Source organism: Chamaea fasciata, unplaced genomic scaffold (assembly GCF_029207755.1).
Source record: "Chamaea fasciata isolate MVZ Bird 193981 ecotype frontalis unplaced genomic scaffold, bChaFas1.0.hap1 SCAF_1, whole genome shotgun sequence".
Taxonomy (NCBI): Eukaryota; Metazoa; Chordata; class Aves; order Passeriformes; family Sylviidae; genus Chamaea; species Chamaea fasciata.
The window spans coordinates 10,138,675-10,210,763 of NW_027094086.1; the positions used below are offsets into that span (position 1 = coordinate 10,138,675).

At 41.2% G+C, this 72,089-nt stretch overlaps 2 long non-coding RNA genes across 2 annotated transcripts; both read right to left on the reverse strand.

The window, feature by feature from the left end:
- Nucleotides 1-22,198: 22,198 nt before the first annotated feature.
- LOC136301292 (uncharacterized) lies at nt 22,199-24,321 on the reverse strand. Its single transcript, XR_010723836.1, has 3 exons — nt 24,215-24,321; nt 23,501-23,543; nt 22,199-22,863 (listed from the first exon to the last, which is right to left on the reverse strand). It is a non-coding gene; the product is annotated as an uncharacterized lncRNA (long non-coding RNA).
- Nucleotides 24,322-24,445: 124 nt separating this feature from the next.
- Nucleotides 24,446-38,940, reverse strand: LOC136301285 (uncharacterized). The gene is made up of 5 exons (XR_010723832.1): nt 38,841-38,940; nt 29,594-29,643; nt 27,908-27,983; nt 25,926-26,072; nt 24,446-24,529 (listed from the first exon to the last, which is right to left on the reverse strand). It is a non-coding gene; the product is annotated as an uncharacterized lncRNA (long non-coding RNA).
- Between the last annotated feature and the right edge of the window lie 33,149 nt (nt 38,941-72,089).

Here is a 72,089-nt window from a genome sequence, read left to right on the forward strand (position 1 = left end):
GTGCCCAGCCTCCGTGTCTCCTCTCTCAGCCTTGTGACAGTCCTCTGCTGAGTCCAGAGAGAGATTATTTCATCAGATGAGTAGTAGAAATTATGCAAGCCTTTCCCAAACATGGCACAACATTCTGATAGTTTGGGACATATCAAGCAAAACAAGACAATATTCAAAGCATGAAATTTTGTCAGTTTTTGTTCAATGTCCTTTCTCAGAAGCTATGCATTCAGTAAGAGAATCTGGATTTGCCCAATGAACATATATAATTCTGGTAGAAGAAAAGCTTCAACACTAAAATTCAAGGATTTTTTAAATTGGAAGTTAAACAGAAAAATAATGCTCTCCATGGCCTTCAGATCGTGGTGAAGGAAGAATGGACATTACAGTCATGGTCAGTCACGAAGATGTGCATTTTTCATTTAAGGAGAGTCTCAGTTCTCTTTGGAAAAAAGGTGATGTTTTCATTCACTCCCCATTAGAACTGTTTGAACATTTAAGTTATTTGTAAGTCATTCTAGGCAAACATTTCCAAAATGTGTGTGCAGATGAGCCCTTGAGAAGTAACTTGATTCTTCTTAGTCACACCGTAATAATTGATATGACAAGCTCCAAATTTCTTCCTTTCCCTCTTCTTTTTTTCCCCCTTCATTTCTAACTGTAATTTCTATTCAAATGAAATCTTAAATATTCTGCCCTGACCTTTGCTGGAAGGAATTTAATTACCTATGGAGTTTACATAAATTATATGGCCTGTTTGTTTAAGATTAATATTACACAGAGATCAATAGAGCCATGGAACATCAGTATAAAATGACTTCTTGCAAATGCCACCAAAGGTTACAAAATTCTTTCTGGAAAAAGGGGACGAGAGACATGGTGTGGCACATTCCTGTCGTCAGTCCAGTGTATGTCACTGTTGCTGCCTCTGCAGGCACTCAGGGATGATTTATCAGCTGTTAGAGGACACTTAGTACAAACACACTATAAGAACCAGCTGAGGAAAAGTTAATTGAATGCAGTTATGACTACAATTCATCATTCTCAAAAAAAAATGGCTCAAAAAGTGAGAGAAGGATGATACATTGACCACAGCTCAGATAAACTGCTTTTCATAATACTGCTTGGAAAAAACCTCTTGCTCCCACAAATGCAATGCCAGTTTCCTTGTGGAAAAGGCAGCTCTTATTCTTGGTTTATGAGATGGAGAGGACACACACAGTATGTGTAGTCAAAAGACTCATTAGAAATTACATGTTGTAGCTTGGTAGAGCTGCTTTCTGTGTGCCCTAGGTGTGTTTACCAGCAAATTTGAGTTTATCCTCATATTATGTTGACAAATTTAATGCAGTGAAGGTGCAACATAGCACTTCCTGGCTGATCAAGACTAGATGGAGGGCCAAGAAAACATTTCCCCATGTTAAAAAGAAAATGGGTTGAGAGAGCAGAGAAGAAAGAAACAGACAGTATCCTGCTCTTAGAGTGGTGATGTGAAATGTGATATGGGGTTTGTGTGGCCAGGTTTTGGTAGTGGGGGGCTACAGGGGTGGCTTTTGTGAGAAGCTGCCAGAAGCTTCCCCCATGTCTGGCAGAGCCAATCCCTGGCAGCTCCAAGACAGACATGCCACTGGTCAAGGCTGGGCCAGTCAGAAATTATGAAAGCACCTTGGTCATAACACACATAAGAAGAAAAAGAAGGTATTGTGCAAATGTAATTGCAGCCAGAGAAGACTGGGGAGAGAATATATGAGAACAGGCCTGCAGACACCCAGGTCGGTGCAGAAGGAGGGGCAGGAGGTGCTTCAGGCACCAGAGCTGAGATTCTCCTGCAGCCCATGGTGAAGACCATGGTGAGGCAGCTGTGCTCCTGCAGCCCATGGAGATCCATGGGGATGCAGTGATCCACCTGCAGCCCATGGAGGAGACCCACACCAGAGCAGATGAATGCCTGAGAGGAGGCTGTGACTCCATGGGATGTCCATGCCAGGGACCTTCAGACAAATGGAGAGAGGAGTCCATGCTGGAGCAGGAATTGTGGCCTTGTGGGGGCCCACAGTGGAGCAGCCTCTTCCTGCAGGACTGCACCCCATGGAAGAGTAACCCACATTGCAGAAGTTTGTGGAGAACTGTCTCACATGGGAGGAACCCCATGCTGGAGCAGGGGAAGGACTCTTCTCTCTAAGCACCAGCAGGAGAGACCTGTGATGAAACGACTGTAAACCCCATTCCCATCTCCCTGTGCTGCTGGGGCAGGAGGTCGGGGTGGGGAGGAGGGAGGGATGGGAGAAAGTGGTTTTAGGGCGTTACTTTACTTCTCATTATCCTGCTTTGATTTTGTTAGTAAAAAATTCAATATCTCCAATTCGAGTCTGGTTTGCTTGTGATGGTATTTAGTGATCTCTCATGGTCCTTATCTTAGCCCCTGAATCCTTTGTTATATTTTCTCTCCCCTGTCCAGTTGCAGAGGGGAGTGATAGAGAGGCTTTGGTGGGTGCCTGGCATCTAGACAGGGTCAACCCACTACAACCTCCAAAGACTGTACTACACAAGACTCAAACCATAGAGTCCAACCACAGTTTTCCACTGAGAAACCTCTGTTTTTAACAATAAATGGCCATATGCAGACCCTCACCAGAGTTAAGCATCAGATGCAAAACTTTTCACTAATATTGCTAATGTGAGGGGAGATTTTTACAAGTGTTCACAAACTAGCAGCTCCCACTGTGACATATTTTGAAAGGGACCATTAATCAGTGCACACAGTTCTTAGGACTTCTAACCAATTAGCTCTGTGCCAAAATAGGAACTAACCTTTTATGAAGATCAGCTCACTGTGGGAATTATCAGGGTTATTTTCTTTTTTAACTTCAAGAGGTGGGCAGAATTACTTTAACTTGACTTTGAGACCTACGGGCTGTATTTCCTGTCTCTGGAAGAAGGAAAAAGCAAAGTCATACCCTCATTTGTAGACTGTGATGGAGTTCCCTGGTGACAACCATATTTTGGGTCATGGTGTGAAAGTCCTTCTCAGCTCTAGTTGGGATAAACTTCTATTGGGAAGTGAGACTTACCAGCTTTATCTGCAGGGTATGAATTTTTGGGGCTATAATAAACATAGATTATAAACCAACTGGAAAAGATGGTTTTATTGCATTTCCACATAATAGAGCACAAAAGCACTTGACCAAGGACTTCTGTTCTACAAAGCAGTACAGCATGCAATTTTGTACATAGGAAGATCACTTGAAGCTATACAATCTGGAGCTTTATTCTGAGTATGGCTGGATTCAGGCCCTTGGTATGATCCACTGTGGAGAGGAGTCCCAGAAGCTGAATTGAAGTGGGATAAAACTTGGATGTTTAAAAGGCCCCAAAATCCAAGCAGAGTTTTGATGTGGAATTCTGCTCTGAACAGCATTAGCAATATTAGCAATCTTTTAATTACTGTGTGAGCCTCTTTGGGCAAGCCTGGAGTCAGGACACCATGCTGAGGGAGTATTCAAACAGAAATGATACATTCAGGGTAATAAAACTCCCATTGTTTCTATGTCCTATAATAAAGCCTGTAAACCACAGATGCGATCAAGACCATATTTTGCAGCGCACTGCACAGACAAGCAGGATGAGACAGGCTTTCCTCTGCTCACAGACCATGAGAGAGGGAGGGAAAAGGGTGAGGACAAGGGAAAGGGACTTGTCTCCATGCCCAGCTTGGCAGGAGCAGAGCCCAGCTCTGCCTTCTCACTCACAGCCCTGCAGAGTGGGAAATGCTTCCAACAAGTACCAACTGCAGCTCAGATGGAGGTTTTAGGTTCCAGTTACAAAAGGAGGCCTTAAAGGGCAGCCTTCTTTGCTGGGTTGGAGCCTAGTGGTCAGAAGAGATCTGTCCACTCACATGAGCAGATGTGCACACTTAGAGTGCGTCTGGGATTTTACCAACCAGGACAGGCTACGCCCGGCCCCTTGTACAGGGACAACAGGAAATTATCTACCAAGTGTCTATCATGCAACAAGGGGCACTGATTTCTGGTGTAAAACCACAGATCATACAATTAACTAATGAGAACATCTTTGAGTTTTTCACCTATGTCCCATTTGGCACTGTTGATGAACTAGGTTATGTGGAACATAAAAACCTCCATGTACATTTTGTGCCACTGGCAAACTTCTAGTGGCATCACCAGCCCTGAGGCAGGCTGCTAATACTCAGGTTTCACAGCAGATCTCTGTGGATTTTTACCTTTTTTGACAAGTGACAATTGTACCAATACCAGCCCATTTGGACACAGGCAGAGGAGAAATCTCCCAGAAGCCTGGAGTTAAGTGCCATTTGGTGAGTGGACTTGTGTTAGAGCATCCCACTCACTGGCCAGGAGGCATGTTCATACCTTCCGTATCATCTCTGAAGACCTCATGGCCACCACTGAACTGAATGAGTCTTTGGCTAATTTTTTGCTTTAAGGGAGGGGATGGGGACATAGGATAAAAATCTACATCTTCGCTGCAACAGCAGAGCATTGTAGCTCAGCCCTGAGATTCTGCATTCTGTTTGGTTGGTGGTTTTGTTTGTTGTTGTTTTGTTGGGGTTTTTTTTTAGTTGGTTTTGTTTTGTTTGGTTTGGGGTTTTGTTTTGTTGGTTGGGGGTTTTTTGTTTGTTTTTTGTTTTTTTTTTTCTACTTCATAAGACAAAACCATGATGGGGAGCAAAACGTCTTATCAATAGATCGCAGCGGTAATGACACAGGACTTTAACTCAGGAGGGTGTATCTGTATCCCTTTTATTTCCTTAAGGACTATACTGTGTTCTAATGTGAAAGGTCCAGAAAAGGTCCACAAAATTATATTAAACACTGCTTCCAGTTCAACTTTAAATTAAAAGTATGATTCTGCAATTACATGATAACCTATAAGAGATGGGTAAGAGGGGGTTACAGGTTCATTTCTCTTGTGGGTCAGGATACGACCACCAGAGATATTAAAGCAGTTTATAGGCTGTATGATTCATTCTACAGAGGAAGGAGCACACTTGAAAATAAAATTAAAATTATGTAAACTGAGTTACAGCAGGTTTTTATCTGTGCATGTTACATCAGTGCAAATCTATACAAAAAAACCAAAACAAAACAAAACAAAACACCCTGCAACTCAGTTTGGCCCCTTTAGGCATTTCTAAATAGTCTCAATTAATACATAAAAATTGAAAATCTTAAATACTGGAAAATATATTACAGACATTATCATTCTTGGCATAATAAAAATTAAAACCAGGATTGAACATAAAGCATATTTTACCACATCTAACTTTAGCTATGATTATGAATTTGCATCATTCCTTCACCAATAATTTCAAGTATTAGCCCAAGGCAAAACCTTTTTGGCATTCTCCTTATATTACCCATCACAGAATATGTCAATTTTAGCACCTAGGTTCTTTCATGTGCCTTTCCTTGACGTGAAATCCTTAGCTATAAAGTGTCAGTGGTACTTCACCCAGTTTTCCAATGATCTTCTTGCAATTCCAGTCTGTAACCAAGCAGAGCAAATGTTTATGCACAGAGCTGAAACAAATCAGCACTGATGCCACCACTGAGAACTGACTGACCTTTGGCAGAGGAACCCGGCTTCCAAGGTTCAGCAGGCAATGAGGATTAATTTTATGGTCTGGACAGAGTCCTGAATTCCAAGCATAGAAATTGGATGTTTGTAATAAGCTATTTACAGTTGCAGTTCTATTATTTTTATTGGTCCTCAAGGACCCACAAACAATGCTGCACATTTTGGTCACCGTCTCCTAACTCATTGTGTATTCACTGTCTCCATAAATAGATATTGCTTGTTGGACAGCATCCTCCATATCGCTCCCTCAAAGCAAGGAGCCATTGGGGTAAGAATTGCAGAGGCTGAGAGTGAAAGAAGAGACACAGTTTTCTCAGCTCCCATATGGAGTGGCTATAGCTCTTTCACCAGGGGAAAAGTTGGGAACTATAGGAACAACCCCAGCATTTTTAGTAACACATACTTGCAGAATGTCCAAAAGAGGAAAATTCTGTCAGAATTTAGAGGATAAAACACTCTGATGAAATCTTTTCACAGTGTTGCTATCAAAGCCCTTCCTTACTTCTCTATGGTACCTGAATACCACAGACAGGATATTCAACCCATTTTATCTTTGCTTGCAGTTTTCATCTAATGTATGAAACCCAGGCAAAGCTCTATGGAAAACTCATTCTGGGTAGATGCATAAATTGTGCTGGTGTATGAGGTAAGAGTTATTTTTCCTGCATGCCCACCCTAAAAGCTGCAGAGTGAGGGCCTGCAGATGCACAGTTCTGCAGTCTTGGTTGGAACTAACATTATAAACCTGAACTCTGACAGGCAACATTTTACAATCACTCAGCTTTTCTTCCTCCATGAATCTGTAGAATCTTCCAAATGCTAAGTACAGGCAGTACAGATTGATCAAGCATCAGGCTGGGAAGCTTCAAATACAAGGAATACCTTGGATCCTCTGCAGGTTGAGCAGCAAATTTGGTCCATATACTGCTCTTTAAAACTCTTTTCATGAACCAGTCTCACAAAGTGACTGACAGACGTTTTATAATATAATAATGTTAACTGCGTGTTAAAGCAAAAATGGACAAGGATTGCAGCAAACACCAACAGAGAAATCACAGATTAAATTAGAAAGGGAATAATTTTTTTCCCACACTTTCCAATTAAATCACAGGGGACACTAAGCAAGAACTGGGATGGGCATAGAGGAGTTGCTGTATGCTCCAGTCCAAACTTGTGTCATCATTATATTGATATTATCAGTACGATATCTTCTTGGAAAATAACAGGAGTGAAAGGAAAGAAACAGCATGGGAAGAGTCCAGACTGTCAGTCCGTAGTGTTCAGAGGACCAGAGAGAGAAACCCACAGTCAATTATTAACCAAGGTCAATATTTATGGCACAGGGAATCATTTTAAGTGTACATTATTCATGTAGAGACATGTAATGAGCACTTCATGCTTGAATAGAGAATGTATATACTGAGATAATTCTAATAAGAAAGCTCATAGGAAACAGGATATATCTCCTCGGAAATGGTCTGTCTGTCTGTCTCCCACTCTTGTTCCCATTGAATCAGTCAATATTTTCCACCATTACAATTCATGATCAGAAATATTCTTCAGCTGGAAGTTGGTAAGAATGGAATGAGATGTTTTAGACTTTGGTTTTGAAGCTCCTATTTATGCAAACTGAATCCAGACTGTGGATTTTTCTTGAAAAATGGTAATGTAACCTAAATTATGTGAGGAACTCCAGATATCCATTCCACATACCCAAACAGACAGAGGCCACTGCTGGGAGCATTTTCATTGCTCAGTTTGATGAAGTTTATGAATCACACTTCCACTTGCTCTGTGAATCCTTCCTCCTCCCAGAGCGTGTATCAAGGATAAGGATGTGATAAACACTCTTGAACTAGGAAATGACAGCTTTGCTGTGACAACTGCTGAAGAAACAAGTGGCTGGGTTATATGACTGTAACATATGAGCCCTTGCATTTGGGATTTGGCTTGTATTCCACACATTCATACTGCATCAGTCATGCACTGAGAGTTTGCTCTTTATGCTATTGCTCTCACAGACACAGAAGAGTATCACAGTATGCTGAGTCAGGCTTTAAAGGAATTTAGGCATATAAAGATGCTGAATGACTTCTAATAGGATTTCCAAATATGCCTAAGCACACAACCTCTGAAAGGCACCTCTAAAAACCGCATAAAGCAGCTATGTGCACCTTAAAGTGCTTGAAAATCTTTTAATTTAAAGCAAGTAAGTTTCTTGCACTCTTTGCCTGTGATTTTCAACAGAGGCTGGAGAGCTTTAAGAGTTCTGGACTCTTTAGTTGTTGTGTCCTTTGAAAATCCCAGCCTAAGACCTTATCCATTGCCAACAACATCAAAGAGAGGAAGCTCAGCAAAGTGATTTAGAAGTTGGTACTAACAAGCACTCTAAATCAATCCAAAACATGTCTCATGCTGGGTGACGTCTGCTATTGATCAAAGGGACAGGACAAGTCAAGTCAAGGAAACATGATTGGGAAAATAATAAAACAGCCCCAATGAATGTTTCAAGGTTTTTCTTAGCTTGAAGGATGGCACTAAAGTGCACCGCTGGCTGAGGGGTGATCATCTGTGGGATACTCCCTAGACAAAGAGGAGACATGGTACATTAGAGGGACAGTAAAACTGAATTTCCCTCCTCACTACCCTTTTTTTCAATCTGAAGTTTATTTATGTTCTTAGCATTAAGACTATATACGACTAATTCCTTTCTGACAGATGATGCATTGCTTACATAGCACAGTAGATTGGTACTTTGTAAGGACCTGGCAAAGCAGTTGGTGTGCCTGTGAAAAAACTGTGGGAGATACTGCCAGCTCACAGACCTGCTGATGGAATCAAATAGCCTGGAAAGGGCAGAGAAGTTGGGAGATCTGATTCCAGGACAGGACTCTTCTCAAAAAACAATCATCTATAGGGGTCCATCTTACCTAGAGGCAGTTCTTTTCCCTGAGGTCACTGAAGACACCTTCTGTCTCAAAGGAAGGTCAACTATTGTTTTATGCATGCTGGGTAGAGCTGTGTAGCTTCTTCTTTTTCTATAAGAACAGAAAATCTGGTTGAGAAACATCCTACTGGCATGATTTCTGAAGGCCACCCACACATCCCTGTAACTTAAACCTCTGTACTTAACATAAGGGTAACATGTCTCCCCAGGGAAGAGGGGGGAAGGATTAGGTTGCAGAGTTACAAACATCTGCAGAGAAGGAAGCACATAAAGCATGTATGTTTTACAGAAGGAGCTCAGGAGAGAGGGAGAGAAAAGCTCTTTGTTTCCTGGAAGGACAGATCTTCATGCTCCACGTGCAGATGAGGAAGGGGATGCAAGGTTGTGACTGAGAAAGGTGAGATGAATAAGGGCTCAAAGTCTCCTGATATGATGTGACTGCAGGCTGTCCTGGAGATTCCACCCCTCCAAAAGGGCTGTGGGCTGTACAACATTATCCTGCACTGGGAGACACTGTGAGCAAGGCCAAACCAGCAGACCCCCTGCCTCAAGTCAGTGTCTTCTCCTGGGATGCAGACTATAGCCAAACTAATCAGTTTGCACAATTGCTGCCTTTTTTTTTTTTTTTTTAATAACATAAAGTAGTTAATGAATTTTAAAATAACAACCTTAAAGCTGATCCAAGCTATTCCATTGCAGCTGTAAGAAAAACTACACTGGTCCAGCTGGCCTGCTGCAGAATAACTCAAGACAGCTGGAGACACGGTTAAAGGAACCTAGTCCTCCACAGCTGGGATGCCTAATGAAAAAGTATCGTGTGACGATCCCAGAGAATTACTACTACAGAGGAGAGAAACCCTGGAGACAAGGGAAAGATAGTCTTTGAGAGGTGTAAAATTCTCACAGTCAGCCAGAGAAAGTAGTTGTGTGTGCAGGAGAGCCAGCTCAGCCTGGCTTCCTATGGATTTGCCTGTGGTGGATTCGTGGCTGTCTGATCTGAAACAGATGCCAAGCGAAGCCTTTATCAAAGCCAGGGAATTAAAAATATCTCTCTCCCAGAAGGATTCTCTTCTGAGTCTTTTCCCCAGTGAATGGATTAATAGCCTCCATCTCTCTCCTACCTGCCTGCCTGAGACTTTGAGAAATTTGCTACTGCTTTGTGTGACTGAGATGAAAAGAATAAGTGGGTTAAAAATGCATCAGATTGAGAAAGAATACACGCAAAGACAGAATGTGACAGACTTGTTTAGGAAAACATGTTGAAAATATAGCTGATGTGGAACATGCCATCTCCACAACATATTACCTCTTTAGCCTCTGAATTTTCTTCCTGGTCTGGATGATGTTTTTGTTATATAAAAGTGGGAGAGGAAGGCCAGAGCTATGCATTAAGGGCACTGAGGGCTTACAGCTGGCAAAAACAAACCTTTTATTTTCAGTTACTCTAAAGAGCTCTGGATAAGTGCAATTCTGCAAGCTGCCTGCCTGCCCTAAGTAACGGGAGTTTCACTGGCTTGCATCAGCCAGCCTTTGGCTCTTCTTATGCTAACCAGGCCAGCATTATTATATTACATTTAATGGAGCTCCTTATGTCATTCCAGCCTTGCTTCCTTTTTCTGATCCATGTGCTCTCCCTCCCTCCCTCCCATCACCTCTCCCTCATCTCAGCTGGAGTATGCATACGTGTTCCTCTTCCCCTCTACCAGACACCACTGCAGTGCAGTGCTTATGATTACAAATCATCTCATTAAAGCCAGACAGCCACTCAGCTGGATGCAAATTACTGTCCTCCTCCATTTATGAATGTCAGATTTTTCAGGGTGGGAAGGGAGGGAGGAGCAGGGTGGAAAGCGTTCCATTAAATGGCATCCATCAACCCTATCACATTTATAAGCTAATAAAAAGGCTAAAATGAAGTTCATTGGGACTGGCTGGATCTAGTAGTACCAGATGGTTCTATGAAATATTAATAGAAACAAGACATGTCTCTGTGTTGGAGTCAGTTAGGTGAAAGGATGATACTCATTGATAAGTTACTGCCCTGTCCATTCTTCTGAGTGACATCCTCAATTTTCCTTCTGGTAGTGTTAATCCTCCTCTACATGTGACAAGACAAGGCTAAAACACAAGAGGTTCTACTACTGAAGAAAAAAGACACATATTTTATAGGGGATGAAAAAGATAGCCTCAACTTGCAGGTCACACCTAATATTTTGACCTTTCTCCATTATCTGTGAACTTTGTTGCCTTTGTGTAATTCAAAGGCAGAGCTTTGGCTTTAACTGGTAGAGGGAGACATGTCAGGGAAGGCGTTGAACATGAACCCTGAGGAAAAAAATGCAAGCTTTAATGAAGAATTCAGACAATGAAAATGCTGCTTAGCAGCATGATAGAAGAGCTTGATTCAGGCTTGATCAGGCTTGACAAAGGTTTTCCCATTTTGGTGACTTCTCAGTTCACCAGGTTCTTAGACTTACTTTGAGTTAGGAACAAATATGAGCTCAAACAATCTGATGTTTGCTGAGATACCTAGGCAACATGGACATTCATATATCAAGGCAATTAGCTCAACAGATCCAGACAGATAGGGCCAAATAGCTTGAACAGAAAAGCCAAATAATAAACAGGCCTGCACTAATCTCAAAGATCTACAGATGGTCCTTTCAGGTTGCATGAGCACTATAGCGTTAGAGGGAAGGAAAGTACCAAATGACGTCTGTCCTATGGCTGAGCAGATCATCTCCATCCATGTTAATATCAATTAAGCACTTCTCACCATCACTGAGAAACATTCTCATCTAGCCAGGGCCAACCACCAAGGCTGCTGGGGGTCTCTGCAATTACTGGGAAGGATCAACTGTAAAAGAGAATGAAAATAACTAAAGGAGGAGACCTCTTTGAGTCACTGCAAACAAGAGTTTCACAAAGACAGAAATATACACCACAAAATTTTTGCTCTACGAATGTCTCCTCCCAAGATAATGGCCAGTCACAAGCTTTTAGAGACAAGAATAAATGCACTAGAACATATCCCTTGGCTGAGCCAGGCAGATGCAATGATAAATTAGCTGGCGGGTGGAAGACTACCTACTGTGTAGAGAACAGGTTGTCAAACAGATTCATTTATGGCTGTGAGAGTGATCAGTTAGGTTCTGAACAGTTAGTGGAAATAATTATATCACATATAAACAGCATGTTTCTTACAAAGAACAGATATGCCATTGACTAGGTAGCAGAAGCACAACTTGTCACTGAGCAAACATACACACAATAAATTTGAAGCTTAAAATAAAATCCTTCAAGATTTTCTCAAAAGAGTTCAGTTCAGAGGAGAGCTCAAGCATAAGCAATGTCAGTCAGAAAGGTAGCAGTTGCAATGAAAGACTGGCAAGAGGTTTATAGCAATATATTTATATGTTTGTTTCACCCAGAGGGGACAAGAGCCAAATGAGTCTTCAAAAAACAGTAGCTATTGCACACAGAGACATCCATTCGCCAAGTGTCATGCTGCAGAACTGCTTACAGCCAAAAAATACCCATTACTACAGTGAACAGATGTGAGCAAGAATAACAGGAAAGGAGAGCTGCTAAGAGAAGTTCTGCAGTGATATTCAGAATAATTCAAAGTACAGTAATACAGGCAGGGAATCTCTCCAGGCAACAGTAAACCAGCCGTATCTTCACAAAGCATTTATATTATTCCCATGTTTTTTGCAAACTGCTGGCATTTTAAACCATCTTTCAGGAGTAGATTGATGGAGTTGGTACCCCTGCAAAGATGAACACTGGCAGAGGAAGGAGATAAACATCCCTTGAGCTGTATGAAGGGTAGACAGCACATAACATGGCAATCTGCACTGCCTTATGGTTCTGGCCTGACTAGGTGTGCTGGCCTTAAGGCAAACAGACAGTTTGAGAAGAAGCAAAAAATGGATAGGAAAGGATAGAACTGGTATATCATAAAAATTCTGGTGTTTGGCAGTGATGGAACACCTGATTTTCTGGAGAAGACAGAGGATCTATTTGTTTAGGTTAGGCAGAGGAATCCCACAACCCTTTTGGTCTTCAAAATCTCTTATCTAAGAAAAAAAAAGGGTTATGAAGTACTTTGAAAATTAGACATGAAAAAAAGATTTATGTGAAGAACTGCTGGTTTGGGACAGCCTGTAGAAGATGTTGAAGAGCTTTTTTCCTCTTCAGACTTAGCAAGCTAATTTTCACAACAGAAAATTAAGGTTAAAATGTAATGCATATAATCATATGAATAAGTGTGTAGTCCAGCAAGTGTTCACTATCTGCTTTGTGTTTTCTCCAAGGACAGCCAAAGAAGTCAGACTCTACCTAAGCTACTATCTGGCCCCATCAGCAGAGTATGTGTGCTATATCCAGTGCCTGTGTCAAGGAAAATCTATTAAACTGACAGTGACAAATAACCAACCGTCCCCCTTCCAAGGAGAGTATAGTCAGTCTTGCTGGTGTTCTCTTTTGTCCCAGAAATTCTTGAGTCCCATGTTACAGCTACACAGCTTCAGTAGGGGCCCTGGAGGATAGCCTAAATCCAGCTTGATAACTGGGGATAATTAGCAGCATTTCCCCAGTCAGAGGAGGGGCCTTTGAACCTGGACCATTGACATCCTGGATGAGTGTTTCAGCCACTGACTACTGTGCAAAGCATGGCTGAGGAAAGAAGGTTGTGGAGTGACAATAAGAAATTGATCACCATTTCAGAGGAAACACACAGGACTTGTCAGGGACTCAAAAAAATGGAATGCAAGCATTTACCTTTGGGGTAGTGCCTCAGCTCCAGTTTGGGAGTGAGGACCCGGGAAACATGCATCTTGCCCCTGCCCACCCAGGCCCTGTAGTTCTCTCTCTCCTGGCTCTCCCTCAGCTACACACTGTTTTCCTGCTTAGCCTACAACCTGCTTTAACCCCATTCTATGCACAAAACCTCCCTGTAAGCTGTGCCCTGAGCTATTTACTACACTGGGCAGACAAGGTGGTCACTGGACCTTACCAGGCTACTGAAACTGGTCCCTGATGACAAAGCAAATTGACCTATGTCCCACAGAGGTCCAGATCTTGAACCACTGGTCTCTGCACATGCACACACAGGCATCTTTTTATGAGACAAAACTGTTTTATTTTACCTCTTCTTCAGCAAATGCCTCTAGGTAAAAGGGAGCATTCCCACAAAATGCTGACCTAATAAAAGATGTGGTCCCTGATTGAATAACTTTGCAGAAAGAAGAAACTCATAAAATCACAGAGTGATCACTTTGGCCCAGTTTTTTTGGTGCTTTGTCAGTCATTTACTATTCATTACCAGGGCAATTCTCCCATTGAACAAGTGAACTAAAAAAGAACATGCTTTCCATGAGCATCTAGATTACATTTAACCAAGGACAGACAAAATAAAAGAGGGGGGGATTTTACATATTTTCCAAATTATTTGAATGAACATACACCTGAAAAGGCTGGGATAGATGCATTTATGTGGATACTGATCTACCAGACTTATCCAGACTGTATTGATTGCCAGAATTTTGAGCCAGCAGAGGGGAAATGCATTGATCTGCTGAAAAGTGGCTGGAACTTGTGTATCATGCTGAATATCTGCACATGGAATCATAGCCCAGTTTGGGTGTGATCCCAGCTCCAGAATGCTTTTCAGGTGCATTTCATCCAAGAAGGGCTTGTACAAATATACACCTGGTAGGGTACTCTATTTTTGTCTGTGCCTTTGCTTAGCTGTACAGAATGTGCTTGGCTGATGCAAAACCTGCTGTAAACTCTGCCCAGAGTAATGTTCCTGCAGCAGACATTTTCCTTTCTCCCTCTGTTTTCTGTATCCTCTCCCCTTTTTATTTGGGCTATGCCCATCCCCCCTCTTTCTCCTCAATGAGGTAATGTTTATCTGAATTTGTTTGCATTTTAGTATCAGATGATGACCCTCTCTCCTTCACATCATCAGCTGACTCTGCCCATGATGCCAAGTGACACAATTGGGTGACAGCAGAGCAGTTACCAGCAGTTGCATCAGAAAAGGCATGTGACACCTGCTCTCAGGAATGAAAAGAGTGAGCTCACACTGAAGGTGACTCAGCAACGCTTCTTTGCTGCTTGTTATAAAACAGACAGGCACATTTTTATCAGTCCTATAGACCTTTACTGTAAGAGGATTTGAAGAATCTTTACATGAGCCAAATGGCAGAAGCAACCTCAGCTTATACAGACTCAGAGTATTTCTGTCTGCACATTTTTATAACCCCATGCTTGATGAGACTTGCAGTTTCACTCCCTGATGAGTAAGAATCTCAAAGAGCATGAAACAGCTGAATCACTATTCATCTTCCCAGTTAAAGAATATACAGAATATACAGGTGGGAAGGAAGAGGCTACTGAAGGCCAGCTATAAATTTCTGTTCCAAACAGAACATTGTTATCCAGTTGCCCAAGATTTGAGAATTAAACATAGGCAGTGGATAACTTTTTTTACATTTTTCTTCTCTTGACACAACAAAATGAAGAAGTCATCTCAGTGATTACTTCATGTACAGCATATACCCTCCTGCACTTGACAAAGTTTGCATAAATGAAAATTATGTGAGCTGACAGTGTACTTTATCCTATCTACACCTATACATTACATAAATTTAGCCCTGAAGAGAAGAACTCAGGGCTACTGGTGGATGAAAAATTGGACATGAGCCAGCAATGTGCACCTGCAGCCCAGAAAGACAACTCTATCCCGGGCTGCTGCTTCAGCAGTGTGGGCAGCAGATCGAGGGAGATGATTCTGTCCCTCCGCTCTGCTGCAGTGAAACTCTACCTGCAGGGTCACATCCAGCTCTGGGGCCCCTGAGGAAGGAAGGACATGGACCTGCTGGAGAGAGTCCAGAGGAGGACCATGAAGGTGATCAAAGAGCTGGACACCTCTCCTATGAAGACAGGCTGAGAAGGTTGGGGTTCAGTCTGGAGAAGTGAAGGCTCTGGGGAGACCTCAGAGCACCTTCCAGTACCCAAAGGCAGCTTATAAGAAAGATGGGGGCAGACTTTTTAAAGGGGCCTGTAGTGATAAAACAAGGGGCAACAGTTTTAAACAGAGAGGGTAGATTTAGATTTTATATAAGGAAGAAATTTTTCACAATGAGGGTGGTCAGATGCTGGAAAAAGTTGCAAAAGGAGCAGTGGATGCCCTGTCCCAGGGAGGTTGGATGGGGCTTTGAGCAACCTAGTATAGCAGAAGGTGCCACTGTCCAGGGCAAGATAATAGACCCAAATGATCTTTCAATATCTCTTCCAACACAAACCTAATTTTTTTGATTCACAGTTTCTATGATTGTTATACTTTACATTAATCCTTTATCTGATCTCACTGGGGAACTGTTCTACCACTGGTGCAACAGAGTCCAGACTAAAGTGTCTCTTCTGATTACAGTGCTTGTCATGATCACTCCCACCTCACACAGAATGGGGAGGACATTGGCATGTGGGTTAATCATGATAGTTGAAGGTTATCTTAACTTGAAGATAGATGAAGGACATCTTAACTGGGTGAAAAGTGTGGGAAGTCTGCCTCGTACACTGTCTCCAAGTACTGTCTACCCTCATAGGGATGAGACAGCACTAATTTTGCCTCATTTTAGTCTTCATGCGAAAGAAATGGCTATTACCCTCCTACCTTTTCTTTACTATTACTTATACCTTTTTATGCTTCATTGTCCAAATTAGTAAAACAAGGATGAATTAGAACTAATTGAAGTCTCGACTTCTACAGCTGTAGCCTAGTTCTATAGGTTAATAACAACTGAGCTCTCAGAAAAGCCCTTAAAGCTTCTAAAATACCCCCACTCTTACACATTAACCAGGCAAAAGTGAAATGACAAGGCAAGACAAAAAATTTCCAAGCCTCCTCATATCTCCATGACTAATGTTGCTGCTGTTGTGGAAAGATCAGGGGGAAAGTGAATAAAAAATATAAATTATATTTATGCCTTTCATCCATGTCTTGTTTGTTTTCTCTTTATCGTGCATTGTTTTAATGAGGAGGATAATCGTTATTTAATATCCTCTTCCAAAAAAGGCACTCAACCAAGGCATATGAGGGCTTGAAATAATTAGGATGATATAATTGGGTACATTATAGAGGGCATGAAATTAACTGTAGTTAAATTAACTCTTCTTTCTCACATGAGCATAAAGGAGAAATTGCCGAGAACACATCTTTTTCATACTAATTGGAAGAAGAGTCATGTAGTATTTTATCTGCCTGAGTTTTAACTCTGAACCACAGTTGTGCTTGTACATTCTTCTGTTGAACAGTACCTCTAATTGTGGTCAGCCTTTGTTTAAATCTCTGGATTCTCTTCTGCCTATAGGCAATACTGAAATGAAAGCTAGCTGCATAGTGCTATAATCCCATTTAGGTCAACAACTGGATCAGAGTCTTCCAAGAACATTCAAATATGTCAATGATTCATTAAACCAGGACTAGAGCAACATCCCTGTTTCATGAGCGGGAGTATTAGTGACCTTTTTTCACAGTAGAAACATTGGCATTTGATCTCCTATTAATTCACTCCCCATGGATCTGCTCAGCCACCCTGGGGTGTGTCTGAGCCTGATTCCCCTCAATGTGCCGGATTCGGACCCCAGCACCAGGCTGATGCTCAGGTGTGGGCTCAGCCTGTCTCCAATCCCTTGGACATGCCCCATGCCTGGGGCTGCCCCCTTGCCTGCCCTGCTCCCTGGCCAGGGGCATTGGGGCGGGCCCTGGCTGTGGGACCCCTATGCTGCCAGTCCCCTGCAGGTACTACAGCCCCCAAGGAGTGCTCAGCCCCTACTGCACCTTGACAACTTCCATCTGCAAAAGCAGCAATCTTCTTTGAAAGCCAGATACAAACATGCTTAATACAGTTCTGTTCCTTCCAGAAGCCACATTTTAACATCTCGTTAAGAACTTCATTCCATCTAAAAAAATAGAGATGCAGCTGCTGCAAAAAAAAATTACAAATTTAGATTTATTTTAGGAATTATTTTCAGCCAAAAAAAGAAAATGAAAAACGGTTTAAATAGTTAAAGGCTTCTGACAAATTTTCAGAGTGAAATGATTTAATTTTTATTTCAAAGAGATATTTCTTACTAAAAAAAAATTCTTATTTTATCATTACTTTTTATTTTTAAAGCTTTTCCTTTTCAAAACTTGACTAATTGATGACTCTTCTCCCTAAAAGTAAAAGGTATGCTTCTCAGAGAAGCCTGTGCCTAGATGCATGTGTAGCTCTACAACTTTTTTTGGACAGGAAAGCAGAGATACACTGAGCTCATAACAGTCCCCCAGAGACCTGAAAGACCTCTAGGAGTCTGGGAAAGCCCGGCTTGCAGAACTAGTACTCAAAAAATGACATCTTCAACTGTTCTTTTGTACTTTTTTCACCCTGTGAAATTTCAAACCATTGAAACATTACTTTTATTAATGTAAAGGGATACAACTGGTGTAAACATAGGTTAACAGCAGAAGTGACAATTTAAAATTTAAAAGTGAAGGCTTATCTGCTGTTCAGATAGGGAGCTGGAAGCAGCTGTTTTGTATGAAAGCACTCATTACCTCATTTGTAATTAGTATCATTGAGAACAACATGCTGTGGTTGTCCAGGAAGGCTCAAAACATAAGCCAGAGCAAGTACTTGATATCCAGCCATCCTGGACCCATCCCTTTCCCAAGAGGAATTTCACACTAAGAGATAGAGTGGTGGTTTGTAAACAGGCAGAAATGCCTTCAGTGGGGAAACAGTCAACGTGGGGGAAGCCCAAACTCTTCCACCTTGATGGGATGCCAATTTTCGCCCTACTAAGTGAAACAGTGTTGTTGCTGGATATGAGGATGAGAACCAGGTAACCTAGTCTTGTACTCTTCACCAACCCAGATAATTGTTTCATTCATACACATAGTTCAGAAAAGAAGGGTAAAGGTGCCATTGACTCTCTCCATCCTCTACTACCCTCCTTCCTCCTGGCTCTCCAGCATCCTACAAGATACGGTAATGTGCAGGCTTTCTCCCTCTCTCGTTTAAAGTCAAATTGTTTTCTCAATCTCTGAAATTCTGTTCCTCCTTTTTCTTCTTACTGGAGGTATACCTTTCTGGAGATCTTAGCAAGCCATGGTACTGTAGAGGTGTCTGAAAACTCTATTCAAGGTCCTTCCTCCTTAGTGTCACTCCTAAAAATAGTCTAAAGCCAACCAACAGCAATAGTAGCCAAAATAACTCAGATGAGAAGAAAAAATTAAAGAAATCTGGACCAGATGTTTAAATGACATAAAGTCTAGATTACAAGAGAAGGGCACACACAGAAAGTAAAAGACAGCAGTAAATCACATGCATTTCCAAAAGTGAGACTTCAGTGAGTCAATCTGTATTCTAAGTAATCCAGATGTTGAGGGGTTAATGGTGATTTTTTCCAAAGAATAATGCAGGATGTAACAACAGGTCTTGAGATGGTGTAAATGGGTGTCAGTCTCCCCAAGACAATGAAGAACCAATGATTGTCATCAACTCAAAACCTCCTGCTCATTTTGAAAGGAGCTGCAACTGTGTGTCCTAGAGCTCACTGAGGGTTTCAGTCAGGCTGGCTGAAGTCAGTCTCCCATGCTCAGGCTTTGGGGTGAGGAAAAAGCAATTGACTTTTGAAAGTTCTTGGCCAAGTCAGAAAAGAGGCAAATGAGAAGTAGTATCAACAGGAAGCATTAGGAAAAGAGATCAGGGGCAGGAGTTAAAGGTGGACTGTGGCAATTGTTGGAGTTAACACAAGAACATGAAGAAACACAGAGGAAATCTTGTAAGGGGAAGAAATGAAAGGCCAAAATTAGAAACTTGGGCATCCATCAAAAGTAGCAGCACTGAATGCACGAGGAGAAAGGGGGGGAGGGAAACACAAGCAATTGGTCAGCTTCCATTTGCTTACAAAATAGTAATTTTGCAAACGTGTCTTAGTATCCAGTACTGCAAAGGGATGACAACAGGTTATGTTTGGCCCATCTACTACTTTTCCTCCCTGGATTTTAGGAAGATACACTGTACCTTACCTCACACAGACGACATGAAAAGTGTTTCCTTTATATGTTGGTGGTTTTTTTAAAGGGTAAATTGAGAGGAAAAGGTGGTCTATTATTATAACTCAGCCTCGGATGCCGAGGAAGATGATATCAAGCATCTCCCCCCAGCCCTTGTTAGCTAGCTTCAGTGTGAATGCTATAAACATTTCAGGTTTTCTCCCCTCTGGAATGAAGCTCCGGATCCTTTACATCTTGAAGGTACTCCCCATTTCCTTTTTCAATGCCAAAAACATCAACATGCATGGAACTGTCTGGCAGTGGTAGATCGGAGACATATATGGTGGCATTAGTTTGCAGTCAACTGGGGACACAGAAATCAAAATAAAATTTCAGTCCCTCCCAAGACATAAGATTTGGGTTATATTAGGCAGCTGAAAATAACCTACATCATCACAAATACACATGTACAAATCTATTTTACAATGTCTGAGCACAAAATCACTTGAAAGCTTTTAACCTCTCCCCCAAGACTACACAATGTTTGATTTGATGATACATAGGTTATCTAAATATAATCATCTCTTCTAAAAGTCAGAGATCTACAATATGCAAACAGAAAGCTGCAGAGTGTCTCCAACAATGAATTGATGCCATGCTGACTTTTGTTTTTGCAGAACCCTGGCCTGGCTATGAAAATCATCACTTCTCATGATTCTCTTTGCATTCAATAATTTCGGCAAGAACCCCTGAAAATCAAAAGTTATTTGTGTCTGGAGGTCAAAATGTTTTTTCTCTTTAATGTGCTTGAACATTTTCTTAGGATAATTTTTATCATGCTCACAGATGACAGAAAAGCTTTTTCTTTATCCTGCACTGTGGCAATTTAGAGTGAATCTGAATGGAAAGAAAAATGATGGATAGCAATGTGAAGAGGTAAGTAAATCCCAGTATACACTCCCCACTTCAACATGCTTTGTTTGCCTGTAGGAAAACTACCTGTCACTCCTAGTAGATCTAAATTCTTCAGCAGATGTCACTGCTAAACTGTCCTTCTTTTCATATTTAAATCTCAGAATGTGTTACAACCTTATAATCATCATTTTCCAGGAAGAGAACATACAGCACAGGACTATAAAAGGAAAAAAGTAAAGTTATCTGGAGAAGACAGAACCACTGAAAAAGAGGTATTTGAATCTTGGTTTAGCATCAGTACAGTAACATCTAGCCTTGTAGAAAGAGTCTACAGCCAGACAACGAGATACAACATGTTGATTACAATCACACATATTCCAACACCAAACCTGCAAATGAAATTATGCTTTCCTGGAAAGCTATCACAGTTGACAAACAAAACTATTATGTGTCACAAATAATTTGGTTGCTAGAAGATGAATGGACACCAGCTGTTCATGGGCTAGAGAAGCTCCATGACTTTGCAATGAAGTAGGGGGAAAAGAATGAGCAGATTGGAGTCGCCACCTCACCCATACTGAGCAGGTATGTTGATGTCTGATTGAAAGGCCAAACCCTTCTCTTTTCTCCCAAGGATGGTTGTTAAAATAATCAGTTACAAGTTGCAGTAATTTTTGCAATTGAAACAACACCACCAGTTTTCTGGTCTTGAAAGTTTATAGAGCTGATGTAGAGGCAGCAGTTACATCTTCACAGGCAGTTTCTTGCCTTTCAAACATGCACTAACACACCTTGTGTCTACATGCTATCCCGTTTCAGGAAAATGTTGTTTTTTACAGTAGCCAGGAAGTGCATGGCCAGGACCTGAAGGTTATTCTACACCACCTCACCTCATTGTCCAGGAGTGGGGGAAGAGGTCCCTTCCAGGTCAGTCCGGGATAGAGTGGTGGTGGTCAGATGGTATTTCGCTCCTTTTGGCAGAGTGATGAGCATATGAATCCCTTACCTCTCTTGCACAGATTTGTTATTAATGTTGTTGCTGTCAGATTAATATTGTTGCTAACAGAAAACTGTTTGCTTATCTCATTGCTGTTTCCAGTAAATTGTTCTTATCACAACCTTCAATCTTTAACTTTTATGTCACCAATTCTGTTCTCCATCCCACCATCCCACCAGTGAGCAAGCAGTGCATGGTTTGGAGTGGTTTCAGAGGTAACACTAAATTGGAGAACACTATTCCTAAACTACAGCACTTAAAAAGGTGTCTAAAAGTTTTTTGCTGAGTCCATGGGCTGAGCTCATCCACTCTGGAAAAACAAGGCCATTTCTAAAGATTAAAAACCACACAATGCACACAATCCAGTACACAGGCACTAAGTCACCAAGAACTACTAAAACACAAAGCAACACACAATAATTATAATATAATCCTGGGGAAAACCTCTGTTAATTTATACTAATCCTATTAAATTCACTATTAACTAACTGTATATGACTTTATGGGACGTACATATCTTAAGCACTGAAATGGGGTCAATTAATTTTTAGATCCCCACCACAGACATTAAGAGAAGACACCCGAATAAAAGATCCAAGAGAGAAAGAAAGAAACTTGAATATTTTGATTTATATTTTTATTTATATTTTGGAAATTGTTTGAGATTCCCAGGCTTCATTTTAATTTAAGAGGAAGTCACATTTCCATAGAACTAAAAGCATCCATGGACAGCTTTCCATAGATGGTGGAATGATGTGTTGCATATACATTTATTTTTCATGGAAGTTGAAAGCACATTCATCTAAGTCATATCTGTTATATTCTCTGACAGCTTTTGAAAATTGCCAGGCTAGTTTTTTGCATTTGATCTTTCAACATTATTGGAGGTTGTATAAACAGGAAGCAATGTATAGCTTCAGCATCAATTAAGATAATTCTAAACAAACACACTGTCACAGTGCTGTCAGTTCCCTGTGGTGGGCATGTTCATGGACTAAGATCACATTGCAAATCTACTTCTAGTGGAATTGGCAGTCTTGGTGTTCCTCCACTTATTTGCAGCTTGGCTACTTTAGTGACCCAAGCACATCCATACCATGGCCTTAAATACTGCACAGTGTGGTTCATACAGATTTATAGTTGTTACATTACCTGGGGATGGTGGGAAGAGGAGTTTAGCCATGTGGATGCTGTTCTGCTTGCCCTTAGGACCACAACCTGACCTGTTCCATTTAATAGTAGCCTGCAGTTCTTATTCTGCTACCAATCACCACAGGATGGACCACACAAAGCAGACGGGCAGAGGGCAAACCATGCCGAGCTTCAGGAGTTCTCTGGGTCTTCCTGAGTTTATCAGTGCATGTTCAAAAATAAACAGGAAAGGGAAATCAGGTAGGGATGGAAGTTGGTGGTCATTAGTCCAACTTGGTCATTAGTCATAAAGTGGCACATTTATTTTTAAAAAAAGTATTTTTTGAACTCTCTTGAAGAAGTAAGTTGCATAGAAAGTCTGAGGACTTACCTCCCAAATAAAAATGTATAAATTGAGTAACAAAAGACATGGGGAGGTGTTGGAACCCTGGAGGCTGAAAATTTCAGGCTTTCTGAGCTGAGGGGTGCTGACCATCAGGCAAGCACCACATTTGACTTGAGGCTTGGAACAGGCTTCAGAGACTGAGTGATGGCACAGGGGTTGTGGGTGTGGAATTTGAATAGCTTTGTGTGATCTCATAGGGTGAAAAACTTGGGTTTAAGTAATGTGTGTGAGTAAAGATGGAGGATTTAAGGTGTTGTCTAAGTCCTTTACCTTCTTATTCCTTCTTCATGGGTTTGGGTGGTTTTCTGTAAATGGGTGAAAAAGTCCTCATTGTGGACCTTGGATGGTCATTATTGGGTCAAAAACATAAAAAATATAGGTGTCACCTTGTTATTGGGGGATTATTGCTTAAATAACCTTGGAGTTAGAAGCATTCCATTTTACCTTGCTTCTCTAACTTGCTAGTTAGAGTTTATGCCTCATGAGTCTGTAAATAGATAAGAAACAATAAACATCCAAGTCCAAACACAAAATCTACATTTCCCGTGTATTATTCATCCTGACCTCACCAGAGAAAAAGAAACCAGAACCGTCACAGGGAGACAGACACCACTAAATTTCTGTACAGAGGCTACAAACCCTTCTCTAGTCATCAATTCCTTCCATTGTTTTAGATGAGAAATAAATTCAATATTTCGACTCTGAGACTGGTAGGAAGTTTCCCACAGCTTTTGATTCAATGAGCTTTTGATTAGACAATCCTTTTAGCTGTTCGGGTCCTGTACATTTACTATGACTGCAAGTGTGTAACATTGGCTTCTCATATATCTCTGGAGGAGAGATGTCTTTCCTGGCATTAATTCTAAATGTCAGACTAAGGCTTTTTATGCCTTCCCCCACTAGGCCTTTACAAATTGGTTGAATGTGATTATATCAATAATTTCCACAGCATAAGTCTCAACAACATTCTGCAGGGGGACCTCATAAGTGATTGCTTTCCAAGAAAACCATGAGGCCTTCCAATCTAAATAGATGACTGGAAAAGAGCTCTGCTTACTCTATGTGGGTGCTTCCCAAAAGACTTAGGTGGACAGGAAGAGACAGAGTGTGATTTCTCCCAGCCATAAATCTTGTGCAGACAGGATTCTTCTTTCATACCTCTTGCAATGGGCAGTCTGGAAAGACACAAAGGACTGTTTTGTAAGCAAGAGACTGCAGAGATGCTCAGACTGCCTGGATTTGCACTCATGTCTTCTGTGATCAGGGCCTGTTCACTAAGGGTACACGTGTCATATATGTGCATTGTACACAGGCACAGACGAGTAAGGACATTTCATGCAATGCTTTTATCCAGGGAGGCAAAGGTCATACCTCAGCTTACCGTAGAAGAGAAACTTGAAAGCAGGAAGTTTTTTCTAAGCAGTTTCTATTGCCTGTTTCCCCTTCTTCTCAACCTACTGAGTCAACCTCCAGCTACAAGAGAGGAACATAGTGTGCAACCAGGTCACAGTGAAATAGAGTTTGAAAATATTATCCAGAAGGAAATATTTGATATTCATTTCTTCCCTAGAAGTACTTTTACAGATTCATGGTACTTGATGATTAAAAATGATGCAACATGTCATATGTGGGTATGTCTGCATAACGTATTACTCAAGAGACACACAAAAGATGTGCCCACACTCTGAACCAACCAGAAGCCATTCAAACCTGGTCATCCCAGCTCTGGGCCTTACTTAATGGGCCTCCACTTTTCAGGAGAACAAATCAGCTCAGGTCCAGCACTGAGATAATTGTGTGTATCCACCTTTTGGTTGCTCTGCTTAGAGCGCAGGCAAAACTAGCTTAGCTCTGCTTACTGTGTACCATGTATCCCTGCCTACAACAAAGCCATTTGTTAAATATAGAAAACATTAGGACCAGGGTAAGAGATGTGTTTACTTATAGGGGATATGAAAAAGACTGTTTCATAGTTCAGCTGATCTTTTTCTAGTAGTAACACATTCTTCAGGAAAAACAATACAGTGAAAAAAGCCTCCTTTTTTTGTGTTCTGTGTTCCTTACACCATAAAGCGTGTCACTAATTGAAAATGGAAATTAAAAAAGGTGATTAAATTTCTAATGTCTTTAACCTAGCTTTGGGAACAGTCAGGATTTCAAGAGCAATTGCTTTGAAGATTTCCCTTAGAGTGAGGTTTAAGACTTCTCAAATAAGTGTGTGTGGGCATGCATGAGCAGCTTTCTGAGTAACTGTTTAGCAGGATGTAGAATACAGATATGTTGGGAGTTAATTTGGCAAGTAGAAACAGTGAACTAAGTGTCCCAATGGGTGAAGAGTGGAATAGAAAGTTAACACTCCATTGCAGCCTCGTATTTTCCTTCCAAAAGCCACATACATCATCCTGAAAGATCTGTATACACCTGTGGTCAAACATGAACTTGTTGCAGCTTGAAACTTACGTGGACTTCAGAGTTCATCTGCTCAGTCTAATATCTCATCGCTAGCCCTTTGTTAAGAGCTTCATGATAGTCTCATAGTACAAGTATATATTACTGGACTTGAAGCCATGTTTCAGTACAAATACAGCTTTCATTTAAATTTGATGCTTCTGTTTCTTTTTAAGCTGCTTGAAAACAACATCAAAATGTAGAACTGTTAGAAATTGAAGGAAAAAGGCTCCGGTATGAATGATCTAGATATAAAATGGGAGATTGACAAATCCAGCCTGGGATGAGAGAGTTCATCTCTAAAGCACTGCACTAAACACCAGGAAATCTGTTTGTTTTTCCTGGCTTCCAGTGAAAACTTAAGCAGCAGTCACTTGAACCAAGAACTTACCAACGCAAACATGTTTGCATGCCTACTTACATGATTACTATCTTTGAATTCAGTAGACAGCCAAGGGAATTAACTGTTTGCTGGATCAGCACCTTCACTGCTACGGTTTATACCTCACCCATGTTTCACTACTATGGTAGAAACAAAGGCAGCAGCCATCTGAGGTGTCATATTGCCCTGCAGACACAAAACAAAAATATGTCATCTGTGACAAAGACATTAAGCACAGACTGTAGTAAAATTGCTGATTTGCTAGTTTCTGTGATTTAAATTGACATGCAAAATTTTCCCAGCTTTTCTCCCTGATTATATGCTGTCTGTGTTTTGCTCTGTGTGAGGAAAAGAAACCCACACTGTTTACCTTGTGCAGCTTCTTCATGAACACATGATCTTGGTTTTGTAGGCAGTATCACAGCAGTTCCCAAGGGAATGTTTGTATGCATAACAGTATTTATCTATAATCCCCATAGCATTTTTTTATCAGATCAATGCTGAACATTTCCATAAGATCTCTAGTATAACACGATCAATATCGTTACATAGTTCTATGCAAGGAAGACTTTTTCTTCTTTAGATAAAATGAAAAAGCATTTTTGCATTCTGAACCATGTAATCTTGTTACAATGAGAAGAAATTTATACATCAAAATCCCATTAATGTGACTGAGAGGAACACAAATAAATGCTCATGTATCAATCATTACGATAATTGTTATTATTATTCAGGCTGATTTATAGAGGACTATTGCTTTTGTGTAAGAACTTAACAATCAATTAGATTTGCCAGCAAAACATAAGAATTCCAGCCTTCGTGAGTATAGAGGTTAGTGGACAAATTATCCTACCATGGACATGAAAAGATATGGTACTGGAATTTATTTGCACAAGTGGTTGACATGGTGTTTTAACCATTGACCAAATTTTGTGGTGTCTGTTTATTATTTATAAATATCTTAAAGCTCACAGCTGCACTCAGAATTGAGCTGACAGAGACAAAAGAGTGTAAGACTGCTTAGCAGTTAAGGTATGAAAAGCTTCAATGGAAATATACAGATCACAACAAAAAAATCATTATTTAGCTCTTTTAGCAAATGGTAAAATCTCAAGGTTTCTGAAGTAGGACAAGAAATTCAGCCCACTTCAGTCATTACCCTAACTACTTCCCAATTCTGATTTCTGTGAAAAGGAGATTAGCAAAATTTGGTCTGGTACATTAAAATATGCTGAACAGAATTATCAGAGATGAGGATATATGCCTACAGAGAATACAAGTGAATGCATGATGCTGTCTGTAGTCACCAGCATTGTTGTAATTATTGCAATGAACTTGACACAAAATGGATTTGTGTGACTATGCAGGATAAAAAAAACATACTACAATGTATAACCAGAAAAAAAAATTAAATAGCATCCACTCCAAATCCTGGTATTGATTTTCTACTAGTTCCATTAACATGATACTTCACATAAACACTCTACCACTCTGAACATTTAGGGAGTGTAAATAATTTTACCGCTGTAATCCTGGTTGACAAATCTCACATGTTTCTTGTATGGCCATGAGTCAGTATATCTCAATCAAAGTTGTTGCGTATTTTGACATGGGAGGCTCTTAGACACAGCACATCTTCCTTGTGTTTACTGCCACCACATTCTGAAACATGATAATGGCCATTTGAATCAATCCCGGGTGCAGGTGTGGGGCATGAACCACAGCATTCCTTCATGCTGCCACACAGTTCCTGATATACATCAACAATCCATATCTGAAACAACAACCTATCTGAACATAGGCAGAGTTGTTTTGAAGAAGGACATAATTGATTGCCTTGTTCTATCATGGTTGTAAAACCTTTTAAATTCTTTTTATACTCTAGATTTCTTTCACCTGGTGGCACAATAAAATTGATACAATCTGCATTTAAGAATTATAAAGGCCTAGAGAATAAGAGTATGAAGAGGAAAAGGAAAGGCAAATCTCAAGACCAGGAATCAGGTAAGACGTTCTCTTACCACTACCAGTGACTTCATGCCTGACTGCAAAGCAACCTTGGCCTCCCAAAACGAGAACAGGAACACTCTGTTCCACCTGCATGTCAGAGATTTTCAGGTGAAGACAATCTCAGCATCACTTTAAGGCAGTTGGTAGTCTGAAAAGTCTAAAGGAAAGTCTTTTTGTCTACTAAATAAATCTCAAGAATTATCAGAACAAAAACATTCTTCCAAAGCAGCAAGATTTCTTGTTTTAAACCAATTAAACTCCATGGGATCGTTCGACATGAAATAGGCTCTGGCCTCTATCAGATAGGCAGGTGTAAAAAAATGGTAGGTAATTTCTGAATGAACAAGAACTAAAATACCTTCAAGACTAAGGCCTATTTATAGACAAACTTGTTCCCTGCCAAAAGCTAAGGCATCACTCCGAGCAGCCGGTGCTGTCCCATAACAGGCTCCCCACAGAAGCTGTGGTTGCCCCATCCCTGGAAGTGTTCAGGGCCAGGTTGGATGGAGCCCTGAGCAACCTGGTCTGGTGGAAGGTCTCCCTGCCCACAGCAGGGGGTTGGAACTGGATGATCTTTAAGATCTCTCCCAACCCACCCATTCCAGGATTCTGGAATATCATGAAGTATGGCTTTCACCATTCCTAGGCATCGGTCCTTTTGGGTCAAGTAATACAAATTTGATGCTGCCTTTTATGTTAACACATTTACTGAGATTATTTTCTTGCTACCACAGTCACTGAATCTGTTATGTAAAATGTAGAAATCTTTTGTCTTTCAAAGCTGAACAAGAAATGTCCATTTATCCTCGTGGTTAGGACAGGTGCAGGAAACTTCAGATAGTTCAAACTGAGTAGAGGAAGGATTTAAAAATTGAGCCTCTATCTCAGACATGAAGTCTTACAACTGGGCACTGGAATATGACCTGGCCTATAATTCCAATGCTACTTATCAAATTAATGAGCTTGGGAAAATGAGGGATCAGGATTCAGGACTCCTTCACAAACAGGTTCCCCTTCTGTGGCCTCATCCTTTTTTGCAGATCACTAACAGGAGGGACACAAAATGGCCTTATTCCAGTACTCCCCTGGCAAGTCAATACAACCAATTTGAGCCCTGGCAAGGTGATCGTGCCCACACCATCTGCCACAACCTGGATGGATTTTCCATGAGGAAAGCAGGCAAAGGGCAGAGGACAACAGCATCCCTGCCCCTCCATTCCCTCTGCTCTTCTCAAAGGGGCACAACAGCTGCTGGGCTTCACACTGTGGCTGCAGGTGGGTGACAGCTGTCAGAGGAGCCCCTGATGGGTTCATCATCTCCAGGGCTTGGGAGGGCGTCTGACTTTCAGTCTTCACAACTCTGAATTGACAGCTGAGTTCAGGAAGAAATAGGAAACTTCACTGTTCAGACCATGATGCTGCCAGTGAACTTAGGTTTTTGTGGCTGGGGAACTAGGGGGGAAAAACGGAAACATTGATTGATTTTAGGTGTTTCAGAGGTTAGCTCCTAGTGGAAAGAAGGCTGTCAGAATTGTTCTCCTGGATTTAAGCATTTAATCCTGCAATGTGAATCTCAGTCTGTAACCTCCCTTGTGTTTCTTTTTTTTTTTTTTAATACAAAAATTCACAAAATTACTGGTTACAAGTAAAGTAACACCACATTAGATTTTTGGTTTTAGTTGTCAGAAAATCTTTACCTGAAATACAGTTGAATCCACTTAAATCAATACACCTGAATAGAATACACCTATTAAAAAACAGAAGGCAAATTATGAGTATAACTCAACTTTACAAAAGAAATAAAATCTCTAGAAGAATTTTAGTTTAAGTCAATAATAATGAGGATGATAATAGCCATATCAAACTCTTCTGAGCTAATAATTCTTAATAGCAAAGAAAATTAAAATATACTTTCAGTGAACATAGGTTAAGCACTCAGACAATTTTAAATGTGTTCTCGATGGTTGGAAATCAATGTGTACCTTCAGGCAGATATTGTGTATAAACATACATAAAAGCAATGACTAACACAATATTATAACTTGAAAGTGCCCAGTAGGTGTGTCTTATCTACAATGTTATCCTACTGCAAAATCACAGGCACAATTTGTTGACTAGGCATTGACTGTTGAGCAGCAGAATTTCTCAACAGAGAGATGTTAAACAAGGTTCAAACCCTGAAGGCTTGGAACAAAAAAATTGCCACTGAAGTCAGCATGAAAAGATGGGGGGGGGGGGGGGGGGGGGATGGTTTATCTCCAACTTCTGTGTACGCATAAAAATACTGAACTTTCTCCACTGTCTCCCAGTAACACTGAACTAAACTACACTTTTCCTTCCCTGCTTTCAAAGCTTTTAATAGGAGAGCATTACTCTGCCTTTCAGCAGTACACACAGCCAGCTTCCTGAGAGGGAAAATCTCTGAAGGACAAGGTAAATTTTCTCTTAGGAACTCCTCAAGGCAGGAGAACTGCCAAGACACTGGGAGATCCCAGGATTTTCTTCTCCTCAAATGCAGTTTGGACTTGCAGTTCTCTCTGACATGAATAAGATCTTAGGGGAATTGTCCTGAGTTACTTCACCTATATAGTCTCAGTGAGAACCATCCATGGAAGGAAGGATATCAGATATTTGTATCTCTTCTCTCCGACAGCTTACTGTTCCTGCCATGAATAGAAAGCAAAGTTTCCCTCCTTTCTTCAGAGAGATTAGAAACTGTCTGGTTTAATGGCTGCAGTCAAACTCTTCTGCAGTTGAAGCTGTAGTAGCCCACAGATGGCTGGTGCACCTGCTAAGGTGAACTGGGTTGTACTGGGGGGAAAAAATGGTTTCACAATAGGAAGGACAGGCAGGGAAGAAAAAATGTCCAAAAATATGAAGAAATTCCCATTTTACTTAAAAAAGTAGGACTTTTACGGGGGAGAAATGGAGGCTTGAGAGCAGCTGTGCTGTTTCTGAAGTGGAGGAAATGCTAGTGGTGCTTTAACAGCTCTCTCACTTGACTGACTTGACTTGATCATGGGTCATTTCTTACATCACTGAATAAATTGGACTCTAAAGCTCATGGTGCCCCTGGGAAAAGAATTATCATGGGAGCTCCTGCTACTACTCCCAAGGCCACATCTAACATGTTTTTTAAATGGTGATGGCTCTTACATACAGAAAATGGATTTAAGCATTAATTTTCTTGTTTTCTTGTCCTTTAAAATCATTCTTTACAAATCACCAAAAGAAAAAAAAAATCACAAATAAACTTCCCTAAATACCTATTCTGGCCTTAATTTTCTACCATTAAATCTAACTTTATAGTCAACAAGATGTTATTCAACTAAGTACTTAAAATACTTCGGCAATCAAATAGGGCAAGTTCTTCATTCGTAGCACTGAGACCAGCTATAAAATTTTATTGTATATCTGCAGTTGCTGGCATGTGATTTTATAAATGTGCAATGAACACATCTTCAAGACTACTGCTGAAGTAGTTGAGTTAAGAAGTTGCAACCACTAAAGAATATCACAGTAGTGAAATGTATCGCTAGAACATATGAAGAAGCCTGCCTAACAGTAGAAAGATAGGAAGTAAAGAAGTAAATGCTCACTATACTGGCATCTGCTAGTCAGGTAGGTCCATGACATACAGAAAATATACAAGACATGGTGGTTGACAGCAATCCTCCCATTCAGACACAGCTGGACAGAAATTCTCTCAAAGAGCGATGCCTTATGTGGCTTTCAATGGGATGAGCTAGCAAGAGCATCTGACAAACTTGTCAGGTGCCAAATTCACAACTGGTGTGAAAGTGGAGAAAATTACATTCCCTTCTTCTGCTTTGTACCTTTGTATCACCATTCAATCTCCTGCAGGCCTGCTGACACCTACTCCATCACTGCACAAGGGAGCATAAATGAATGCAATTTAAATATCAAGGCTTCAAAAAGGGGTGTAGGCAGAAGCAGGCTGGAAACATCTCTGTCATCTGTGGTCTCACAAATTATCTGCTGTCTTCTGAAGATAGAAGTCATGTTTATTTTTCACTTCCCTGTACAGTAATAGAGTAGGGGTGAGGGAATTTTAAGAGCTAGACCATTAGGAAGTCAGAAGTCAGATGAAATACATCAAACTTACACTTACCTCTCTTTTTTGCTGGGGGAGGACCTAACTTTCCACACTTTCAGCACTGAGAACTTGGAAAGCATACAGCTAACTAGGCACTGGGGAGAGCAGAGGTATTTTGATTTGTTTATAAAAACTGTCAAGCACCACCCACACTCTGTCCTCAAGTGACCCAGATATATTCTTCTGCCTGAAGATGAAGCGTTGAGATATCTACTAGCACACAGAGTGCAAAGTGTGTTTTATGCTCCAGCAGGATAGATGAGCAACCAGCACAGAATAACAATAATAAACACCCTAGCCATAATAAAACTCTTGAAGTCCTTTTCTCCTGAATAGGAATAAGCCTTGTTTAACGTTTCAAAATATTTGCACAGTGGGACTTGGGTTTCAAGTTTTTTGATTTTTTTTCCCCAGGCTTACTTTGGCTAAGATTCAAAGTAAATGAGCCAAAATTATACAATACATAAATACAAAAGGGTAACAGTGAGCTAAATATAGATCAGAACATGAAACAGACAGATGGGCTGGTCTTTAAGCATTTCTAGATATCTAGATATTTCCAGATATTCCCATTCAGTGTATTGTAGCACAACCTTGCACAAGGCTGCGTGCCTATTGTAGTGAAAACATTTAAAGCATCGGTTCTATTTCATTGTTTAAAAAAAAAAAAAAAAAAAAAGAAAAGAAAAAAGTAGTGGAAATTCAATTTCTTTGCTGTCTTTTGCATCTCTGATCTGCACCTTTTTTTTACCCTCATTGTTCCATGAGAGCAACCTTGTCTTCTCTCTGACTGAAAACAGCACAAGAGTTAAATGAGCCTCCTGAGAACCAAAAGATATATGGTAGGAAACAAAAAAAAACCCAAAGAGACAGGGGCTGAAAACCATGTTCAGGCCTGTGTGACAGTTGTTTCCATTCTACAGTCACAACAGAGGCAAGGTGAGACCAGGTGATAACAGCATTAAAAGAGCTGCCTGAAACAGCAAACAAGGGAAAACATATGTGGGCATCAAATTCCATGTAAGAAAAGTCTATTGCTTTTGTTGGCCAAAAGTCAATTGGGAACAACTGGGAACATTTTGTTGGAGCTTGCCAAAATGCTGAGCAAATGCTGGACCAGAAAAGTAAACAGTTTACAGAGCACTGGCAGACCAGAACTGAGGAAGGGATCTTTAGTAACTACAGAGTAAAGCAGGTCACAGAGCAGTGATTAATGGGTGCAGGAATTTCAAATACAATCATACACCTGCACAGCATGGCCTGGAAAGATGGATTGCCAAATGGCCTGAGAAAAATTAGAGCAGGGCAAATAAGTTTCAATGTGACACATTTGTTACAATGGAGAAGAAAATGAATTCTGCATTTCACATAATCTGAACTTCAGAGGGAGCGAAGAAAAGGGGACTGCCCTTTAAGGGGACAAAAGAGCTATTGGCAATTTACAAACAAACACTCTCATTCGTCCCTGGGATACTGGCCTGGACCTTACTTCTCTTCCAACGGTATCTTCTTCCCAACTGCCTACTCTGGGAATGATGAAAAATCCCTAACCTAAATTCTTGGTAACAATAATTTAATAATAAGAATGGGTAAAGCTTAAGTAGTACAGGGAAGAGTGATGGATCTTTCTTCTGGTTTGGCTGAAAAACTCATTTTTAAAAACTTGAGGCATAGGTTGCATATAGCTCTATGAATAACTTTGCCCTTATTCAAATTCAAAGGCAACTTAAGCTAATAAACCTTACTGTAATTAAAACTCTACAGTAATAGACATGGCATTTCAGATGGGCTTCTTATCAAATTTAACAGCTTATTCCATGGCATAGGTAAAGAGATTTTAAAGAGGATATCCACACAAAGATCTAAGAGATCCACAAGAGATCTAAGACAATTAGAAATAGTCCACAAGGCTTTGGGGAAATGCAGTATTACCTGAATTTTTTGGTCATACAGAAGGTCTGTGGTCTTGGACAAGAGTACACCCTATGCTCATCCTATTCAAAGACAATTGGACTAAAGCCAGAACACATCAAACATGACCCCTGGTGTCAAGCAATAAATTCAGAATCTCAGCCTTTTTTTTCTTCTTTCTTCCTAATAAAAGCCTCTCCATCATTTATTTGTAGCCATTATAGTCACAAAGAAAATTAATGAAACTGTAATTGAAAAAATTATGCCTGCAAAGATCAGGAGGCATCTAAAATTATGCTCCTGGGAGGTGTGAACATCTGCTTTTAATCCTGCAACCTGTTGATCCTGTGAGCAACAAAAATGCAAAAGCACTTTGTGTTTCCACGTGTGTGCACGTAAGAAGATAAAGGGAAGGTAAAGGCTGAAATCTTTTATCACTAAAGAAAGCCCTAACCCCTGCAGACAAAATAGAATGGAAAAAAATCTCAGTGGCTTAGAGAAGACAATTAGACTCAACTTTCACACAAGGCAAAGTAGATAGAGTGCATAAGAAACATTTGGGCTTGAACAAGAAGGACCCAGCAGTGGACTTACCCAGAGCCCTGAGCTGCCTTAGTGTCATTCTGTGTGTGTGTAAACTCTCTGGCCTATATTTGAAGGGGGTTAAGTGATTTATAAGTCTCCATGAGCTCCCTCTACCTGCCTAGATGTCTCCTGATGAGGACACAGAAGTATCTCAGATTTTTTTCTCACACAGAAATCTTATACAAGTTCTCTCAAATCTGAGAAAGCTGACAAGTATATGGACCACAGTTTCCCAACAAGACCTCCAGTGTAACACCAGTAGCTTTTCCTGTTCCCCTACAAGTCAGCAGAAAAGGGATGTGAGCCAACTCTTTTTCTTGGTCCCAGAGCCATTGTAGGCAGGACCCTGATGGTGCTTTCTTGGCTGTTGCTTCCCCTTGTTCTGCACCTGCTCATGGCAGCCTTGGAGACTCCTGATCTCTTTCTGCCTCTAGTCAGGGGCAGCATGACTCATGTTATTGACAGCACCACTCACGTTCCTTCCTTTATAACAAGCTCAATTAATAAGGCATCAGTTTTCAGCTTTCTTTTCCAGAGCAGGGATCAAGACCAAAGACTTATGAAGTTTGTCGCACCTGAAGGCCAAGGGACTTCCCTGTGCTCTGTGTTTAGGGAAAACAGATGCTGCATAGAAGAAAGGTAAGGAGAACAGAGAAATGGAGCTGAAGGAGCTCAACAACTTGGAAAATTTAATTTCCCTACACATTTAAATTGCTAAACGTGAGCAGCCAAGACTGAAAAATTTGCTTTGTGCAAGTAGAAGAATTTAATGTTCGATTTTGCCAGTTGTGCAGACAGAGACACATGCAATATTTCCTACAGGGTTTGTTTGGCTTTTTTTTTTTTTTTTTTTTGGCCTTCTTTAACAATCCATTTTACAGGGCAATTTCAAGAGATGGCTATGAGCACACCAGAGAGGTGCTATATCAAAAAAAGTACACCTGATTAATTATCTAACAAGGGAGATGTTTGCACAGCCAGTACCATTCATTTTTCATGTGACAATGCAGGCTTTAAGTGTTAGCAACTACTAAACCAACACTGCCAGAAGGATGTAGTTGCCATCCACACAATCTTTCCTTTCTGTCTCACAAACAACAGTGTTCTGTCAGGGATGGCCCACATTCCACCCCTAATATCTCCTTTGTACCTGTTTCAGTGACTTGTGAGCCATTTCAAATAAGGATGTAGATTTTAAAAATGTCATTAAATTGTGGTTCAAGAAGATTTAGGAAAAACATTTTAAAATATTGCAAAATTATTACATTAGGGAACAAATTCCCTTTTCTCTCATGTTCATCAGATTCACTCTCCACTAATGAATACAAAGAATGAATCTCCAAGGAATTTGTATATTTGAGGTTTAAAGGAGGTTCAACATTAGGATTTGGCTATAACTTCAATTTCCTTTCATGAATATTTTATTTAAATCCTGTATTAATCACAGAGTCACAAAGATAGCCTGCCTCCTGCTCCTGCTTACTCTCATTGTCTGTCACAGAAACAATTTCTCTCAACCTTAAATATCGCTAATTAAAAATTTCCCTGAAGCCAGCTGATACCTGTGTGATTAATGGGCTGGCTAATAAATAAAATGCACCATGCTACTTTAGGACCATTGTACCATAAAAGCATAGAAAGTGTGCCAGTGGCCTCATCATCTTGAAATATGTTTATTAAAACAACAACATAGAAGTCCTAAGGGTCCTGAATTGCTCCACATCATTAATAACCAGATAAACCATACACTGAGAAGCCTACTTCAGTTCATTATTCCAAGCAAAGAAACTATGAAAACAAGGGGGAAAAAATCCAGAAGAGTGAAGAGAAGCACAGGGCTTGTTTCTCAGATGAATAAACCCCATCTCATCCTCGGTGTGAGTGTGAACAAGAGTGAAGGACTGGATGTTGCTGGGACAAAGAATTTCACTCCCAGATTTCAGTTTTAAATGCTCACCAGGTTGCTGAGCACAGTGCCCATCTGGGTCTTGTTTGGGTTAAAGAGTCTAGGCAGCAGTTTGAGACAGCTTGAGGCTCATATCCAAAACCAGGGCAGCTTCTGTAGAGAGGGTCATAGGGACTCAATTACAGCTTCATCTGTGCTTAGGGAAAATCTCTTTCAGTGAAATGAGCTCAGACCAGGTAACTGCACCAATATCAGCTTAGTCTGAAGTGGTGCACAGATGTTTCCCCACACAAAGGTAATTTCTACCTTATGGTAATAATAAATATGGCAACACTGACAGTTCATCTTGGGTTAGTCTGTAACATGTCAATAGGATCTGCTCAGGAGCAGATCAGAGAGAAGAGATGCAACCCTTAACAACCCCTCTGCCACTCTGATGTGATAAGCCCAGTGTAATGTAACTCTTGGTCAGGCTGACCCAACCACCTTGCAGGGCAGGCAGAGGTGGCAGAACCAGGCTCATATCTCCTGTCCAGAATTTTCTGTGCATTTCAGTACAGAGAGAAGCAGCTGGGTGAAGCCAGGTGGAAACGCACACCCATGCTCTGAAAGAGTGGAGAACTCAGTGCAGAACCAAAGCTTGACACAGCTGACCCATGCTGCACCAGAGGAAGGTTGAGAGTTTGTAAGAAATAGTGGGCATCAACCCTTGCAAATCACCAGCCACCAAGACAAGCAGTCAGACCTTGGTTCTGTAACATTCAAGAGTACCTTCCCTGGTCAGTCTGATATGAGTCTGCCTCCATAACCCAGGTGCTTAGCACTCTGAACCCAATGCTGAAATTACATTTATTCATGCATAGTTTTCCTTTCCTCTCTACCATTTCTTTCACAATAAGCACTTAATAAGTAGGTTCCTCGCTCTTTGTTTAGCCTAGGCCTCTCACAAGAGTTGCTTAACTCACTAATATACACCACAAAAAAGACACCTGTATTACAGATCCATAGGAAAACCACCAAAATCGTCTACATCTTTCTCACCAAGGACACATTCAGCTTTTTTCCTTCACTCATGGTTAGGAAGTGAGTTAGGCAAGGAATGGTCTCAATCTCACTCTCTGCTCTGTGGTTTGGCACTGATTAGTCAACAAAAAGAAGAGAATCTGGAGCCAACTCTGCTCTTTAAATAGAATTCTGTCCCTCTGCCATGATTTCAACTGAGCACAACAACCAGCTAAGTATCTATCAAAATAATTCAGCACCTCAGAACCCACAAAAGCAGTTTCCATCATAATTGCCATTTTTGACAAAAAAAGTCCTTACGGAGATCAACAGTAGCAAGAGATTAGGTAGTATCAGTAGTCATTCCTGGTTGTAGTTGAAGTGAAGGTCACATTCTTCAAAACAGTAAAACAAGGGTCATCAATCCATACAGATACATCCATGTGAAATGCCAGCCTACTATCTGTGGAGTCCTCCCATTCTAAGGAGGCTGGAATTTGATCTTACCTTGTGTTAACTCCTCCCTTGACCCAAACCCTAAAACCCCACCCCTACAATGCCCTGTTAAAACCCCACAACCCTGCCTCTGGGAGCCCTTTTGTCTTCACCCCCCTCCCCAGCCCTGGGGGTGAATAAATGGATTCTTGAGCTAAATAAATGAAGACCCATCTTGTTCTTTCCCCCTGCTGGTGCCAGCAGCTGCACCCTCCCTGGACATGATGAACTCTGTAGCTACATGATGCCACAACTATCAGCACCAAAAACTGTCCCTGCTTGTGTCAATTAAATGGACCCCATGGCCACTTCTCAGTGAACACAATTTTCTGTCTTACCCCCAGTTTCTTCTGACCCCTTGAATATTTTTGGTTTCAAATAGTAAAGTGAGTAGCCAAATTCATCCATAGCTACTTAAACTCACAGTGAGCTGGCTTAAGTCCTACACAACAAATAAAATTGGCCTGAAATTAGATTCAGCCATCCAAGGCCTGGGATATTGTTCCCAAGGTCTCCTTAGTGCAAGCATCTGTATCTGAGGCAGCTGTCTGATGCCTCCTGTAGCCAGTGGAGATCAAACCAGCAGAGCCAATGGTCTCAGGAAGAAATACTTCACACTGAAAGGAAATTACATCTTTTGAGTAAAACAAACTCAGTACTCCACTGGGTGACTCAGACTCTCCTCTAGCTACAAAGAGGGACTGAGTTGAGCTGTTCAGTTGTAGATGCCTGTGTTCTCAAAATACACACCCACACCAACAAATCCTGCCCCAGAGTACTTGCTTATTTAATTTATGTAGCTGTTCCACTGAAATGACCAGCAATAATCACAGTCAAGTTCATAGCACATAGATCAACGAGTTACTTAAAATCTAGCATGTTTACTCCATCCAAAGCGGATCAAAACTATAATAAAAATAACTCCCACCTGTTTACACTTGTGTAGGAGGCCTCTGGTTGCATATAAAACACGTGCATTTTTACTGACCTCATCTTGGTTACGTCACCAAGACTTCCAACATCAGCCACATTTCACCAGCCTGATACACATAATTGCATGTGACGCATCTGTAAATACAAGTCATTTATTCTGCATAAACATAAGTTTCAGCTGAAGCCCATTCAATATTCATGCAGCAGATTTACATCCTCCCAGTGGTTCCTGTGGAGCTAATAATATAATGATATAATACACCTGCATGTTAGGACAGCTGTAGTTAAATGAGGCAGAGGTTTTCTTCAGCTCCTCGAAGTGGGCATGGTGATATCAGCTTCACAAGAGGGAAAAGAGGAAATGTTATGTATGCATTGCCATAATCTGGGCCCTCCTCAGAGGATTTCAAGTTTTCAGCAGAAAAAAATACGTTTAAAAAATTGTGTAGTAAAAGAGAAATAAGAATTTATTTGTACCTGCACCAGCAGTATGAAACTAAGAGTGTCAAGTCAGAAGAGACTTGGTCAAAAAACTGAAGTTATGAAAGGAGTCATAAAAAGGTTGTAAGTCCCTTCAGCATTTTCACTGCAAATGTAGAAAGTGATCTGGAGCAGCAACAGAGCACACTTCAGAAGTGCTTTAAATCATCCTCACAAAAATAGTTTACTACATATCTGCTAGTTTTCATCTACAAGCTAGCAACATAAACTTCCAGCTACTGAAGAGGATTGCATAAAAGAGGAATATAGTAGCCAAGGTAAAATCATGTAGTTTAAATGATTCTGTCTTCTTGCTGATGCACTTTAGGGTGCAAAATATTAGGAAACTTATCCTAGAGCTTACATGTTCTAAGACCATATAAAAACAAACAAACAAAAAATTAGGGCAGCAACTTTAGGGATCAAGTTGCAGACAAATACTGACTGTTAGAGGAATAGGTACCTGTGGTATTACATCAATTTTAAGCTTCACCTTTGCCAAATAATTTAGTTCCAGGACAACTGAAATACTGCAGGAAATCTGATCAACTTTTGATGTTTAGTTTGCAGAACAGGAACAAGTTTTTAATAAAACAAGCTTTGTGATACTTGAAAATAATACTTTTTAATATCATAATTGATATTATACATTTTTAATAAGCCAAAATAAAAAATAACAGTAGCAAAAATAACCTAAATAAACTAATTTGGTATTTTTTAAACTCATCTCAATACAGTTGGAATTTCTACAGGAGTTACCACTAGAGACAATGCTGATTTTATTCTGTTCTCCAAGTCAAAGGTGACCAGAGCTCACCACCTCAGACATACTTTTGCTGTTTTCTCATCTCAGTTCTCAATACTCAAATATCAGAATCTGTTCCACTTTGCAGAATGTAATGGCATACACTTTCATCTTCACTGTTGAGCAAGACAACTGCTACTACCTCGTCTGTGTTTGAACTTAAAAATTCTCTACCAGGTGAAAATCATCAGTCATCACTGATACATCTACACAATAACAGCAGCCTCAATGTTGTGTGATTTCAGAATGTACATGACTTAGTCCAGCTCGATGATAGAATTAGAAAAGGTATGAGATATGAGTAAAATTTACATGTTTAAGTTTTATTCTGAGAATCATTGTTGCCAAATTCCACTCCTTATGTTGCTACTCCATTGCTTATAGGAATTACAGGGGGAAAATGCATTTTTGATGATGCCAAGAGAAGTGATCACTTCACTTTCTGACATGCAATGGTTGCACAAAATACCTCAGATGGCATTTAAATGAATGATATCATAAACTTGAATCAAACACTACTGGGAGCACAGCAGTTTTTTCTTATAATCCCTCAATAGCAGTTGCTAAATAGAAACATTTGTATTGGAGTCACATTGTGGCTTTTTTAATACTCAAGGCTTTGGAGCAAGGCAGTGAAAAGCTATTCATACACGTTATGCCTGGCTCACTATTCCACCAAGTATTTTAGCTATAATCCACAGACTAATTCTCCTGTAGTTTCTGAAATAGCAATCTCCTAATCCCAGCATCTGAGGCACTAAGGCACTACTGCATTCAGATGATAAAACTGAGTTTTCATTTTTCTCTGTTTACAAGTGTAAATTTATTTGTGAATTTCTCAAGATGTTTGTTATAGATCATGGAGGAAATAAATTTTCTGCAAAACTATCAGTAATTTTAATTCATTATCTTCTTCTCTCTCCAAACTTTTAATTCAGATGAAATAAAGACTTTTTAAGGGTACTAAATATAAATCCCAAGGAGCTATTCTCAGACATGACCATGAGCAGAAATAAAAATTTTAACACCATTTTTACTCAATACAAAACACTTCTGGATGAGCTTGGTTCAATCTTCTCTGTTGAAAGTGTAAGAATTCATTCAATTAATAATTGCAATAATGCAATTGCAATAATTAAATCAGGCTTCTAGCTTTGTGTTGATCTTCTCTCATGGAACAGTGGGATTCTCCAGCACAGAGGTGATACAAACAGATGGCACAGAGGAGAAAAGGAAATAACATGTCTTAGTAGTGGATTGTCTCCATAATCCAGGGGCTCTAGTACAACCACGAATAAGGAAAACGCTAGCCAAAATCCTTAATCTTATAAATAGGGGTTTTACACAAAGGGAAACAATTTTAAGTAAAAAGGCAGAAAGACCAAATTCAGAGTAGCTAGGATTTGAAATCTGAGTCCTAACCACCTACATCCCTAAAGAACATGTACTGGACTAATGATTTTTCATGGCAAGATCATCCTTCAGCCCATATCTCCCTCTTGCCTTTCTTTAAGTCCTGAAATATTATCATGAACCTGAGAGGCTTTCCCTAATAAATGGATATTAAGACACTTCCCAGTAGAAGCCTAATTTGTCAGATAATATCGAGCAAACTCTAGTTAGCTGCAAATGAGTCCCATGTGGCTGGATTCAGCAGCTGCCATTCATGATATGGTGCCAACAGCACTCAAACAAGTAAATGAGTAGAGGATTGCAGGCCTGACTATTTTCTCTGGCCAGCATCATAAGCCCATTTGCTCACTGCACAGCTACTCAGACACGATACAAGTGGCCAGAGTTGACTACCAACCACTCCTGATACTTTTTCCATCCCTGGGAAGCATATTGTAGTGCAAGGGAAGTGCCTTGCACAGGAAGATTGTAAAACAACAACGTTGCGGATAATTCTGCATCTTCTCCATGTCCACACAATCCATAGATGAATGCAGAGCAGATGACCAAGTGACCTACATTTATTGCTCTTTCCAGTTGAAGTTAATTGAGTTAATTGAAGGTTTCCAATCAGATATCTGTATCTGGAAATGCTTTACATTCCTGTATAGAACATTAGCCCTTCTCTGAACAGCAGAGTATCATGCTGTGCCTGGTCTTTGAAGTATGTGTAGGCTCCACATTTTCCCCTGGATGTTCCCACTGAGGAGCTAACTGGACTTTACCACAGCTGCCTTCTGACCTGCAAAGCCACATTCATTCACATCATATCCAGAGGACAAATTTAGGAGAAATACACCCACCTATCACTGTGCACTTGTGTCTTGTTCTAATTGGGCATCAGACACGCTATATATATAATATTTCAATATGGTTATTTTTTCTCTCACTACCAGCATAATATTGTTATTTGGATGTAATTGTCAGTACCACTGCCCATGCTCTTCAGCCTGATTAACAGCAGACAATTAGGAAGCTGACAAGGGAGGAGATGCTGAGATACTACAGCAGGATGTCAGAGCAGAGAGCTATCAATGCTATCTCTCAGAGATAAAGCTGAAGGAATCAGCTGGTACTGAAATACTCTCGCATTGTGTTGCATTTTGAAAGAAAAAAATGTTTTAAAAAATAGCAAAAAAGAATTTTTTCTTCCCTAGAGGGTTTATAATCTATAGAGACAAAGAGATGGTATCCAAATTTATGGATCAGGAAACTTGAGTTATAATTGCCATGAAACTAATTCACTATCTTTAGCAAAGGAAGGAGGGAAAAGAGAAAACTAAAGCAATGTATTTCAAGAGGACAGACTTCAATAAACACTGTAAATTGGTGGGTGAGATCTCCTCGGAAACAAGTTGAAGTGACAAAAGAGTCCAGAAGAGTTGGCAATTCTTTAAAGAAATGACAGTGAGAGCACAATCAGAAGCCATGCCAACATGAACGAAGGATAGGAAGTGTAATCAGAAAACAATTTGGCTAAACCATGAGCTCTTCAATGACCTGGAGCTAAATAAAATGTACAGGAAGTGAAACTACATTGAAATAGTAAAGACAAATGTGAATGAATGACATAAATATGTGGGGAAAAATTCAGAAAGGCGAAGGTACAAAAAGAGAGGAAATCTGCAAAGGAAGCAAAAAGCTTTCTGTAAACACATTTGCAGTAAAAAGAACTCTGGGGGAAAACAGTGGCTTACTGCTCAAAGGAGAAAACAAATTCCTGCCAGATGAGTCCCAGAAAAGTTAAATGTTTGGCACCTTTTCTATGTCAGCCCTCACTGGAAAGGTTAACTATGACTAGATAGTTGATAAAACCAAGGTGTTTTTTTAAAAAACAACCCAGGTTGCAACAGGGGACGATCAGATTAAAGAATATTAGGGTTCCAATTGCCAGTTCAGTGGGGCATTAGGACATTTATGCCAAGATACTTAAAGAACTTAAGAACTTAAAGAACAGGCAGAAACAATCTCACAGACATTAGTAAATCTCTTAGAGAATTCATGCAAGATCTGTAGGGTCAGAAAAATGAAGAAGAGCCAGCAGACCACCTATCACTATGAAGGGAAAAGGAGGAGACAGGGAATTAGCACACCAACAGTCTAACTTGATTCCTGGAAAAGTACTGAACAAATAACCCAAATACTTCTAAGCACCTAGATAGTAACAAGGAGAGAAGTAGCAGCCAACATGTATTTGTCAAGAAATCATGTCAAACCCATGTAATTCCACTCTGCAACAGAGTAACAAGCCTTGTGGGTAGAGGAGGAAAAGAAAATGTCATGCATCTTGACTTCAGTGAGGCTTTTGACACCGTTTCACATAATATTCTCACAAGTAAGCTAAGAAAACCTGGTCAAGATTAAACTACAGAGAAAAGGTGTGCTAAGATAGCTGGAAATCTGAATTTTGAGAGTAATTTATCAATGATTTGGTGTCAAAATGGTAGGATTGTACCAGATGGAAATCACAGAGCTCTGTCCTATATCTGGTCAAATTCAGTATTTTTATGAATGATTAAGAAGAAGGGATAATAATGTGTTTATTGCATTTACAGATAAAATCAAGCTCAGGCAGACACTGAATGATAGAACAGGAATCAGAAAAATTGTGACTAATAGAGAGGTGGCAAAGAAAAATGAGGCCAAATCAAATAGGAATGAATGAAATGTATTCACATAGGTGAGAACAACTGGTTCAAATACAGGACTAGGAACTGTTGTAGAGAAAAAGAAAGTGATTAGGGAATCACAAACTGAATATAAATTGACAATGTTATATTGTTTTTGAAAAGACAAATATGACACTGGTGTGTACAAGTAAAAATATCACCTGTAAGTCCTCTGAAAGATCCTCCTGCCCTACTGAGCCCTGCAAAGCTCCATGCAGCTTCAGGAAGGACTGGCCAGGCAGCAAGAATGCATTGTGGAGAAAAATGTGACCCAGGAGGAAAGAACTGGGATTCCCTTGGAATAGGGCAAGTCTGAGAGGAGACATGAAAACATTCATGAAGTGCTTGAGAGAAAAAAGGAATAAGCTCTTCTTATATGTTGAGGCCAGGATGAAACACATGGATTTTAATTGTAGCAAGAAATCCAACGTTAAAAAATTAATTTGACAGACATTTGCCAGAAGTCCTTTAGGTAGAGGTGATCCTAACACTGAATAGACAGATAGCCTAAAAGGTTTCACAATGTTTCTTTTATCCATCTTTTCTCTTCATGACACACTGTGGATTTCAGGGACACAGGTCACGGATGATTAACCAAAGTTCACAGGGGACATCTAAAATCAAGCAGAAAATTGAAGGCTGACCTTAACAACACCAGTTCAATAGTCTTTACCTCAGAATATCTTTTCTCTCACTTCCCCTGCCTCAGTAAATAGACTGTACATGGAAAGTATGCAATAAATGGCACATTAAAATTTTTTTGCATTTAGTAAAGAAAATAGCATCTGGTTGATTTTTTCACTTCTAGTTTTGCTGCCTCTCTTATGATGGGTAAAGGAAAGGTGATACCAAAGCAGAGATGTCTGGTGGAAAATACATTGCAGATACACAAATATGCCATTAGACTTCTTCATAATTGGATACTAGCTGATTAAAGGTCACCAACAAAAAGCCTTTTGACACAGCCCCAAAAAAAGCTCAGCTCCCTCATATAGCACATCAGTGCAGAAAAGAAAAATGACACATCCAGTTTATTATATCACATTTACACTTTAGAATGGATTATTAGTGACAATATTTCTCTTACAGAAATAGCAGATGCCATCTTTTCTTATTAGAAATGCTGTGAATAATAATTAATAGCCTCCTTTGCTGTGTTAATAATACACTCATACCCAGTAAATATTGGCTAAATAATTAAGTAAAGGGGTTTTTTTCCTTTCCAATCCCCAAGCAATTTGCTTAATTTGACAAATTTTAATTGGAACGGTGAAGACTTGGTTAATATTTAAAAAACAAACAGTTAATCATGTTCTTTTGCACTGCCTGTATCAGCTCCATCAGAAGCACCATGCTGTTCTAGAGGGACAGACAAACCAGAACTGAGGCACCAGAGATACCACATGCTATCTTTGAAAAATGGACTTTTAAAAAACATGTAAGTGCTTTCCCCTTTCTGGAACGAATTGGGGCCTAAAATACTCTCAAATGCCAGACCATTCTTTGAGTGTATTCTTAGCACATATATTCTCTGAAAGTTGTGGGAATTGAATATCCAACTGTTTAGATGCCTTTGTCAGTTCCACTGTGTATTAAAATAACTTTAATAACTGCAGATTATGCCTCAAGTGGATAAAAGAAATCAGAGGCAGAATGCCATACATATACATAATATCCTTACATGTTTCCTGCACAGTTTAGTATTCTCCTACACTTTTAATCCAAAGTAGTTCAATTTTAATCTGAAATAGGAGTTACCAGTAGCACACATAAATCATTTTCTACAAACAATGGTGGCAAGGAATGGCATTTTCAGTCCTCTGCAAGTCTGTCAAAATATTTGTAGAAGTAATTCACACTTGCAGTAACCAAACCTATGAACATTTTGCAATTCACTTCAAATAAAATCTCTATAAGTGAAAGACCAATTTCTACCCTCATTTAATTTTTTTTCTTGATCAGGGTGGATGCAGGCAGTAGCTTGTATGAGACAGTAAGACTAAACCTAGTTTGTTATTATGAACTCCATGGTTTTAAACGATTACCTGAGCTTTGAACATTTCATTCCCATTAAAGGTAAGAAAAACTGGCTGTTTAAAATCCTTGATGACTTTGAAATTTCTAGCCAGCTCGTCTGAATTCTGTTGAGGAACTGACTCCGTGTATGCTCATGTAAATCCTATTAAAGTCGGTGAAAGTCGCAAGCATGTCTCTGGGGCAGAGTGGGACCCCCTGCTATCTAGTCAGTGCAAATTAACAGCTGGGAGTGGAAGGAATGTAAAAAAGCAAAAACCTCTTCACAGGGCCACATTGATATGCAAGGGATTTGCTTGTCAGGGCGAGATGTGTGATATGAAGTGAATGTTTATTGCACACTGCAGGGAGTATCCAATAGTAGCCAAAAGGAGATATCTACAGTAGATCTGGATCGGAAGCTGTCTAAAAGCCAAGGCAGAGTGAAAAGCCTTTTGACAGAGAATACCTTTGTGATCCTACTTATTCCTTGTTAGAGGAAAATACAATTGCCAGAATTCGCAAATGGAGGAAATAGTGAATCCTGATATTTTGCCATTACTTACAACAACTATTTTGAGTCATTTAAAGAATGCTTATCTATAGGTGTGGGTGGATGCAAAAAAACTCCATAAATTCCAGCAACATTCCCACAGGAACTCAGGGAGAGGGGAGAAAATTTTCAGAAGAAGTGATGTGGACTTTAGTCTGATAAGTCAGGTAAACTGTCATGGCCCCTGGCTACAAACACCAGTTTGGCTGATACAGACGTTCCCCTCCTCACACTGAAGGACTGAAATTCTTTTCTTCACCGAATTCCTGGAAGAACACAGTAAGGATTTTTATCTGTGTTATGTTTAGGGTGACCTATTAGAGTCTTTCTTCTAGAAATATGGAGCAGGACGTTATTTCCTCTTCCAACAAGGACTATAGGCATCTAACCAACCCCTGCTTGCTTCCACTCTGCTGCTGATCTCCATCCATGTGTGGTACAAAAACAAAGTGGCTGCTTGTTGCTGCTAATGCTACTGAACCCTCACCCTCTGAGGGGGACCAGCCCAAGGGCACCAGCTGCTTGCTCAGGGATGGAGAAGACACCAATTATGGATTACCTAAGGATTATTTCTCTGCTGCAGTTCCTTTCTTCAGAGCAAGCAACCATTCAGATGACTAACACAGCCTCAAAAGCTTTTTCTGGAAACAGCTATAGTACTTGGTAGAAATTCAAATGCTTTGAGTCATTAAGTTAGTTACATATTTTGGTAAGTTACACACGTTACTGCATAAATCACATCTGCAATACTAACATGAATGATAATTTGAATGATCCCCTGTGGATCAAGAGTTACTTGCCAAAAGAAATTTGCAAATTACATTTGCTAATGGCCACATCAGGGAATTTTGCACTATGTTCATGTACCATTTGTGAACAGAAAATGGTGAGTTTCATCAAACAAATCACTCATTTTGAGTTATTGCCATGCTCTTGCTGGTAGTGGTACTAAATCCAAAAGCAACACCCCCACACTTCCCAGCTGGATCAGTAGACAGCACAAATCAAAGCCAGTGGGAAAAGTGCAAATAAACACAACTGGGACAAAACAAACTGGCACACACAGCAAAGGTGATAGACGTAGAAGCTGAGGATTTCTCTAGAGGCCACAGGATGAGGTTGACTGTCAAGTCCTGCTACGCTGCAGGACCTCAAACTCCAACTGACAAGTGGGAATGGCTCCACACTGTCCAGCAGCAGAAGTGACACAGCCAGCTGTTCTCACTGCCCAGACAGCTGGGACATTGCAGCTGATTATCATTTAGCATGTAACCACCAGATTCTAACATGGCATTTTGAAGTGAGATGTCACACTTTGTTTCAGGACCTCCCCTATGCAGCAGACCAGCCATGAGGAGATGGTGCTGCTGAGCACTGCGGCCTCACTGATCATGTGGTTTGCCAGCACTAGTTTGAAAATCCAATGTTGTGATGCAGAAAAACTTCAGCGGATCCAGGTCTGTGGCCTTTAAGAGTGAGGTGTGCATCATCCCGTATGCCACACACTATCAAATGAAGGCAGGGCTTGATTAGAAACCAGTTAGAAAACTCATAAGGTCATTAAAAATGTCTGCAAAACCATTCAGAAATGAATGCGTGGGCAGATGTGAAGTGCTATGTGTGTGCAGCCCAGAATCAGATGCCTTGTGCTTGCCAGCCCTGCAGCCCCTTGAGTCCTTCTGAGTCCTGTTGGCTGAAGCCGACCTCTTCTAATGCAATTATCTGCTAACACTAACAGGAATTAAAGGAAATAGCTACCTAAATGCCACTAAGGATCGGGACATACAGGCTGTGGTTTGCTCCCTACTCCAGTAAGGAAACCAGAGGATTTGTCTCCTCTAAATGCTCTGTCTTTCTGTTCTTCCAGACTGAAAATTCATTATTTTCCAGAAAATGCTGGGGTTATACCAGTATATACTATCAGATTTAATCCTAATTATTTCTTTCCCACTGAGCATCTGCATTTGGGCTTCCTCCCTCCCATAGTGTTAGCAGTAATGCTGGCTAACGTGTCTCTGCAGTATATCTCAGTTTAGATGTGTGTTTGCAAAGGTGGAGAGGGGTGATAGAAACCTTGAGCATCAGCATGACTTTTTCCCCTGATCTCAGTAGCAGGTTCGACTTGGAAAGCAGAACCTGGCAGAAGATGCTGATCACCAGTACCATCTTTTTTCTACTTTGGCAGTAAGTTCAAAGTGACACTTAGCAAGAAATTGCAGCTGTGTCCTTTGAGACCTGTGACTTAACACCAGCACAACAGCCTTACATGTGAGGAAATGTGTGTGCAAAAAATACTTTCTAGGAGGCTTCTGCCTAATGCTGGGAAGCACTGATGCACTCTGGCTCCAGGGAGAGGTAAAAGGTTGATTGCCACCCACTCAATAACCATTTCCTTCTGAGTGATCGATGGAGTGTCATCAGAGCCTGTCTGGTGACAGGTGCCTGTTAGCTATTGGAGCCAGAGGATGGGAATGGCTCTTTGATAGATGCTCATGGAGAGGGAAGCAGTAAAGAGTATGGCAGCAGCAAAAGGAATGAAATAGGCTTCCTGCTGAATGGGAGAGCAGGCAGCAGGATAACAGAAGGGACATTGATTGAATCGGAACATTTCCTTATACTTGCAGGCCCGACTGCAGCACTCTCATAGCACCATGTAAAGTTTCTTCCAGTGCATGCTTGGTGACATCTTGACACACTGAATTTAGCATTGCTCATTCCATAATCCCCAGGGGAAGATATCTGAGCCCTGAACAGTGTTTTTGAGTAATATCTTCCAACTAAACCCATTTTCCACTTCCCTCCCTGCCAAGGTCACTGAGTTTCTGATCTCAAAAGCAAAACTTTTACAGGAGAGGTGAGTGGAAAGAGGAATGAAGGCTTGGGCTGCTCCTTTGGGGCAGCAGCTGGCACAGCTCATCCTGTGCAGTTTGTAGGCAGCATTAGCTAACATCAGGCTAAAGCTTTCCCATGTAGGCAGAGCAGGAGCACAGCAAGGAGCCATGCTTTCCTGAGACACAGCCTGCCTTTGTCTTGCTCTGGGGATTGCAGTGAGGCAATATTCTCTCTTTAGCTCTAAGCTAAAGCCCAGTTGTTCTTAGATCTACATGGGAGACTAGGGCAGCCCTGATGGGATGGAGTTATTGGTGGCAGGGAAGGGGCTGGGTGCGAGACATGCCTGTCCCCACCCTGGCTGCCACCTGGAGTGGGGCAGTGAGGAAACCTCTCCTCTTGTCCTGAGTGAAGGACCTGCCTCTTCTCTCATCACTGAGGAATAAGGAGATGAGAGAGTTCCCAAAGCAAGAATATTCAGTTGCTTATAAGAAGGTCTTTCCTTTCACTGCATTAACCAAGATGTTTTCTTACAGTAGCTCTTTAAATATCATAGAATCATAGAATGGTTTGGGGTCAAAAGGACCTTAAAGACCAACAAGTTCCAACCCCTGTTCTGTGAGTAGGGACACCACAATATCCCCCATCGCAGTCTGAGAAGCTGTTACACAAACCTATGTGTCCCCAAACGCATGAGCCAGGCTGACTGCAGGAACAGTGCTCCCACACACATACCTGCATGGACATGGGCACAGGGTGACTGGAGAAGTTAATCAGCTTCAAAGCATGCGACACAGTAATCAGAGGTTCACATCAGGACAAGGAAAGAACAGTGGGGCCTTGCATGCACAAATAAATGACCTTTGAGTCCTGTGTTCCCTGTGCATTCAGACACAGACCAGACTCTGTTACCAACACCTCGGTGCAGGCACGTTCCCCTGAAAGAAATCCGGGTGACGGAACCTGGGCCCCTCTGGCCTCAAAGCCAACCAACTTCCAGCTCCTTCCTGGGCAGTGGGTGCAATTTTATGGCTCATCTCTTATTATATTACCCCCTCCACAAAGTGTGAAGAGCTGGGTTTTGGTGCTTATCTGTAGCATGTTCACAGGGACAGGAAACACTGGGGCAGTAGTTTGCTTTTACACATATTTCATCAACCCATAAGACAGCAGAAACAACTACGAAAGATGAAACCACCTGAATTTTGAATAGGACCCCACCATGAGGAGTCTGAGGGAATCAGAAAGCCTACTGTTCCACAAGCATGTACAAAATCAGAAACAATTGTGAGATAAATAAAATAAACTGACCCTCCATCTGCAAATATTTGGGGAAATTATGTCCAAACTAAGGCACAAATTTCCTCCATGCAAAAATATGATAAAATACATCCACAGATTAATCCCCATCACACACACAACCAGTGACAATGTGAAGATATAGACTAATGTACATGTAAAACACAAAAAAATCTATGTCTTATTGTGCTCATAATTTAAATTTTTCACATGAACTGCTCAAATATTTTTGTACATCTGTTAAACTGCTTTGGGAGTAACATGAGAGTACACTATGCCTAATAACTTTAGGAAAACTTTGAAGCTTCATCTTCCAGATTTTTACTCAAGGAAGTATTAGTCATTAAACTCGGGCATTTTTAACCTTTTCCAGAGAAGTGGTTAGAATATTTCCCTTTTTAATCTATCCAAAAGGAAAAAAAAAATCCAAACCTCTATGAAAAGAACTTCTTTGCATTAATCACAAAAAGCTTTATTTAAACTGAAATATTTTTTGGCATTATCTCCCCCGTTTCAGAGTTCTTTTTGGGGTTAATTTCTAAACTGAAACACCACATTCAACTGAAAAGTCAAAATGTTTGCAAAAGATAACTCCTAGAAAAATATGTTGAAATATTTAAAGGAAATTCTGCTTGATTCCATAAATTTGACTCAAGATGTTAAACTGTTGTCTTCTGGCCAATTTTTCTTCTGTTTCCATGAAGGAAAATTGTTCATGGGCATTTATTAATGACCATCTTTCATAACTGGAAAACTTAGCAGTATATGGAAGCAAAAGAATGGGCCCAATCCAAACACACTAAATAACTGGATGTGTTATCTAACTTGGCAGTGATTCAGGATCTTATCAAAAGGGATTTCTGAGCACAGTTTGCAACAACTACCTCAACTGCCAGGGCAAAATCCTTCCAGTGAGGAATATATATATAAATAAATTTTAATTATATGTACTTACATACTTGCAGGTGCATTTTTAATGAGATTTTGAATAATCACTTTGTTTCCTTTAAAATGCATTTGAAAGAAGACTGTGTTTTGATTACCAACATTATATGTACTCCCATAGGCTTAGAGAATGTATCTAAACTGTGCACCTCATGAATGTTTTACTGCATGTCTTAAATAAACTGAATCTGCTATAAGCAGACAGTTTTGAAGATTTTTTTAAATTATTATTTATACCTTTGGAAAATTCAGAAGATGTTGAGATATTAAGGGAATATCAGAAAGTTTAACTGCATAGCTTTTTTTTTTTTGGGGGGGGGTGGGGGGAGGGTGGGTTTTTGTAGGCTTTTTGTTGGTTTGGTTTGGTTTGGTTTGGGTTGGGTTTTTTTGTGCTGCCTAAAAGGTTTTATTCAAAAGCCTGGGACATGTTACGTTACCTGGATCAACTGAGAATGTCTTTTCGTGACCTTCACACATTGTCAGCCAAATCTGGGGGTGAAGGACTTCAAAGGACACAACAGCTTCAGCAAGGAGATTTGGGACTGTGGGTTGCAGTGGGCATACAACCACCACCCTTGGGCCAGCCTGGACACAGCAGACCAAGGAACGGAGCCAAACAGCCCAGTGACTGCCTTGTTTCTGTCTGATACAGAGAGCTGAGGCAAGGGGAAAGGAGGGGGTAAAAAGAGAAAAAATGTTAGAAATATTTATTTGAAGTTACACTATCATTCCTCTTTATGCACAAAATCCACTAAAATTCCAGAAGAAAAAGGAAAATACATTATTTCTGCAGAATAACCTTAAACCCAGAGGTCAGATCATTGGCTGGTATAAACATCCACACTGACTTTGCTGGAGCCCAGGTGATTTATTTCAGGGTCCTGCTCCTCACTGGGTACACAGAGACCACAACAACCCAGGACTGTACCTGCACCCTCCACCCGCCCAGCCTGTCTCCCATCATGTCACAAAAGCCCCATAAAAACTGGGTTTTGCAAACACCACCACCCTGGGCCAGTCACGGGCGGGAGATAGGGCACTCCTTTCCCCCAGGGTCATGGCCTTCGAGATCCTGCCTCTCACTTCTAAAAAGTCATAAAATGAAGACATGCACTGAAGTATCCCAGGCCCTGCCTGGGAAAGAAGATTCAGAGACTGCCTCTGGGATGCATCCACCCCCAAAATTAGTTCTTGGAAATAGCTCAGGCATATTAGCAACCTGTGTTTAAAGGAGTTTGTCAGATGAGGGCAATGGGAAAGTACACAGCCCTGGAAAAACTCTTCCCCTGTGATTCAGGCCATGCCTCTGCAAGAAAGCTGATTTCACAAGGGAAATCGGTGCAGAGGAAGCTACTGAAGTGACTAGAGAGACAGAGAGCCCATTTAATGAGAGGAGAAAAAGTGTACAAGTTTTGTTTAGCTTCACTGGACAGAGGCTGACCCAAAATGTGTTTGCTGTATCTAAATATCCCACACTGATAAACCCCATGGAAAAATTACTCAAGCAATGGGATAATTGTTGGCTCAATAAAAGAAGCAACCTGCTTGTGAATGCCCTTAAGGGAGAACAGGGGTTCTCTAACCATCAAGTTTTTGACAGCATTACAAAAGCTATGAGATTTGTCCTAGTAAGTTGTGGAAATTTGTGACTTGAGCAGAGGGACTGGACTCAGTGATCTTCCCATCCCCTCTAGACCTACAGCATACAAAAACCAAACTGAATTTTGCCACGGATTTAACTTGGCTCACTCTGAAATGTTAATCCTATGAACATGCACGTGTTGCCTAATCAGTTTGGGGCCTTTAAATGATTTACTACAATATTTCAGACAAGATGTGTCCTTAAAGTAAATGAATGTGTAAAATTGTATCTTCAGGAGCAGGACTCCAGACCTGGGTACACAGATCTCTGCGCACAGAATAAACTGTGGTGGCTGTAGATACAGTTTATTAATCAATTATCTCTGTTTATTGGAGAACAGGATCTTCCTGCAGCTGCTAAACCAAATGACATGCAATGACAATTATGTAAACTTTCATGGAACTCCAAAAAAGCTATCAGCAGTTTCCTGGCTGTTATTTTTGAGCTGATCTAATCTGACATATGGTGATTCCTTGAGTCATTTGATAGTGTAGAGAGCTGAGTAAACCTCTGTCCAAACACCCATAAAAAGTGGTCTTGCAATTTTTGCTCCTTTTGGAAACCCAGAAGCACGCTGCTGAAAAGAGTCAAACATGAGGAAGGATGAAATCTTATAGCAGACCTTGACCTTGGGTGCATCAACCTTTTTAAAACAAAAATAAGTTTTCAGGTAAACAGCCTACTTTTGTAACAGGAATCAGCCTTCTGCAGAAGAGCATGACCCTTCATCAGAAAGTGCAAAATCTAACAGACAAGAAGTTTCCATCCTAACAGAGGAATTTTGTCAACAGTACACTTGCTAAAAAAGTTTTCAGCCATTGAAGATCAAAATTTTTCAGTTGACTTTTCAGTGAAAAAGTGACACTAGTGACCCTTCTGCAAATGCTGGAAATTTATTCTTCAAATAAATTTCATCCAGACATCTTCCAGGGCCATATTTTTATTTCTGTCTTAACTGGACTTCCATTTCTTGCTTTAGGTTATGTCATTTAATCCTCTAAGAACTGTTTAATCCCAGAAATCAGCCATCTATACATATGAAAACCCTACCTTTTACACTTCAGAACAGAGTTGCATATCCAGACCTGTTTCTTAAGTATCCTGAAAACACAAACCAAGAGAAAACCTGTCCCAAAACCTGCCCCAGAACATCAGTTCTGCAGCTGATACCTACAGAATGAAACTGAAATTAGCCTAAAAAATTTGTATTAGCTAATGCTAATCTGCATACCTTGCTTACTAGTAATGCCACATCTAAGTTTAGTAGAAAGAAAATGCTTTTAGAAATCTGAACTACACAGAAATGTTGTGTCACAGTGATGCAGCAGCTCCAGGACAGAACTGAACTCATCCTGCTTCACTTCCTTCAGTGTCTTAAAAATTCTCTGTGTTTAGATGCAATTCCTTGCACCCACAAAAGCAATATTGTTTAAATTTTCAGTCATTGACTTACAAGCCATTGACCCCACTCAGAACTGTAAGGGAAGGTGCTGGGATGTGAAGGGATTTGGTTCCACCAGCAGCTGTAGCTGCTACTGTATCCTGTAGCCGTTGGCACATGGTAAAAAGTGAGGTGAAGAAAAGGGCCAAACCAACGAGCAGAGAAATGGACACTGCTGTGAAGCTGATTTCGTGCCTGCAGCTGAAGCAGCAGAGAATATCAAATATCAGAAGGAAGCTTATCCTCTAAAGCTTTTCAGTCCCATTTTGCACAACAAAGAGATCTGGCTAGTTCAGATAAGGGGTGGATGAACATCCCAACTTTCAGTTGCTTATTTATCTGAGGCACCGCACCCTTCACTAGGCACCTCCTTTCCTAGAATGATTCGAGTCCTTTGATTAAAATATTGTGGCACATTACCAGAACACCACTCAGTCCACTGTGCTTTGTCTGTCCCACTCTCAGAGAATGATCACAAAACCTGGTTCTGCCCTCCCAAGACAAGAAAACTCCCACCAACCTCAGTGGCACCAGGACTAGGCCTGGGTAAATATTTTTTATCCATACACAGGTTGTCTTATCCTGTCATTCTCACCATGGGAAGATATTCAAACACACACACAAACACACACACACCTACCTTTCTTAAATGAAGTGTTTGTTTGCACAGCTGTGCTAACACCTTACATGGAAGTGATTTTTATTCCAGAACAACAACTTATCACAGTAATTGAGAGGAGTGTGTATCAATAGGCCCCGTGAAGGAAAGAAAGGACAACCTTGTCAAGGCATAGATCTTCCTTTCCCCTTGAAATGCCTCAGTCAAGTTCTTGTTTCTCTCCTCCTGTGTCTTCAACCGGTTTTAATTTGCTGACTTAGGAGACCTGGCTTGATCCAAGAGCAAATCCCTGTACAGCCAGAGTGAGTCTCTAAAGAGCAAGCTCATTCTTCTTAAGTATCTTTTACCAATCCACTGGGAGTGCTTCCTAGACTTTCCTCCATGATCCACATGGAAAATCTTTCCTGCTCACTAGCCTTGAAGAGACCTTCCAAAAAACAACCCTGACTTAGTGACATGTTATTTATCCATCATCTCCACCACAGACGAAGCTGCTTTCAGGAGGGCCAAGCTGCCAATCTGTTGCTCAAGTCTCAGTACACTGATATTGCTGTTCTGTACATGGCTAAAAAAACAGAGAGGGCACAAGTTCAAAGGCATATCCAAATGTGGTTGTGTTTTCTCTACTGAACTACAAATTATTATCCTTAGGTGAAAAATTCTTCCCAGATTTACCCCATCATCTGTCACCCTGAAGGTGGCAGACCCTTACTATCTCATCTTGTCATCTGGCATCTTGCTCCTGCCAGGTCCCAACACTGTTAAAGAACTCTCATTTATTTTCACTTCCAAGTGAACTAGTAAAGAGTTTCTTGCCACATTTTCACATCTTTGGATATTTCACCTTAACATATCATTTTAGTGTCTGTTTCTCTGTCTTTCACTTGACTGTGATCCAACCAATTTAGCTTAAATAATAATTTATTTTGATTTTTCCATATGCAAATCAATTTGTTGTATTGCTTGTTTGTAAGATGCTACACATTATTAAGTTCCATTCTATGGTATCAGCACAGTTAAACTTCTCACTTAGTGTGTCTCACTCACAATTCCAATTTGTCTTCTAATGAACTAAGACTTAACCAGCCAGATAAGGGTCATTAGAAATGTGTATTCATTTTTAGCAAGGACCAATTTCAAAGCTGCAATAGAACACATTGTTTTGTACATTGCAGTAGAAAACTACATGAGTCCAGGAATTTCAGACGTTAACTGGCATTTTTCTAAGACTGATAATTATCACAGCATGCAACATACAGAATTCCCCTAGACATTGTCTGCAGATAATCTACTACTGTGGATCTTTGCACAACCTTAAGACCTGACCTGAATATGGTTCCCTGTTTTCTCTACACTCATATATACAAACCTGTCATTTCAGCAGTTTGTAACTGATCAATTAATAGGTCACTCAGACTGTGATGTAGTCAAATATTAACATGAGATCAGAGTGAGTTACCTCCTCTTGTCACAGCAAAACCTTTGCAGTGGTGACTTAAATGGGTGAAAAAAAATTAACCAGCTCTGCTGGGATCTTCATGAGTGAACATCCCACTCTAAAACTTCACTCGCCCTCTGGAATATCACAGTATCAATCTGTCACATATTAGGGATTTCCCCTTCATGCCATTAACACACCTCAGACTCAGAAAAATTAATAGAGTAATTAACAGTCTTGTTGAGTAAAGAGAAACAGCTTACTCAGTACTTGTCTATATATGCAATTATTTCTATACCATTGAGAAATATCCTTTTCTTGAACCTGTGCTCATTCTAAGCTTACTTTGCACAAAGAGGCAGAACTATGAATCTAATGTGTACCCATGGTTCTTTCCCTCAGAGTCTGGACTTTGAGAAGATTTGCTTAGGTTTCTTCCCCTCAAGCCAGACTGGTTTAAGCTTCAACACTGTTGATTTTCAGGAAGCCAAACTGCTCTGAGTCTGGATGTGGCTCAGTTAAAAAAAAAAAAAAAAAAAAAAAAAAAAAAAAAAAAAAAAAAGTAATAGAAGCTGTAGGTCATGGTTTGTGGAAAACTTGTGCCAGTGATTTCGTGGCAGATAGTCACACATCTGAGTCAGATCTAAACAAATGTGGCTAGATCATGTCAGAAGGGCTCAGAAGTGCTGAGAAGTCAGAAGTCTTTTAGATTAATCATAAAAGCAAAGTTCAATCCTTGCCTCTGCAGGTACATTAAAGCTAGTCCCTCTGTGTGCTCTTTGTTGGTTACTAACTCTAATGCTCTTCATAAATCTCAGCCTGGTGAAAAATGCCAGATTCCCCAAAAGACATTGGCAGGAAAAAGGTATTTTTTGTTTCCTAGGAACCTGCACCCCAGCTGTTCTCTGCTTTATGTAGGCCTTTTTTCAGCAAAGAGAGATTTCCTTTTCTTACAGAGTAAAATTTCCCCTCAAAAATATCTCAGGTTTTTCATCTCTCTTTATCACTTGTTTCTTGTGGAAAAACTTAGCATACCACTGTCTGGAAAAAAGCCACCAACTTCTTGTTCGTGAAAGCTCAGTATCTAAGAGTCTGTGAATCATTTTAATGAAAAAGAAACCAACAAAAAACCCTAAACAAACAAACAAGTAAAAACAAACAAACAACAACAACAAAAAAACCACCACCACCTTCCAAAGAAGCCACAAGGAAAAAAAATCAATAACTTTTGCCTGTGGAGGGACTAAGGCCACCTCACAGACTTTCCAGAACTAGTCCAAGTTTCTTTCTCAGTTCACTGTTTTCATTGCAGATGCAGCTCTGAGACGTCAGACCTGGTGTTTCAAATCCTTTTGAACTGATACAGATACCATTTCATGCTGATATAGATATCTTTTTTAAGCTGATGCAGGCAAGATGGGCTTCAAAATGCCCATTGGAGCTTACTGCCACTCTTGCAGTCCAGTTGTTCTTTGTGGAATTATTGCTTTTTTGTGAAAGTGGTGGAAATTTAGAGACAAAAAAAAAAAAAGCTAAGAAGAATGTGGCAATGCTGCTGGGTGAGAATGGGGAGTCCTTACTTTCTCTGGAGGCTACAACATCTTTACAACCAGATTTGTGAACACAAAGGGCAGTTTGGATCAGTCATTTTTTCAATGAGAATTGAATGTGAATGTGGCCATCAAGAGGCAGGAGGGAAGACAGCAAACCAAGTCATTCAGCTCCCTTCCCCATTCCCCACTCCAGGGTGACAGTGGAAGGCAAATTGGGCACAAGGGCCAGAAGGGAGTTTCAAACAAAATCTTCTAACTCATTTTCAGTCCCATCCAGGATTGCACGAACATAGATGGAGAAGAGGCATCAGCCTGTGTAACATCTCTGATGGCTGTGGAAGGTGGCAGAAAGAAGCAAGACTTGGTGACTACTAATTTTTCATTTTGTAGGGAGGGAACACAGAGTGCAGCTCAGATAACCATGGTAAAAGCTCCTTTAAGAAACTTTGAAAAAGTCATGATGCTAGCTTTCAACCTAGGAAGTAAACAGGTACATTAGGACAAAGAGAAGATGCCATGATTTGATATATGGTAAGGAAAGACATCCTGGGTTTTCTGTGGAGACATGCCTGTGGAGATAATCTCCAGCCATCCTAAATGATAATAAACCACATGCAGTAGTCATTTCTGCACTTCATTAATTACTGAGGAGAGTTTGCAAAAGATGCTGCACTGCACTTGGGTACTCAGGCCGGTCTCCATTCATGGTGGAAATAAAACCTATTTGCTTTGTTAGAGTATTTGGCTGGGTGGCAGCCGGCCTTTGGGTAGTGATGAAAACCTCTCCCACACTGGAGACAAATTCACTTTCTTAAAGTGACTATGCAGCTCTAAAACAGCAAGGTTGGAAAAGAAAAAATTTTAAAAGTAAAAGAAAGGTCAAAACCCGTTCAGGATTATTCATTTTTTGGAATTACAACTTTCTTATTCCCATAATACCAGTCCAACAATTGTCCAATCCTCTCCTCTTTGTAAATTAAATCCCATGAAGAAAACACTTTTTCCTTTTCATCATAAAAACATAGGTATATAAAAGTACCAACCCTATGAATTAAGGGTCAATTATTATTTCTAAATGTGTGCTTACAGACAAGCAAGTAGACGCTGGACAGACCCCAAAAGGCTGTGGATTGTGTTCTGGCTGCCTATTACAGTCATTAAGTAGGTGATTCATTGCTTAGCATTTAGTACTGCCAGACTGTGCCTTTCTATGCAATAAAGAAAGAGCTGCAACATCAAAGTCAAGCACTCACAGTCAGCCATCTGCCTAACACTTTGACTTATGTCCCTTTATAGTACACGGATCAGGGTCTGTGGTGGTGTACTCTGATCTCCTACCAAACATCAACACTGTTCTAGGTGCTTGGGTTCATACCATGGGCCCTGCTTGGCAATAAAATCAGCCTTATCTAAGCTTGGCCAAGCACAGAAAGTAATTTCAAACAATATATGGAGGAAAAATGGCAAAGCTTTATTGGGTTTTTAAGGTTTCATGGCATAGGCAGCAGGCTGCCAGCCCACAGCAATGTGTGGCACTCCTCAGTCCCCCACATGGACTGACCTCAAGGTGCTTTTCTTAAGTGAGTGAATGTTATTGATCCCCTTTTTCTGGAGAAAACAGAAACATCATAATATCACCAAGATTTTCCAGTGAGAGTCAAACCCAAATGGTTCCTCCCCAGAGTCCTGCCTAACACCAGGACGAAGAACTGTAAACTGGCCTGCTACCAACCTCTGAAGCAACATTTGGAGCCAAGACTGCACCTCTAACCTGTGCTTCTTCCACCTCAGAGCAGCGCAGTAGCAGTAGCAGTCAGCTCATCCCCTGCCATGTACGCAGGGCTCTCAGAGCCACAGGTCTGCTGTGATCCTCTAGGTTCAGACAAGGCATTAACCCTGGAATGGAAGCAGCAGGTGGAGGTGCTTGCCAAAGCCAAGGTGTTTGGCAAAGCCACTCTTCCCCCGGGAGTCAAAGTGCGTTGTTTCCTGAACAAGCCCAGCCGTGTTTGCTCACTTAATTGTACAGCTGCAGGTTTGCTTCCAGCTCTTGCTGTTGTCACCAGACTGTGTAAAGACCTGCCAGGCTTCACGTGCCAGACATGAGACCTGCGTGCTTGACTCCTGTCCCCGCCTCTGGTACGTCAGGCAGTGATGGGGCAGTGCCACAGGTGACACCAGCAGAGCCACTGCGGTGCAAAAAAGCTTTCATGCATCACTGGAGACGTAAGTGGCACAGCCAGGCCAGGAGGCAAATAGTGGCAACACACTGTGTGTCTCAGGATCATTCCTGCACACTTGATTCAGATTTCCTATTGCTAAGATCCAGATGAGGCCATGCTCTGGCAGCAGGAAGGGATGTAGCTGTCAGGAACAGTTACAGAAAATAGGGGTAGGCTCTGGGTACAAGGGCGCCATGGTGGCTTGACTCATTCTTGTGCAGTAGAGCCTCTGCATAAGACATCCCTGCATGGAGCAACTCCTGCCTGTGTGAAATGACAACTCTGTGCAATGTTTGGGCAACTCATTGAGCAGCTACTTGTGAAGCCCTTTAAAAGGGACAGTGGTTTTCAACTGACCTGATCAGCATCATCCAACCTGAAATATTCTCACAGCTGAATATTCCACTCAGCTGAATATCTAGTCTGTGGCTTGCTTATGAGGACAATATCTAGGAAATATTGTTACAACAATAATGTAGTTATTCCTATTTGCTGATTTGGAAATTTTGAGCCTCACCTGGCTTTGTTTTCTCATTTCTCTTGCAAAAACACCCACCTAGTCAAGTAATTGGTCATGCTCACACAACTCTTTGTGTTCTGCTGCTTGTTTATTTGAGAATCACATATGCACACACACTTGAGAGGGAGATAAAATCACTCTGGCTGAGAGGCTTTATCTTGCCTATCTGTTCCTCAAATAGGTCCATTTGACTTGGAAAGGAAGAGGATAATTTGATTCCTAACAGAAAACATTCTCCTTTGATCTGATGTTTCTGCAGTTAGCCATTCCCCAATAGATCTTTTCTGTGTGATGTTTTCCTTTTGTTTTCTTTCATTCCTCTCCTATTTTACAATAACATATTTGAGAGAACCCACCCTTCTCCCAGGGAAACATCATATCTAACCCATTTCTAGTCAAGTATAACTCTAAAATTCACAGCATTGCCTCCTATACCATGCTGTGTCTATAGATGGTAAAACACTATCTGCCTGTGCTTGCATTTAAGCTAGCAGATGCTAGTATTACTGCATTTCAAAGGACCCAAATCAATCCACTTCCTTCATTGTCCCACTCTCGTAAAAACCTAGACAGAGAAGCCCGAGGCTTTGTAGTTTTTGAAGTGCTCTAATCTGGACAGATCTTACCATTGCTGTCATAATTGATTAAGCTGTTGCCAGCATCCCCTGCATCTCCAGAGAGCTGTCATGGTTCACATTCATCAGGGCATGCTCCAAAGTTCACACACTTCCACAAGGCACAGCTCAGAGAGAGTGGGACGTCATTAGAATAATAATACTTTGCACTTGCATCTCGCCTTTCATCACAGGCTCCCAAGGCACAGAGAAAATACTCGGAGTCCATTTCTGCTACCCATTGTCACACCCTGTGATACTACACAGCAATCCTCTCCCCATCTAAAAATGATCCATGGAGCTGTCTGCAGAGCAAGATACATCAAGGACAAGCAAATATTTATCAAATAAGTGTCATGATGCTTTTGAAAGAAAAGTGTTACTCCTGTTCTAAACTAACGAAAAAACTGAATGGTTTGCACTGGTCTCCAAAAGGCAACTGAAAGCTCTCCCTCAGACCAGGCTTGCTGGTCTCCCACACTGGATACCTGTAAAGGTTGCCTCTAGCAGGATCAAAGTTTTTATGATTTTATGAGTCGTAAATGTAGGCTTTGTCTGCTTGCAGACAGGTGATGAAGGAGCCATGCAGATGGGAGTGGATGCACTGGGGAACATACTAAAGTTGAAAACATTTACAGATGAATTGCACCATCTTTTTTCAGTCCTCCATGTGCTTTACCAAAGGAGCTGCAGACAACTCATTGTGGGTGTTAACACAGAGCAGTGTTCCCAAATTCCTGCTCAGTGTCTAGTCACTACAAATTCCCCTTTTTTGCTAGCCTATGGAATTATTTATTTATTTATTTATTTATTTATTTATTTCCTTACATACTGACTTCAGCAAAAGCACATACTAAATGTAGTTTAATAATATCCTAAAATGTTAATTTTTTATTTTCCAAACAAATAGGATACTCATCCAATCTGTGTACATAGTCACTGTTGTAGTGGACACACAATTTTTATAGCTATATTTAATGTATCTCTTCCAACTTCTGGGATGCTCCTTTACATGTTAACTTTACACCCCTACTTATCTGTTCTCTCCTTTTCTTTTGACCAGACTTAAACAGTGAGAAGACATTACATGACTAAAATAAAATAGTTCACTAGAGAAAAGGCAAGCTGACTTGGAGAACCAGGAGCCATCTCTACTCCTACCAGCTGGAGTTTTTCCCACTTCTACAGCCACTAAAGTTATGAAATGTTTGGATGTTTTACTAATTCCATTAAGAACCAGAAAGGCTGTTCCCACCATGACCAGAAAATGAAACAGCAGCAATCACACGGGAAAATGCTCAACTTCCCAGACTCAGCAGTCTTGTTAGTGCAAATACCCTCCAGATAGACACACATTTGCCTGCTTCCTTACTCTGAATCCTAACTCAGCCTCAGGTGGCTGAGCTGGTGCTACAGCCACCTTCTTCTCCAGCTCATTTCACCTGCAAGAAGGACTGGCCCACTGATGAGGATTTTGACCAACGATTCTAACGTGTTTGTTGGTTTTTTCTCTTTCTATTTTTTTTGTAGATTGCCTGAGCAACTTTGGGCAAGTTGTTAATTCTGTCTCTCTCATGACAGCCATGAAATAGAAATAAGAGCACTTGCATAGTGTAAAATGGCTTTAAGAAAGTTAATTTTGATGCATCTGGTATTTGATGCTAACAAAAAATTTTGAAAACACCATTTCCCAGGTTCCATCACTATCCTTGGTCTAATCCTTTCCTAGGACTTCTCTAGAAGTAGCAAATGCTGATGTGACAAGCATAGCATTTTTTGTGGTGTTGTGTATGTTTTTTCTTACTCCCTCAGCTTCTGGATTCATGTGATTCTTCAGAATCTCACTCCCCATTAAAATAAAGCCTAAAGTTTCATTGTCAGGAAATTGGAGTGTAAGGGGGTGGGAAAAGAAAGAAATGAATGCCACAAAGCATGAATGCAAAAAGGGAGCACCTGGAACAGCCCAATATTAATTATTTTAAATTATCAAGATTTCTAAGCTGATAGAGGTTTAATTAAGGATTAACAAGAAAAAAATATTTGTAAATGCAGAGCTGACAATACAGAGGTTCTTTCTTCCTGTTTCTTCCCCTTCAGGTGCTATTGCAGTGAAGATCAGATCAGCACAATTCGCTCCAATTCACCAGTACAGGCACCTAAATTACAACCCCAGCACCACCTGAGTCTTTGAGAAAGTGAGACAGAGCTCCTGCTGTTTTGAAGCCAGCTCACACCACGGCTGTCTCGCTGGCTAGGCAGTAATGTGATGAGTGTATTAGCATTTAGCAAAGGTATATAAAGTCATGGTCCCTGCCTCGAGGAGCTGACAACATTGCAGGACAGAGGGACAAGAGCAGGAAGCCACATAAAAAGAAAAAAGAATTAAGCAGACATGTTGATTACGTATTCTTGCAACCACATCAAGACTGGTCACTAGGGAGGAAACTATTGTGCCCTTGAATGTAATTCCCACTGCTGAATCTGGGCCCTGGCAGTGACATGCAGGTCGGCACAGACCTTTCCAGGGCCAGCCCACCTTCCCACACCAGGCTGCTCGGAATGCAGCACACAGGCATGCAGAAGTTAGATGTGAGCCACACATGTAATTAAATCACTGGCTGGTTCAGCTAGTGAAAGCAGGCACGAGCTACTTCAATCTGCTAACATTTCCAATCTTGTCATTAAAAATTCCTCACGGCAGCCTGTGCCAAATGGGATGGGTAAAGCTTGCGAGTCCCAGGGCCCTGGTGCTCCCATCACAAACCTCCTTCTTCCCTACAGCAGCCATTCCTGGCACAGCTGCACAGACCTCAGCCTGTCCTAGACCCCTGCACCCCAGAAGTGCCAAGATCCTCCTGCTAACTGTCCCACCCAGGGCTGCCATGAATCATGAGCAGTCTCAGCCCAAAAGAAGGGACAGCTGTGTCTGGCCTGGCCTCATCACAGAAGGGCTGCCTTTTATTCCTAGAAAGCTGTAAAATTCCCAGGCAATCACACAAAGGAAAGAAAATCTTCTTAAGAGCCAAGGAGAAAAGTCAGACATGCAGGACTGTCGAGGGACTTGCTCAAGGTCACACTCAAGCTGGAGCTGGACTGAGACACGAGCACCCCTAGTCCCCAGGCTGTACCATGCTCCCTTCCCTTAGACCTACTCAGACCAATGCAAATCAGGATAAGAAAATGATCAGACTAAGGAAACTTTCTCTAATATCAGGAATACAAGCACCTCCAGGCAATGATTCTGGTAGCAAGAACCTGTTCCTAAAACTGTACAGAAAGCGGTTTTTCCTTGATTGCTTGGTGGAGTTTATAACTAACACCACCCAGCTTCTTTGGGCTTTTCAAGTCCAAAACAGCAAATTTCACAGTTTAAGCCAACTCATAGAGGCAAAAGGGCAATATAACCTGATCGTATATTGCAGAAGTGGTCACTATCTCTCAGGTGTTTAGCATTCCTCTGCAAAATCCCATCACACTGCCTTGTGGAGCACTGCACATCCTGGTCTCCCTCTGTATACTTTATTGCTTTCCTAAAGAGAAAAAGTAAATGGGCCAGATCTGCAGCTGACGTAAATCAGCATCTCCCTCCTGAAGTCAATGAAGCTACACCAGCGGGCACTAGGTAAAGATCTGGCCCAGTGAGTTTAGTGCCACGAGGTTATGAATCACTGTTATTATGTGGCGCTGCATGTCATTGCCTGATCCCTTCTCCCCATCTCCCTAAGGGGTCCAGAGCAGCTCTCCTCCTAATGCTGCCAGCAGCAGGGGGAGAAGAGAGTGTAATGTTCAATTATCTTTTGCATGTTTTTCCAATAGTAAATCACAGCAGGGGATGTGACCCCCTGCTAATTGGAAGTCATGTCCTGTGGGGTTCTCTTCTTCCCTTTTGCTCCAATGTGTATCTATTTGTATTAAATACTGATAAATGGCACAAGTGCAGAGAGGTGGTAGATTTTGCGTAGTTGCGGATCTAATGACATTTTCTCTCACAGGTCATTTTATTCTCTAGTTTCAAAAATGTTCAATCATGTTTCTGCCAGGTTTTAGTGTAGAAGGCTAAAGCTGATGGAAATTCCCTCAGCCAAACCTGCCTTAAGTCAACTGAGTGCTCCCCGTGTTACACGAGGATAGTGTTTCTTTCACTGCCGTCTACCAAAACGTCTGAAATCCCTCCATGGATGCTTTGTGTTTCACAAAGGGCAAAACTCAGAGATGGTAATGCAGGAGAAAGGAAGTGTTTCTGTGTAGCTCATCCGCAAGCCAGTTTAAGTTTTCAAAGGGATTTAATCTGGGTGAAATTCAACCCTGTGGTCAATGAAGCACTTACATTCCTTCCAAAGCTCAGCAATAAGGCGTAGGCACCAAGGGGTGAGAGGGACAGGCAGAGATTTCCTGGGGGGAATGTGCAGGCTGTGACACCCTGCCAGCAGTGTGGGGTGATGGCTGCGCTCTCTGTGTCACCCCAGCCTGGCAGCACAGCACACCTCCCTCCGTATCAGACCAGGCTCGCCAGAACTCCTGGTGATGTGGAGCTGCTACTTAAGCCACTGTCCAGAGAGAGCACTGCCCTCCCTGTGCTCCCCTCATGCCTTGGGTCTGTTACTCAGGCTTTTATAGCCTGGTCAGCCCATGGGACACAAGAACTGGCCAAGCTGTTCTGCATCATGTCCCCAGCAGTGGGCTGCTCTGGAAAGAGCACTGGACCATAACCCTGCATGACCTCCCAGCAGCATTACCACCAACCTCTTCCTCCACCCAGTTCCAACATATCAGATATGCTCTCATCCCGTAAACCAACACAGCCCTGTCTCATGCATGGAAAGATGATACCTGAGAAGTCTGTTACATCACAATGCTCTGAGACACAATTACACACCTTGGAAATGTACCCAGCACCTATTGCATCATGAGACATGTACCAAGAATATGATTAGAGAAGGATAAAAGGTGTTTCTTTAATAACGCATTAGCCAACGTGTTTAATGAAGTATTTTAAATGGCAGCTATAGACAGAACAAGGTGTATTTCAACACACATTTGCTGATCAAGGGAAATGTCAGGAGGAAGTCTAAAGGGAGCAAATGAACTTGGCAAACTGGAGAATCCAGCCCATGGAGAATTCAGTGGAAATTAGGGTCCTAATTCAGAAAAGCATTTAAAGACAGATTTTTAAAGATACTTAATGAGTTAAACATTTAAATATCTTTAAAAACTCATTCACTAGTATATAATGATCTCAGTGTTCAGACCCATCCCTATTCATTCAGCAAATTAAGCAGTACTAAAATGCTCTGCTGAATCAGGATCTAAAGCAAATTCAACAGGCTAATCCAGAAATCATCTAAATCCTATACAAGCTACTAAAGGACAATTCATCCCCCCATTTTCTGATTCTGAAACCCTCTTGTGAAACCACTTCTCAATATTTTATTGAATTCAGTGGGTTAGATAGACAAAAAAAAAAATCCATAGCTAAGTAATCATTTTGTGTCAAATTCTGTCAAGCCTTCTGAGAAGACCAGAGGTTTGGATTTCAAAGAGCAGAATCAATACTCAACCACTGTACACTTATCTGGGATTTACAACAAAGAAGTATCCACATGACACATAAAAATTATGTTCTATAAGCATCTCCTCTCCCATTTTATACCTGATTAGGAATACAGGTCACTGTTGCTTCTCAAAACTAACCCAAAGGGAATCTTAAAGGAGGAGGAAATGAAAAGAAGCTCAAGTACCACAGGGATGGGCACTGTGTAAGAGTACAAATCAAATCTAGTGAGTCCTACCCTGGCAGAGAATTAGGGCAAGTCAGAGGTTTAAGTATTTGTCTCATTTGGCTGGGCACAGAGTGAAGAAATCTCGGCACCAGAATTCTCATATTGCAACTGGCTGGTCATAAAAAGAGTTTACAAACACATTTTAAGAGGGAACAGAAGGGGATTGGTAAGTTGAAGAGACTCTTGACACTCTTTAGTTTTTCACCCCTGCAGTGAAAACAAAAGCAGTCTGGGTGATATCTTAAGAGAGTGAGAAGATCAGATACTGGTGATACTATTTTAAAGTATCTCCAGAGAAGTGGCTGACAGCCCACACTGCAGTGAAAATCTGATAAGCATCAAGTACTGAGCAAAGCTTCAAATATGAGAGTTTGAAGTGTAATAAGTCTCTTTTCACCCCAAGGAGTCCCTGTCTACACCTGCAGAGCATGAAATGCCCTGACTGCTGGTCATGCTGCTTGAGCACCATGGCTTTGTCAGGTCCTCAATACACTCTCGACAGAAAGTGTGCACATGCAGCTGGCTGCTGCAGCAAGAAGGTGGTGGTGTGATGGCATCCTGCCCCCTGACACCTCTGTAGCATCAACAAGCAGCAAGCTCCACCACTGCCCTGCTTCCCCTCCTTGCAGCCCCCACCCTGCACTGGCAAGTGTTACCCTCAAAGCTGAGAGCATTTATTTCAATAAGGGCAATACAGGAAATGTTTTGGTCCGTTCTGCAAAAATAACCACTTGGCAAGAGCCACCTCATGTTTGTCAATAGCCCCAAAGGTGCTACTCTCAGTATGCACAAGCATAAGAAATGCAACTACGTATCTTTTACTCAGGTTACTATGATGGGGGAGGTTTGGGGAGTAATGGGGTTTTTGGTGAAAATAGCAGTTCCTTCACAGCATTTTAAGCTACAATTTTATTGCAAATCAGCATATGCTTTGGGCCCATCCTGAGATACAAAGATCAGGCACAGCTATTCGATTAGATGTGTGAAAGCACCATATTCTTGAATAAAATTGCACTGCTAAAGCCAACCTGCAGTGCTATGAATGATGTTGACCAATCCACTCATCAGGCAGCAGAGGGTTGTTGATGTGATTGTGTTTTTGCTGCTGCTGGCTTCACAGTGAATGAGAGTGAGTGGTATTGGTGATATAACTGATATTCCAAAACATTTTAGGCTGAGCCTCACTAAGCAGCAACAACACCATGAGATATTGTTGAAATGTCATTGCCTTTAAAAAAAAAAACAAAAACTTTCTGTCCAGAAGTTCTGACTATATCACTTCAGGAAAAGTCACCCACGATCACTCCTGTAATGGGCTGGAGTGGGGAGCAGGGAAACTTGGATATGGGGTGCTCTGCTGCAGGATCAGCAATCTGCTGATGGGCAGAGCTTCAGTCCACTCAAAGGCGTCAGGAAGAAGGTTATTATTTACAACTTCTTCGAGAGCATATCTTGGATCAGAAAAACTTCACCCTTGCTGTCTAGCCTTTCTCAACAGCCAGGCAAAGTCAGAGAGGCATCACCTGAGATTTTCATCATACTTCTCATCATATTCCCAGCCACCATGACAAAGGTCCAGGGTGTTTTTGTGGCTTCATTCTGTATTCATATGTGGAATTCTATGGATGTCAATACACAATTATAAATTTTTTATGTACATTTTACTGTGCGAGCAGCAAAGTGTGATTTTTGTCCACACCCTGCTCAAGATATCTCTTGTGGCTTAACCCCTGTGCAGTGACAAGAAACCCAAAGAAGCCAAGACTGCCAATGACCTCCCCACCATCTCCAGACATGCTGTGTGCAGCTTGATCTGGACTGTCTATGATAGCCCTTCTTCATCTGGATCTGGCATCTGGCTCTGCTGATTGCCTGTGTTTGAGAATTGCAACTGACCATCTCTCAGCTCCACTGCTGCAGCAGAATATGTTGGTTCTTCCTCCTCCAATTCAGGACCATGGGCAGACCTGTTCCAAAATAAGTACTTGGACTTGTTAAATAACGTGACACAAACTAGACAGTGTCTTTCCGACAGACCCCTCCATGGGCAGCCTTTGATGAAGACTGTCTTTGGCAGAGGCTTAGTGGCAGACAGGCAGAGGACACTCATGAGTTAAATCACAGATTTGCAACCATCTGTGGCTGGAAGGATGCTTGCAGCTTGTTTCTGTGCTTAGCAGCAACATAGAAACGCTTGTGGAAACCCATCAAAGTAATCTTGCCCTGGTCTTCAGTGACCAGCATCAGAAGCCTCTCCCCCTGGTTGCCCACTGGGACTCGTTCCAAATGGGTATATGTAAAATAACAGTAAAAGCAGAACTGTTACCAGCTTGTCAGAGTTCAGTGCTACAGTTACCATGTGCTACCCAATAAAAATCCAAGGAAATGTCAAAGTTTAGGGGGAAAAATTAAAATGTTCCATTTCAGATGAGAAGCAGAAACACAAAAAAACTTCTGTGGGGCACGGAAATGGTGCAGAGAAAAAGAGGAAACCATGAAATAAGCAAATGTTTGAATATTACCAACTACTTAGAGAGGGTTCTAATGCTTCCTCATATGGAAATTCTAACATCTTTGAAGGCCTGTCCAAATGAAGACTTTCAGAACTGGAGAACAGCATCTGCTGACTTTTGAGGGCCTGGAAGAAAGCCCTGGCATTGTCAGTGCCCCAGTTTAAACTGAGATGATCAAATCTGCCAAACTACCAAGAGCACAGTGATGAGATGAACAGTGACTCCACAGCCTGGTTTCACACCAGCTGCATTTCACTGCATCTGTGGTGTCAAAGACTCTAGAATGTCTAGAAAGCATAGCCCTCCAGGCTGTCTGAATGAGAGATTGCTCTAGGTCTGGAACTTCTGGAAGCCCTTGCTCCTTGATAAAATTCAGGAAGCAGAGAAGAAGCACACAGGTTTTCACAGAAGTCTCCTGAGCCAAAGCCTGTGAAGTGAATCTGCAGGTGGACATTTTTCCTATGTTTCTTCCTGAGGAGCCTGTGAAGACCTGGAGGAAGCAAGCAGTCCCCTGTTGTAAAACTCTATGCACTTGGTGAGCCAAAGGAAAACCCAGAGTCAAGTACTGGGAATGCCAGAATCTAACCCTGCCTCTGCTATTGACTATGGCCTTGGGAGGTAATGTCACTGCTTAAGTTTCTGCAAAACACTACGATGTCTGAGTTACCATTTCTGAAGCACCTGGGTGATATAAAGTTCCATGTTAATAGTTATTCTCACAAGTTAAGCATTACAAAGCTGGACTTTCAGGTAATTGGTTGCTGCCAACTTTGGGGTTTGTGGGTTTCATACTTGTTTTCCTACAGAAATGTTTCTTTTAGTGGCTATGTGTAACTAAAAACTGTCAGGTTCAATTTCATGTCTTGGGCAGAAATTAGGAGTAGGTTGTATGTGTGCTGTGAATCTTACAAGAAATCTAAACTGCCCATTGAGATAGTATATGAAACTGCATACACTGGAGTGGGCATTCCCCCTGGTTTTCCATTGAGGAAGTTGGAGGAAAATACCTGTTGTTCTCTGGTGAGTTTTAATTTTTGTGCAAATGTTCCTTGGGCTTCCTGTGAATGGGAAACCAAACATGATGGTGTGAAAAAGAAAAAAAAAATCACCTAAAACACAACAAAGGGAAGGGAAGGGAAGGGAAGGGAAGGGAAGGGAAGGGAAGGGAAGGGAAGGGAAGGGAAGGGAAGGGAAGGGAAGGGAAGGGAAGGGAAGGGAAGGGAAGGGAAGGGAAGGGAAGGGAAGGGAAGGGAAGGGAAGGGAAGGGAAGGGAAGGGAAGGGAAGGGAAGGGAAGGGAAGGGAAGGGAAGGGAAGGGAAGGGAAGGGAAGGGAAGGGAAGGGAAGGGAAGGGAAGGGAAGGGAAGGGAAGGGAAGGGAAGGGAAGGGAAGGGAAGGGAAGGGAAGGGAAGGGAAGGGAAGGGAAGGGAAGGGAAGGGAAGGGAAGGGAAGGGAAGGGAAGGGAAGGGAAGGGAAGGGAAGGGAAGGGAAGGGAAGGGAAGGGAAGGGAAGGGAAGGGAAGGGAAGGGAAGGGAAGGGAAGGGAAGGGAAGGGAAGGGAAGGGAAGGGAAGGGAAGGGAAGGGAAGGGAAGGGAAGGGAAGGGAAGGGAAGGGAAGGGAAGGGAAGGGAAGGGAAGGGAAGGGAAGGGAAGGGAAGGGAAGGGAAGGGAAGGGAAGGGAAGGGAAGGGAAGGGAAGGGAAGGGAAGGAAAGGAAAGGAAAGGAAAGGAAAGGAAAGGAAAGGAAAGGAAAGGAAAGGAAAGGAAAGGAAAGGAAAGGAAAGGAAAGGAAAGGAAAGGAAAGGAAAGGAAAGGAAAGGAAAGGAAAGGAAAGGAAAGGAAAGGAAAGGAAAGGAAAGAGAAA